The 72,089-nt window shown below is 37.6% G+C and overlaps 2 protein-coding genes across 2 annotated transcripts; one reads left to right on the plus strand and one right to left on the minus strand.

Annotated features, from left to right (window-relative positions):
- Window positions 1-7,873: 7,873 nt before the first annotated feature.
- Window positions 7,874-45,604, plus strand: LOC149815912 (uncharacterized). Its single transcript, XM_089990056.1, has 20 exons — window positions 7,874-9,298; window positions 9,390-9,593; window positions 15,165-15,269; window positions 15,396-15,461; window positions 15,567-15,731; window positions 16,266-16,340; window positions 18,580-18,734; window positions 19,556-19,691; window positions 19,781-19,850; window positions 19,935-20,062; window positions 20,180-20,236; window positions 28,563-28,748; window positions 28,857-28,949; window positions 29,725-29,810; window positions 29,898-29,964; window positions 30,047-30,113; window positions 30,207-30,343; window positions 43,980-44,071; window positions 44,222-44,288; window positions 45,105-45,604. The coding sequence occupies exons 1-20, from the start codon at window positions 8,075-8,077 to the stop codon at window positions 45,267-45,269; spliced, it is 3,345 nt and encodes a 1,114-aa protein (XP_089846182.1). The 5' UTR covers window positions 7,874-8,074; the 3' UTR covers window positions 45,270-45,604.
- Window positions 45,605-55,511: 9,907 nt separating this feature from the next.
- LOC149815913 (hypothetical protein At1g04090-like) lies at window positions 55,512-58,304 on the minus strand. Its single transcript, XM_089990057.1, has 3 exons — window positions 58,140-58,304; window positions 56,199-57,506; window positions 55,512-55,943 (listed from the first exon to the last, which is right to left on the minus strand). The coding sequence occupies exons 1-3, from the start codon at window positions 58,228-58,230 to the stop codon at window positions 55,693-55,695; spliced, it is 1,650 nt and encodes a 549-aa protein (XP_089846183.1). The 5' UTR covers window positions 58,231-58,304; the 3' UTR covers window positions 55,512-55,692.
- Window positions 58,305-72,089: the final 13,785 nt, after the last annotated feature.

Consider the following 72,089-nt stretch of genomic DNA (forward strand, 5'->3'; position numbering starts at 1 on the left):
GAGTCCTTAACATCCATCATCCTTGATGCGTGCTTTTCCACAAATACCTAAAAAGAGGAAAAAAAGTAAGCATGAGACTAACCACATGTCTCAACAGGAATAAGACCACCTATCCTGCAATAGCAGATACAAATAGATGACTAGCCTAACCGGGCTCCAAATAAGTCTATGGCTCAACACAAGTCTAAACTCCCGACTCTTGCAAAAAATACTCTACTCAACCTCTAACTAATAGATTAAAACCACACATGTACATATTCTAGATGCATGCAAGTATTTTATGAATCTTTCATTTATTTTATTTTTCTGTTCTCTACAAGATGCATTAATTTTACTGTTTCACTTTCTTATATTCTTCTCCATGGGAGCACCATTGCCCAGGCCACTCTAGGCACATTGGCCTACTTGAAGGTGTATTTTCATATATTTGTGTTTTTATTATATTTTATCATTATCCCCCAAGCACATCTAGATTCACCAACACCAAGAGTCCATAACTCTTTGTCAAGGCATTCATTTTATTGAAAAGTTATAGTGCACTACTACTAACGTACGTAACAAGAACCTCGAATTAAAAGGAGTCATCATCCCCTAAGTTACCACCGTTGGGGATTGGTCTACTCTTAGTGACCAGGATGGGGCCTATCATAAACTACCACCACCTCTAACTCGATATCCACGAGGTTGGTGCTAACTCGCTCAATGAGATGTATTCATTTGCATGTTACCACATCTTTTAAGGCATGACACTTAATTTCTATGTAACTTGTTTCATCTTTAATTAATATGCATTATTAATTAAATTCTCATAGTACCCCTTAGGTATACAGGGTCTTGCCCCAAAAAAGTTATGTTAAGTTCTTTACTTATGAGATTCTTAATTTCTTGTGCCAACACTTAGGGCCACCAATGTGTCGCAACAACATCATGTCCTTTTGTTAGCATCATCTTCTTCCATAGTAAGCGCATACTTGGGCAGATCTCATCTCCCAAGGTCTAATTAAATTACAAAGGAAAAACTCATAAACTAACCTTTTATGAAACCCACAACTAATATGTAGACTTGTGAATCTCTAACTCATTTTGTAGAAAGTAAACTTGATTACACAAGCCAGTACTATATTACATCATTCAACACAAGGCCCTTATACCATGTATACCATAATAAACCCTAATAGCTATATGTATGCATAATGTCCTAACTCAATTATATACATGTTCATTCATATATGTATGTATTTCTTTCATAGGACACATGCTCATAATATTTCTGCATAATATCTCAAACATGCAAAGAACATACAAAATGCTAAACAAGTTTAAAGATCATCTATTCATGAGCATCTCGATATGACTTTGGTCCCTCCTTGGGCTACCTAACTCAACTGATGTCCTCACATTACACATAGGTTCTTTAACTTGTTCCAGAGTTAGTTCATGCATTACCCTGAGTAGAAACCTGCTTTGTTTAGCTCGGGTCTACTCAAGGGTCAACTTTTCTTTAACAAAAAGTCATTCTATTCAGAAAGAGTTGACTCACAAGCTCAAGGATCAACTCTTTTTGAAACATAAACTATTCTATTCTGAAAAGGGATTGACTCTCACCTTTTAGGGGTTGACTATGTTAAAGACATGGGTTAGCTCTCAGAAAGCAAGGATCGACTTCATGAGTCAACACCTGGACCTGGAGTGTCGACTTCAAAGAACAGGAGTCTACCCTCAAGTCTACCCTACACTTGTGAACCATCAGGGGTCAACCCTGAACTACAAGAGTCGACTCCTTTGATTCATAGTGTCAGGTACTTCCCCAAATGAAAATTACAAAACAAGATGAGGTACAAAAATACTAAATTTCTAACAAACATGCATATACACATCTTCATGCATTGAGGATTACAAAAATTATTCTGAAATATAAATAAATTTAGTATATGCAAAACTTGAACCATTAGGTAGACAAAATCACTTCCAAGGCAGTAAAAAATCCAAGCTTTCAAGAATACTAAAATTGTTTCCACAACAAGAGTTCTAGCAAAACTTTAAAAGAAACATGATTTTTTCTTTCTAAAATCATGTACTCATAGATTGGAAAACATAAACCCAAATACATTTTCTCCAAAACTGGGTCAAAGGGTTGAAGAAATACTATTTAAACACCGAAAGTTCCTTCACACAGTGCAAGGATTGGTTCATGTTCAACAAGAATCGATCTAGACACTACAAGGTCAACCCAAGACTCAACATGAGTCGACTCCTGGAACTAGAGCTTGACCCTTGTGGGTTTGGATTAACACCACAACCCAACAAAAGTTGACTCTTGAAGCACAAGGGTCGACCCTCGCGGGTTTGCACAACAACATACAACATAACACACTGAAAAAGGATCGACCCTTCCAAGCAAGGGTCAACTCTCAGGTCTTAAGAACATAAGACAGAACAACAGGGGTCAACTCTTCAAAGCAATGGTCAACCGTCATTGACACAGGTTCTCAAATACAATAGTAAGGGTCGACCCTTCAAAGTAAGGGTCGACTCTCATTGACTTGGGTTCTTGTAATACACTCTAAGAGTCGACTCTTCAAGCTAAGGGTCGACCCTCGGGCTGCCTTAGCATCACCTGAACAAACAGGGGTCCACTCCTGTAGAACAGAGGTCAACTCCTGTGCATCCAGAAACCTCAACAATAAATCAAAACCATTTTTTTTGGCAAACACAATGCCCAAAAATCTCTCGTAATATGCTTATGAAACATTTATACCTTCATCCAACATGCATAACATACAAAAACAATATTTTCTAGCATGTATATTAATACAAAATGAATCCTTTCAACATGTAAATGAACACATCACAATTTATACTTTCTGAAACATTTCAACATACAAATTTCAGAAAAACAAAGGGTCAATCATGAGTATCCTCATAGATTTCGTAGGACATGACATTGGATAGAAATGATTGGAGGAGATGAATGCTTTGAACCTCACCGATGACATGGCATTAGATAGAAATGATTGGAGGAGAATGATTCATGTAGAAGACCCATAATGATTTTCTTTTTTGGTTCATATCGCCGATCCCAATTGTTTTGGGATGAAGGCGTAGTTGTTGTTGTTGTAATCATGAGTATCCTCATAGATTTTGTATAAATACAACATAAATCTACCACGAATTGCATATGCCTATGCATGCCACTATCATGGAAACGGTGATCGAGCTCCTACCTTTGCTCACTAGATCCGATAGAAAAAGTTTAACGCAATGAATTGCACACTCTAGCCTCTTGCAACACTCTTGCAACGTCTCCCTCTGCCTTGAGGCCACCCCAAAACAAAAAACCCAAAAGGATAAGCATGAGAAAAAAGAGAAAGAACAAATAGGAGGAGAATAAAGAGGAGGAACAACCTACCTTGGGTCATTCCTTCTCAAAACTTTCACCTTGACAACCCACATTTCGCAAGCTCCACCACTCAACTTCAATGGCAGTCAGCGAGAGAGATGGGTGCAACACACCAACACCACGAGGAAGAAGATGATGGGTGCAAAAGATACACCCATGACTCAAAAAATGGAGGGGAACAAAAGGATGAAGAAGAAAAATAACAATGGAATAAGAGAAGGGGTAAAAAGAGAGAGATATATGCAGATTGGGTATCTTAAAAAGAAAGGGGCTGGGTGGGGTCAGATCCCAAATTGGATCCATTAATATCCAATTCAAAATCCAACAGGAATAAGCTCCTTGGGCCCTAGTTAGCCTTCTATTAGCCTAAGTAGGTCCAAAGCCTAGTTGCTCTAACCAAGGCCTTAAGAAGCTCAACTATGTGGTTGAGTCCTATTGACCTTGACAAGTTTGACTTGTTGGGGTTGGCTGAGTTGGGTAACAATTTAGTCTCCCAAAAAACAAAAATGCCCTTCAACAATAATCATTGCCAAAAGATGCCCATTATATCCCTAGGTCAACTTCAAAATTAACCCACATGCCACTCAGTGAAACAAAAAGTGGTCAACTATGACCCTCATGAAGTTGAATGGCTCAATCAACACAAAATCATACAATAATGTCTTTCGGGTCCAAAATACCCCCAAAAATTTTCAAAAAAAAAACAAAATACCTCCAGAACTTGTCGACCTTGCTCCTAACTCAAATCAACTCCATTTTTGACAAAACAATGACCATTCTTTTTAAAAAATGCAACTATAAACTCGAAAATCATGTATAATGTCACAAAAAATTTATTATCTGAAAATTAAATTTTTTTAAAAAAATAACAAAAAAAATATAGAATATTACTTAAGGGGTCAAGGTGACGAGGGCCTAGGGGCCAAGAGAGAGAGAGAGTAGACGAAATCCTAGGGGCCTCAAGTAAAGAGAGAGCCGATTTTTCAATTCGAAATGCTTAGCCATTTTTTCAGCACAAGAGAGCTTCTATATATAGGCTCAAGGGGGCTCAAAATTGCCAAATACAATAACAAGAAATATTAAAGCAATATTAAAACTAACTTGGAATTCCTAAGAGCCTTGTGAAACCCAGAGAGGCTCCTTGGAGTCTCTATTCTATTTTTAGATAAAACCTTTCTAATTAAGGTTAGAATAACACCTAGGGTCTTCTTAAATAACTTTGCACGCCCTTCTAGACCGCATTCAAGATGACTGGCACCCTCCAAGGTGGACCTACAAATTTTTATTAATACCAAAAATGCCCTGCATGAATGGGGCTTGGGTGGCATGACCTTAGCTTGAAAGATCCAATCCACTTGGTCCAATTTATGAAATGGATATTGTTTTTAGTACATGAACCTTGATCTAGTGGATACGATCTATTGGGGTGCCTTGTTGGATACGGGTCCATCATTGTTGATCCACTTCTTTCCTTGCTTCACTCCAACCAATGCCGAATTGGATCCGATTCTTTTGGATTTGTAGCATTCAATGGATCATCTTCTAATGATTGGGGCATTGGACTTGCATACGAACCTACAATACTTGAATTCATGTTGAGATCTTGAGACAACGGACATGAATTGGGGCCTCTAACAATTGGGTCCGCATAATTTGGATCAGAAACTAAGTTTGCAGAATTTGGGACCATATCACTTTTCCACGAGAGTGCTTTCCCTTCCCTCCCTCTTGTTGAAACAAACGAGCCCATAGAGTGAGAATAACTAAGAAGGTTAGGCGCCTAATCAAATGGCCTATCTTTGGATACCAATTTCATATTAGCATAAAATTTGATTTTTTTTTTTATGACGAAGTTCCCCGCTGAAGCAGGTAATCTCCGGGTGGGATCATCGACACCCAAACCCTTACGAAGTCCACCAGTGAAGGACACCTGCACACCCAATGGAAGTCGAACCTGGGACGAAGGGGTCAGCAACTTTTCCCAAAACCCAGTACCACTTGATTACACTTATGCAAATAACAGTTTTGCATTTTTTTAAAATCATTCTTGCAACTTGGTACATAGAAAAAAGCAAACAGCATCCCATGTCTACTTTTAACTACACCTTTTACACCTTACGATTAGGGTTATCAATGAGTCTGTCTAGCAAGCCTTTGGTCCCAATATGCAGCAGAATCGGCTATAAAAATATATGTATCATTAAAATTTGAAAATATATAAGAAAATAGAAGAAATAATAGTTAACATATGAATATACTAAAAATATAAATATCATGTTAATAATGTGATAACGTTGTGATAAGAAACATACTAACCCTTACTATAAAATTATGAGTTTTTTTTTTCAAAAGAACGGCTGATATTTGTTGCTATGATTAAACATTATATTGAATTCATAATAAGTCACAAATATGGTAAGTTAGGCGAGATTGTATTTGTTTTTGAAAATCTCTCATAAAATACATGATTTACAAAAAAACGGCTAATATTTGTGGCAATGATTAAACATTATATTGAATTCATAATAAGTCGCAAATATGGTAAAATAGGCGAGATTATATGGGTTTCTGAAAATCTCACGATAAATTCACGATTTTTTTTTACAAAAAATGGCTGATATTTGTTGCTATGATTATACATTATATTGAATTCATAATAAATCACAAATATGGTATGATAGACGGGATTATCTCCTGAAAATCTCGTGATAAAATCACACGATTCTCGAAAAATGGCTGATAATTGTCGCTAGGATTAAACATTATATTGAATTCATAATAAGTCGCAAATATGGTAAGATAGGCGGGATTATCTCCTGAAATTCTCGTGATAAAATCACACGATTCTAAAAAAATGGCTGATATTTGTGGCTAGGATTAAACATTATATTGAATTCATAATAAGTAACAAATGTGGTAAGAGCTCTACAAAATCCAACGCGAGTCCTTCAAATTAAACATTATATTGAATTCGTAATAAGGCACACATATGATAAGAAAACGATGTATAATCCAAAATTTACAAAAAAGCAAGGCTAGCTTGAATTGGAAATATAAGAAATGGAGCAAAAAGGATGTGTCCTTCCCCCACTCCTCTTCTTGAAATTTGGATATGAAACGGGTCGGATTTGGTTTAGATGTAGGCTCTATTGGATCCAATCTTATCGGATTTTCCCAATCAGAATCAGAGTTGGACTCAAGTTGGTACGAGAAAAGATAATGACAAATCTAGATCCTACTAAACCGAATAGCTCACTGGATACAACATTTACATGCATACTGCATTCAGATTTGGATGTTGGATTCGATTATGTTCAGATTTATACGATATATGAATCTGCACCATTATTATTCCAATATTGCTTGTTCACTTGAATTTGACTAAACGGGTTTGGATTCTGGTTTGATATTGACATCCCAATCTTTTTCCCTCCAAAAATCCCTTCTTCTGTTCACACTACATGTAAATGAAAAAAAAAAAAGGCCAAATTGGATTAAAACACATAAACAGGTCGGATTTGGTTTGGATGCAGGGTTTGTTGAGCACAACTTACAACTTAATCGGATCTTGGATAACTAGATTTGGAGTCAGATTCAGAGCCAGGTAGAAAAAGATAGTACCAAAGCCGAATCCGGCTAGCTGATAAAATATCTAGTCGGATGCGTATCTACATACATATAATCGAATTCCGATATCTGTCAGATTTGGCTTTGTTTTCAGACTCAAATTTGAATCGGGATAAAAAATCTCAAACTAAATCCAGAACCAAATTTTGAAGTGGATAATCTTTCCATTAAACGAAACCAATTAAATGGATTCGGATTCGATCTGATATCGGATCCAAATCCGAACCGTTAACATCTCTCGGTTTAAAAGCGGAAATTACAGGCGGCCAGGAGGGCAGTTGATAAAATCTTGAAAATTTTACAAAAGCACTCCCAACTTTTGACTAGTTTACGAACACGCACCTCACTTTTGAGATATTACGAATACACGCCAAATTAACAAAACAATTACCAAATATATGTCACAGGGACACTTCATTTTGGTAGTGTCCTCTACCAGAATCGGACACGTAGTAATCAACACGACTCGTATAGATAATACTTGAATATTTTTAATGATTTTAGGTATTATTCCAATAAAAACCAATTTTTTAATATTAAAGTATCAAAGACTTAAAAAATTAAAATTACGTGTCATCGTGTCCTGTTTTTCAAAAGATTTGGCACTTGAGCGTCGAATCCTCGTGACGCGTCCTAGTGTCCACGTGTTTTTGTGACATAGAAATTTAGGCGTTTGTTTATAAAATAGACAACAAATTAATAAATTTTTCTAAAATCTTTTAACCCCGACCCCATTATAATCTTTTTTACACTCCTCTATTAAATAAAACAAATCCAAAAGGAATCCCTTTATCCTCTCCCTCTCCCCCGTTGTCAGCGATAAATCTTCCCTCCCTTCAGACACACGGAGGTAGAGGGGTCGTATAAATAGAAAGACAAAACAGAGGGCAAAAAAAAACCCTCCCCTGTTCCCCCTCTCCTTCCCTCTCCCTTCCGCCACCGCTCTCTCCCCCATTGCAATTCCGCCTCCTTCCTCAGCGGCGAAGGGAGAAGAAGAGGAGGAGGAAACCGATCGATCGAATCGGATCGTCGGAAACTCTGAAAGAGATGGATCCATCGGAGTTGCAGGCCGCGCAGCTGGCAGCCATCCTCGGCCCCGACCCCTCGCCCTTCGAAACCCTAATCACCCACCTCATGTCCACCTCCAACGATCAGCGCTCGCAGGCTGAGGCCCTCTTCAACCTCTGCAAATCCACCCAGCCCGACGCCCTCGCCCTGAAGCTTGCCCACCTCCTCCAGTCGTCGCCGCAGCCCGAGCTCCGCGCTATGGCCGCCATCCTTCTTCGCAAGCAGATCACCCGCGACGACTCCTTCATCTGGCCCTCCCTCTCCGCCCCAACCCAATCCACCATCAAGTCCCTCCTCCTCTCCTGCCTCCAGCGCGAGGACTCCAAAACCATCGTGAAGAAGCTCTGCGACACCGCCGCTGAGCTCGCGTCCAGCATCGTCCCCGAGGGCCAGTGGCCCGAGCTCCTCCCCTTCATGTTCCAGTGCGTCACCTCAGATTCTCCTCGCCTCAAGGAGAGCTCCCTCCTCATGTTCGCCCAGCTCTCCCAGTACATCGGAGACACCCTCCACCCCTACCTCACCACCCTCCATTCCGTCTTCCACCAGTGCCTCGCCTCCTCTGCCCCAACCGAGGTCCGGATCGCTGCCCTCAGCGCTACCATCAACTTCATCCAGACCATCGAGTCGCCCGCCGATCGCGACTGCTTCCAGGATCTCCTGCCCCCAATGATGCAGACCCTCACGGAGGCGCTCAACCGTGGGGAGGAGGCTACCGCACAGGAGGCACTAGAGATGTTTGTCGAGCTCGCCGGAACCGAACCCAAGTTCCTCCGCAGGCAGCTGGTCGATATCGTGGGAAGCATGCTCCAGATTTCTGAGGCGGATCGTTTGGAGGAGGGCACCCGGCACCTTGCCATCGAGTTCATCATCACACTCGCCGAGGCGAGGGAGAGAGCACCCGGGATGATGAGGAAGCTGCCCCAGTTCATCGGAAGGCTCTTTGCCATTCTCATGAAAATGCTGCTTGACATTGAGGATGATCCTGCGTGGCACACTGCCGATACGGAGGAAGAGGACGCCGGTGAGACGAGCAACTACAGTGTTGGGCAGGAGTGTCTGGATCGGCTGGCCATCTCATTGGGTGGAAACACGATCGTTCCCGTTGCTTCTGAACTCCTGCCTGCCTACTTGGCAGCTCCCGAATGGCAGAAGCATCATGCTGCACTCATCACCCTTGCCCAAATAGCCGAAGGGTGTTCAAAGGTGATTTTTCTTTTCTATTTTAATACTTTTCTCTAGCAAATAAAATCCATCTACAACCATAATTCACTCTCTCCATTGGCATTGATTTCAGGTGATGATAAAAAATTTGGAGCAAGTGGTTTCGATGGTTTTGAACTCATTTCAGGATCCCCATCCTAGAGTAAGGTGGGCAGCTATCAATGCCATTGGCCAGTTATCTACTGATTTAGGTCCGGATTTGCAGACTCAGTATCACCAACGGGTACTCCCTGCATTGGCATCGGCCATGGATGACTTCCAGAATCCAAGAGTACAGGTTAGTGGTTGTTCACTTCCCATTATCTTCTCCACAGAAAGGTGAATATAAGAGTTTTACCGATCATTGGTTCATTCGTTTTTAGTTCACTCTGCAGCGGTTTTCCTCATTTTTGTGGCCATTTAGTGTGGATGTTTGATGTCAGAACATAATGCTTCACATGTATCTTGTCGAATAAATGATGCTCCCTTGAAATGTTTATGGATTTGCTTCATCTTGGTCATTCACTTGGGAAAATTAGTATCGGATGGTTCAATCCAGAGCTAAAAATGGACAACATAATCTTTATGGGCATCACCAAGTGGGAACCGAGATCAATACTGGAACTGCTGTTTTGTTTGTTATTTTACTTTTTTTTTATAAAAGGATTTATGCTCCTTTTTTAAAGGAGGGATCTTTCTAGGTAGAAAATTTCCAACTTGATGAGAGCTAATCATTGGTTATGGTCTAGTGTATGGGGAAACCATGAATATTCTATTGTTAGTTTGGATGACTGTGCCCAGTGGAGTATGAAAGGGTGGGTTGTCAACAACATAGGGTGCTATGTCACAGGGACTCGGCCAACTGGGTGCCGCACCCGCGTTGGGTGCAGGGGTGCGCGTGCGCGTGCTGGTGTGGCACCCGGTGCGGTCAACCTGACCCTCATTTATGTCCAACTTTTAGACTTTATATATATATATATAATTTTTTTTTATTTTTTGCCGCACCCCTGCACCCAAGTTTTTTGAAAGTGTCGCACCCCCGCACCCGCACCCGCACCCGCACCCGCACCCGCACCCGCACCCGCACCCGCACCCGCACCCGCACCCGCACCCGCACCCGCACCCGCACCCGCACCCGCACCCGCACCCGCACCCGCACCCGCACCCGCACCCGCACCCGCACCCGCACCCGCACCCATGTGACATAGATAGGGTGTAAATAGTCCAATCAAACTTCCTATTGATCTGGAAGTTCTCAGATACAAGGAAATGATTCAGTTTCAGGGATAAAGGTTGTAGTCTGCATCTTCTATTGACTCGATGTAGACCCGTTGCATTCTCTGTTTTCCTTGTACCAGATTCATATTTCATACTTAATTTATTCAATCAGTTGAATTCTAGGAACTACTGATATTATTTAGCATAGGTTCTACCGATCCACTAACATATCAAACATTTTGTCAAGGGGTGGTCTTCCTTCAAGTTTTGAGGGACGAAAGAACGAGCAAATCAGAATAAGAAAAGTTCAATCCATAACACTTATGCCAGCTTTTCTGTTTGAATGTATCCAAAGCTACTCGCTTTCTAGATGATCCCTCTAGAAGAATTCACACTCATATACATGAGAATTATACATGGACAAGAATATTCTTTGATTTTCTTTTGAAAAAGATGAAAATGTTTTCTTTGGAGTAATAAGGCTATTCCAATCAAGATGCTCTGGCCAGGATCCCAATCTGGTTCAATTCCAGAGTTATCGGAATCTTCTTAGATAGGTGGGAAGCCTGCTTCCTTGGAACTCGCTTCGGAAGTGTGATACTTCTTGCTTCTGAAACTTGATGAGAATGTCAATTCTCCCACGCTTCTCCTATGCTTTCCACACGCTTCATCTATTCTTCTTATATGTTCTCTCACTCTACTTTTCATGTTTATTTATGTGTTTCTTTTCATTCACTTCCACATGATTTTTTTTAAATTGACAGTCATCATTTTTAGATTTTGTTAAAAATTTAATTCTTACACTAAAAAATCATGAAATTTAAGAATAGTCACTTTTATTTTAGTTTTTATTTGTGTTCCATTTCGATTCTCATTCAATTTTTGTATTGTTTTTTTATTCCTCGCTTCCTGCTTCCTATACATTTTAAAATGTGTCGCTTCTTCTTCTTGTATCGTTTCCCACTTCTGCTTCCTAGTCTGGCAACCTTGTTCCATTCCTCTTTTTCCTTGTTAGAATAATTCAATTCAATAAATATTTGAACCTATATCAGAAAAAGTGCCTGCTTATACTCTTCTGGTTTTAAAAAAAGTATCATAAAAGGGCAGGATCAGGATATTGAGCTTATGCCTTTTGAAACTATAGCTAGCTGGATTGCAAATCTGAGTTAAAGAAGCTAATTATTAGAATTTTCTATTTTCTTGGATAAAATTGGCAAGTATATTGTTTAAGTTAATTCTTGAAGCAAGTAAAACATTTTGCTGAAAATAGATGCCTGTCTTGTTGGATGTAGGTAAGTACTTAACTATAATAATCTGTGTACTTCAAATGCTATCTTGTGTGTGTTGAATTTGTGCTAGTTGAAATGGCAGCAGATGTTTGTTGCTTTTTAGATAATATGATTTAATCTGGTGGAGGTTGTTATTGGTTATGTTGCTAGTTGGAAGTTTGAAATGATTGCTTTTGAAGAGAATAATTAATCTTAGTTAAGCAAATTACTGTCTGCTGATGTGATGTACACTGTGAGAAGTGGTTGTGACACCCTTTAACAAACTTTTAGTTTTTAGTTACTAAAGTAAATAAAGTAAATAAAGCGCGATGTATGTTTATGACTAAAAGTATATCATAAAGTTTACATGAAGTGTTAAAATTTTTTAAAATTTGTAAAACTGCGTGTACTAACACAAAGTTCTCAAGGTTCCATGAATTCCAAAGTTATGAATCATGACTATGCTCCACGAAATATCAGCAGAAAATGACCATGAAGTCATATGTCATAAATCATAAATAAGCTCTACGAAATATCAAGACAAAATAAATAAACAAACAAACAAACAAACAAACAGACAACTGATTGATATAGTAAGTGTTAAATTTAGCACAATTGTAAAATGTCATAAAATCATGAAAACGTCATTTCTTTTAAAAATAGGGTTTGGTCTAATGTAGTATAGTTTAGTTTGGTGTGGTATCTGATCTCTGTATGCCTATGACAACTAAGATGGGTACCCAATTAGCTGTCTCAATCATGCCCTACTTGAAGAAAGTGAGAAAATTTCAAAGCGATAATAAGTAAAGGTAGGTTCAACCTTTTTTGACCACAAACACGAGAGGATTTATGATTGGAGGTGTGTTACTTGTGCGAGATGGACTGTTTTGCATGTAAGAAGGTTAGTGAAAGAGTCTTGAGGGGTATTGAATTTCTTGGTGTTAAAAAAATAGATTTAAAAGGACCAGGCTTTTGATGTCATCCAAATGCGCTCAAGACCTAGTTTTGGTGTGTTAATATGTCAAAGACATGCGGAAATCCTGATTTTTGACCAAGATTACTCTGTTATCCAAATGCCTTTATTAGTTGCTTGCAATTGGATGTTTTGAGGGTAATTCTGTTCCTGGGAGTTGATAATGATCTCATATCTATCGGGAAGTTGTGCAGTATGTTGTTGAGGTCCAACTTTTGCCATCTTCTGATTTCTCCCTAGCTCTTTCGATTCAGTTTTCTTTTTTACTTCTTTAAACAAAGTTACATTTTAAAGGAATGGGGTCTTTAGTCCACATTTTCTTGCCTACCTAATTGCGTTTTGCATACAATTTGATCTTAGTTAACGTCTAGAACTAAGCCGTTTTTTGGTGTAAGTGGCCATGACAAAATGAATGTGATAGAAGATAATTTTTCGCTTGCAAACAAGATTATATAATGCTATGAATGATGTTTGAGATCCCAAGAACACTTTACTTCTTTAAGAAGGGCCCACCACCATTTACATAGAAGAGGTGTATTCTTGAGGTGAAGCTTTCGGATTCCTAGCTGGCCGCAATCTTTAGGAAGAGCGACCACATCCCAACTAACAAGAGAGTTTTTACGATGTTCGAGCGACCCACTCCAAAGAAAGTGTCAAATTATTTTTTCAAATTGCAATTCGACTTTCCTAGGGATGTCATAAACATACATGTAGTAAGAAGAGATAGTGCAAAAGGTGTGCTTGATCAGAATAACTCGTCCCACAAAGGAGAGATACCGTGCCTTCTAGGGATGAAGCTTCGAGGAAACTTTATCATCCAATACCTGTTGCCAAAGAGATGAGGGGATCCTTTTTCCAGTGAGCGGTAGTCCTAAATACTTGAGCGGGGGAGGGTGGCTAAGGGACACCCGAAAATAGTAGTTTCTGCCATCGTTGTTGGCCTGTCGACATTGAATGTGGTTATGGAACATTTGGCCTCTTTGATGGTCAACCCCGACACCACAGTAAAGCTCTTCAAGTTGAAAGCTACCTTTGTCTTCTGCAAGATAGATGCTTCGCCAAAAACCCGAAGATCATCCGTGCTAAAATCAGCCTGGCGTTATGTAATAATTGGAAATCAGTGCATGGGATAACATAGTTGGCAAACTCGTGACTTGGGCTCGGATTGCCCAACCCTTGATTCACTAGTCAGCAGGTTGACTCAGTGACTCAAATGTGTTAGGACTCTATATTTTATAGTGTAAGCACATGAATAACACATTGACATAACTAAACTTCAAGCTGTAATATGTTACCAGATAAGCTACAAAAACATATAACTATACATGATCATTAACATTTTTCATTGAACAATATTATATTCTTCATAATAAGTGCCTTTGTATAAGAATTGAGCATTAAAATCATAAAATGCATAATAAAAAGTTTATAATAAACATTAGGATCGGTAACCTAAATCGGTGACCCATTTGGGGTCCGATCCGAGTTGACTCAGGCAATTCTCGAGTAGACTTGCTGGGTTTGCCAACTATGGGGAATAGCAGCCTATTTAATCAATGTCCATCCGAAGTAACACTGCAGGTTCTTTTAGTATCACGTGGAAAGACCACAGTTGTTTGATTAGAATTTGCTTTGTACGCTTACTCTGATTCAAGAACCTGGGATGTGGTAACAGCTACATTTTTATTTTTTCTGTTTTAAGTGATGAACTTTGTCGCTTCTTGATTTTTTATTAATTTCTTTTGTCTGACTCAACAATGAAAAGAGTAGCTATGGTATCTTAGTGCTGGTCGAGCTCCTAATAATCTTTAAAAGTTGAATTTTTGAGCTTGAGTTCTTGTTTTGATATTTGAACTGTGTTCAGGGGGATGAGAATTTGTCTGATAATCACAAAAAATATTTTTTAGCATAAATGAGAAAAAGGTTTAAAGATGCTGTCTTGTTGAATGAAAAAAGAGTGTTGAAGACACTGTTTGGTTAAGTTGTTACAGTTAGTGCTGCTTTGACTTTGCTATAAAGTTGTATCAAAGCTTTGTGTGGAACTTAACATCTTTTTTGTTTGATTGCGAAGTATTGTTTTTTAGACTATTTGTTGTGTTTGTGTATAGACATTGGTATTCATTCATGAAGCAAGTCTGCATAGTTTGGTTTGTGGTTCTCAAGGCAAAAGCTATATGCATGCTTCTGGTTGTCACACTTCTTTAGTGCTCCATGTTAATAGCACAAGGTCCAAAAGTTTATACTTAATAATGTTGATACTTATGAATCAATATGGCTTAGTCCTCTAGATATATGGGTTTAAGAATATTTATTTGTGTATATATGCCATCATCTCCATTGCTGCTCTGTGGACTTATTAAAGAAGATTGACGACTTGGGTTTAAGGTTTTCTGTGCCTTTTATTCTGCAGGCACATGCAGCCTCGGCTGTTCTTAACTTCAGTGAGAACTGCACACCTGAACTTTTAACACCTTACTTGGATGGCATTGTTAGCAAATTGCTTGTCCTTCTGCAGGTAATTTACGTTATTGGTTTGGGGATGTATGTTTGTTTGGTAGTTGTTTTGCTGCACCTTCCATCTTCATGTATGCTGATCATATGTGGCTTAAGTGGTTATAATTCTTTTAATGCATGAATTCAGAATGGGAAGCAAATGGTTCAAGAGGGTGCATTGACAGCGTTGGCATCAGTTGCAGATTCTTCTCAGGTAATTGTGTAAATATGTTGGGCAAGGGTACTTGTATATTTTGGATTACTGCTATTCCTATGACATGTTTCATGCGTATATATGACATTCTTGATTTGTGCACAGGAACACTTTAAAAAATACTATGATGCGGTTATGCCATATCTTAAGGCTATTCTTGTCAATGCAACTGACAAGACTAACCAGATGCTTCGTGCCAAATCTATGGAATGCATTAGTCTGGTTGGAATGGCTGTCGGCAAAGAGAGATTCAGAGATGATGCTAAACAGGTAAAAATTTAGCTGCCTCGTATCTTAGGAAAGAAAAAGATTAATCTCTGCATTTGGTGTGTTAATATATGGTGGTTTCTCCTGTTGGATTTAATAGGAGGTGGGGGGGTGGGGGTGGGTTGGCAGGTTTGTACCTAAATAAACATATGTTCATAATGAAGTATAGTTTTGCATCCAGTTGGAGTCGTAAGGTTACCCCGTGTAGATGGGGCAATACATCATGACAATGATGATGGTGACTACGAGGATAGCAATGATATGAGAGAGATGTTGGGCTCAAGCCTGGTTTTCCCCTGAGCCTGACAGGCTCCACCTGTGAAAACAATGCTCACACATAGAGATGTTGGGTGCAGGCCCGGTTTCCCCGAGTTTGACAGGCTCTGCCTGCAAAAACATGCATACACATTAATACAAACACACATGCACACATGCAGAATATAAAGTTAATTTGCATAAGTTATGTTCCCTATGCCTATTTTTCAATATCAGATAAAATTGTGATACATTCTATCTTTATTGTTCATGTTGTACTAGGTTATGGAAGTTCTAATGTCACTTCAAGGATCGCAATTGGAGTCAGATGACCCAACAATCAGCTACATGCTACAAGTATGGATTCTCTTCTTTGATTTGTCCAGATGGTTCCTACAAACTTCAGCTTAGTGCTCTATACAGGTTTAGATTACCTATTGTGCTACACTTGATGAACTTTTATGCAGTGAACTATGGGTGCTGGACCTTATTTTCTTTGTTTCTGTTGGGCATACATCATCTATTTTCTTCACTTGAAGATGACATCTTGAAAAATCTGTGTTTCGCAAGCTAGAATCTTTCTTTGTCTGATACTTGATTGTGTATGCTTCAGCTTGCACAGATTATAACTAAAGAACGTTGATGTGATATCTTGAAGAATATCTGCTTATTTATTGTATTATCTATAGGCTAAAACAACTAAAAGCTGGACAAAAGATTAAAAACTTCCAAGTTCAGTTAATTGTACACGTGTAATGAGATGTATGCTGAAACACGTGTAATGAGATGTAAACAAAGTTTGTTTGTTTGAAGGATGCATTTCTTTTTCTGAAGTTCATTTACATTCTTTGTATATTTGTCTTAAGCAATAGAATTGATTGTTGTTTTGGATATTGGAAGTATATAAATTATGTACATGTATGAAATTTAAATAATGCATCTCCTTCTCAGAGAGAGAGAGAGAGAGAGAGAGAGAGAGAGAGAGAGAGAGAGAGAGAGAGAGAGAGAGAGATCACAGTACGATCTAGATTTTATACCATATCTTCCTGCAAGTTTCCCTTTCTGTAAAAATGAACATCCATTTGGGATGATACACATAATCTACCTGTTTTGGTTCAAGTAAACTTGGGGGACCCATTGAAATGTGTTCATAACTTCATACTAAAAAATAATCTGATAATGATAAATTTTTTCCTTATTTTTGCAGATCAGAAATGGAAAAACCAAATTTCCATATGTTCCTAACAATGATTTGAGCCAAAACTTGTTGTTTTGGGTGTATGGAACGTTGCTTACCTAATGTGAGCCTCTTTTGTACCTAAAAGATGCTGAAGCTAGAGATTTTGTGGTGGGGTATCAAATCTACTTACATACATGTATATATTTAGGGATATCTACAACAATTTGCACCTTTTTCTGTGACAAGTGATCAGAACTTCATCTGGTTGCTAAATGCTACCAAGAAGTTAATTGGAGATCAGAAATTGTTGAAGAAACAACAAGATGTTTTTTTCTCATCTCTAGCTGTATTTTTTTTTGGAAGGAAAACTCAGTTTATGAAGTTCCTAGCTCTACTCAACATGCAAATATCATGTTCGTATATATCTGTTCACATTTACACACACATACACACATAGCAGGATCCACTTGTTACATATCTGTCATTATTTGGATACCAGTCTGTGTGACATGATGAATTGATAGAAATACTCTAGCACTACATTTGTTGTATAGTTTATATATCATACTAGATAGATATCATATTCATGAGATGCGGATCACTTTCAAGATGCCTTGATTTGGGAAAAGGAAAGGGCCGGGAGGGGGGATGGCAGGGTTTTTTATCCTAACATTAAACTAGTTCTTTCATTATGCTTCATGCATTTTTGTAAGTATTGAATTCAAACTCTGTGAAAAATAAACCAACTTGAGTTTCTTGTAAGAATTGGTTTCATTGTTCTCTCTCGTAGGCTTACATGCTTCATAGTTTTGTTCTCAGTTTAATCTCTCTATGGTTGGAATTCTGTTGTGATAATATTGCCCTTGTGCACAGGAAACAGGGTTGTTTTTCGGTACTTTTGTTTTTCCTTTACTTTATGGTTGTAGAACACTTTAATCTTTTTATACCATTGAAGTGATTTCATTTGTTCTGCCTGGGATGGAACCTAGAATCCAAATGGTCTAGTCTGCACATCCATAAGGACTATAATAGGAATGGATGTAGGTCCTGTTTTTGTTAGAATTGGAACTAGAACCTCCAAAATGTTGATACTGAAATTACTTCCATAATAGGCAAAGCATCCTTGGGAAAAATTTCGGAATGGATTTTATTGGCTGCCTTTCTGTGTACTTTGTTCTTACTGACTTTGATGAATTCATGGATATGTTCTTGAATTGTAACACATTAACCACTTGGATACTTTTTTGGAGGTCTCTGTCTGCTTTTGCACTGTGTTGTATGTGATTTATAAATTAAGGAAATAGTTGAATTTCTTCCACATATTTTAACTTGGAATACACAATGATTATTTACTTCTAATTTTAAAGTGAGAATTGTTTTTTATGACAATGTCAAACTTTGGAATGAATGCTGCAGGCATGGGCGAGGCTATGTAAGTGTCTTGGACAAGATTTCTTACCATATATGAGTGTTGTGATGCCTCCGCTACTTCACTCTGCGCAGCTGAAGCCAGATGTTACCATCACCTCTGCTGATTCTGATGATGAAATTGATGAGTCAGATGATGAGAGGCAAGCTCTTCTTTTTTTGGTTATTTTTTATTGGAATGTTGAATTCAATTTGTACGAATCAAAGGATTCATATTTCAACTATGAAAAATGTTACTCCCTTATTCTTTTGTTTCAGGAAGAAGTTACTAACCAATTGGTTTTGGTTTTCTAATCCTTGTCTTTTATTGATTTGCCTAACATAAGAAATCTCTTATTCTTGTTACAGGAAATTATAATTCATAAACTGTTTTTTAGCTTTTGTATTTTTGCCTTTTTCATATTTATTAGTATGGTTAATGGTGTTGCACAAATTATGGTATACTTTTTGAAAATTATTTTTTCTTGATAGTCTAATCAGGTTTGGTTTCTCTAAAGTTTCTACCTTTTTTGGTTGAAAACCAAATAATCCAAATTATTGTTTCTTGATAATCCAAACTGGTTTGGTTTCTATAAGGTTTTCAACGGTTTTGGTTGGAAATCAAATATAATTCTACCATGCATTTTCTTGCACGTGTGCATGTCTGTTTGTGTGTGCTTGATACATGTGCGTGATCCTGCGTCTGTGTGTGCATGTCTGCATGCATCTGTGTGTGTGTGCACGCATAAGTGGTGGCAGGGTGTGGAAGCATTTGGCTATGACACTATGTTTTTCTTTGTATAGTTAGGGGTGGGGACGGAGGCCTGATTTTTGAGCTTGTTGTCTTATCTGAGCAAGCATTTGGATTAATGTGACACCTTTTTAAGTTTCATGTTTATTTTGGCTATGATACTGTTTACTTTATTGGTAGTTTGGTGTTTGGCGGATTTGTTGTTACCTTATAATGTTATCTGCATCTATACAGTATCGAGACCATCACTCTTGGTGATAAAAGAATTGGGATCAAAACAAGTGTGCTGGAGGAGAAAGCCACGGCTTGCAACATGATTTGTTGTTATGCTGATGAGCTGAAGGAGGGGTTCTACCCCTGGATTGATCAGGTAAGTGGTTACCTGTTGTTGTTGCACAATGTCTTTGCAAGGCTTATTCACACAAAGCTTATCATGTTTTGATAAATCAACATGTTCAGGTTGCTCCAACGCTGGTTCCACTGCTTAAATTTTATTTCCATGAAGAGGTTCGAAAGGCTGCTGTGTCAGGTAACCTTTACTCACAAAATTTCTGGTTCTGATGCTTTCAGCGTGTGTTGGTTTTCTATGGTAACCATGTTCTATTCTTTATAGCGATGCCGGAGCTATTGCGTTCAGCGAAGTTGGCTGTAGAGAAGGGACTAGCACCGGGCCGTGATGAATCCTACGTCAAACAGCTGTCAGATTATATAATTCCCGCATTAGTTGAAGCATTGCATAAGGTTTCATAAAGGAATGCATTGACCTTAAACTGTTTATGTCCATCTCTCATCTGAATTTGTATATCTATTCTTTAATTAAAAATGAAAGTTGATAGTTAAGATATCTGATACTTCCAGGAGCCAGAAACGGAAATTTGTGCTAGCATGTTGGACGCTTTGAATGAATGCATGCAGGTTTGTCATATTCTTTTAGATAGTCTTGTCTTTATCTATTTTAATCTCTTTTTAGAATGATGGAATGGGATGTGCTTCTGTGTTTCAGATGCTTTGCAGTTAATATTGAAGTTTGGTTGTTACTTTTCAACTAGTGGTTTGTGTCAGTTGTTTATGCATTTTGCCATATGTTGATACTCAAGAAAACTTTAACTATACCTAACAGCTATATGCTTATGTACTTATGATGTCTTAAATAATTTTAGCTTATAGTCCATCAGGCAGATATTTATATCATGTGCGTGTGGCCTAGTTCTCAAAATTTACCTTAGCTGAAATTGTTGAATAGATGTGGTTTTGTTATAAAATTGACCCTTTCACATGAACAACTTAGGAATCTGTATATGTTAGGTGACATTGTCATGGTTGCATTTTCATTTCAAAGACTGATATTTTGATAGTTAGTGTGTGGAATTGGCTACCTCCTTGGAAGATTAATGTTTGCTTTAACTCAAAAATTGAGATGCTATAGTTAGGATAGTATGCCTTCACTGTCAAATAATAAGAGGGTCCATTTGTCAGAAATATCGACCTGCAAGTGTTAAAGGTGAGGTAAAGAGAGAGGAAAGAGAGAAGAGGAGAGAGGAGATAGAAGAGAGAAGTCGGCAGCAATAGGGTTTTCCCTCTTTTACTTATATTTATAAGTGTTGTACAGGGTATGACTTTACACAAGAAATGCAAATAAATTACAAACATGCCACCGCCCACGCATCCCAAGATGTAACCTTGGAATGTGGTGCGGGTCAGATCCATGATCCAAAACTAACAACCTCCCTCAAGTTGAGTATGGTCTTTGATCATGCTCAACTTGTCTTTGAGTGCCCAAAACTGATGAGTGGATAATCCCTTGGTAAAGATGTCAGCAACTTGCATATCTGACCGAACATATGCAGGTTCAATTTCTTTTTCTTCCACCTTTTGCCTAACAAAGTGTTGATCGATCTCGATATGCTTCGTGCGACAATGAAGGATGGGATTGAAGGCAATATTAATAGCACTCTGATTATCGCAAAGAAGCATAGAGGACGAGATCAGTTCTTGTAATTCTTGCCGTAGATGTCTCACCCATGTAACATCGGCTGTTCCTGCTGCCATTGCACGATACTTTGCTTCAATACTAGATCGCGCCACTGCCTTTTGCTTCTTGCTACTCCATGTTACAATATTATTGTCGATAAGAATGCAATACCCCGAAACTGATCTGCGCTCGTCAGGATCACCAGCCCAGTCCGCGTCTGTGTAGGTGAATAGTCGATGCCCTGACATATAAGTTGTGTCCTTGGTGTACATCAAGCCATCTCCAACCGTACCCTTTAAATACCGAAGGATCCTTTTTACTCCTTCCATATGTACATCTGTAGGAGCATGCATACACTGTGAAGCCTGATTGACAGAGTATGCTATGTCGGGCCTAGTGAATGTTAAGTATTGTAACATCCCTACAACTCGACGATACAAAGTAGGATCATGATAAGTAGTGCCTTCCTTAGCACTTAGCTTATGATTTAGAAGGCAAGGTGTGCTAATTGGTTTACAATTCTCCATCCCTGTAGCAAGTAAAATATCAATGGTGTACTTATGTTTGCTCAATGTAATAGTCTCATGTCGACTATCAACTTCCAGCAAGGGACCCAAGTCTTTCATCTTGAATTTAGCCATCAGCATAGACTTAACCCAAGATATGGGAACCTCATCATTCCCGGTAATAATGATGTCATCAACATATATAAGTACCCAAACAATAGCTGAATCACTTTTGAATATGAACAATGAATGATCTAGAACACTCTTAGTGAACCCATGATGCTGGATCTCCGTGGAAAAACTCTCAAACCAAGACCGAGAAGCTTGTTTCAAGCCATAAAGAGAGCGTCGAAGTTTACATACCCAATTGGATGAATCATGCATACTATAACCAGGTGGCTGCTTCATGTAAACTTCTTCTTTTAGTTCACCATGTAGAAAAGCATTTTTAACATCAAGTAGACTGAGTGACCATCCATGTTGTAATGCCAATGCAATGATAATCCTGACGGTGCCCAATTTTACTACTGGGCTGAACGTTTCATCGTAGTCCTGCCCATACTGTTGTGTGAAGCCTCGTGCGACCAAACAAGCCTTATAGCGCTCAACACTGCCATCCAGTTTATGCTTGATCTTGTACACCCATTTGGATCCTACAACATTCTTGTTATCTGGCCTCGGTACAATTTCCCATGTATTGCATTCATGTAATGCTTCCATTTCCTCATTCATCGCCTCTACCCAGGCACGGGAATGTACAGCCTCATGAAAAGATGAAGGTTCTGTTTCTTTGGACACTCTGGTTAGAAATGTTTGAAATCCAAAGAGAAATTGTTATAACTTACCCAACGATTTATAGGATGTCTAATCCGAGTGGAACGTCATAGAGGAGTCTCATCATTGACTGGATGAGCTCTACGAGAATAATCAAGACCAGAAAAACGTGTGGATGTTGTTGTAGGAGGAATGTCTTCCACATGCGGTTCCACATCGGAAGTATAGGGTTTGTTGTCTGTCAATGAAGATGAATCCTCATAAGGCAACGAGTCATATAAAAGTGAGTCACTGAGCCAAGGATCATAAATGTCTTGTGTATGACGAACCCAAAGTGTCAAAATTTTCATCATCAAAAACAACATTTCTAGATGCCCGAATTTTGCCTGTATGAGCATCATAACACCTGTATCCCTTATAGTCATCTGCATACCCAAGAAACTTGCACTGTACAGCTCTGTCTTGAAACTTATTTCTCAATGAATGATCAATGTGAACATAACATACACAACCAAAAGGATGTAGTTCTTCATATGATGGATGACAATTATAAAGAACAAAATACGGAGAATTATCTTCAAGGATGGTCATGGGCAACCTGTTGATAACGTAAACAGCTGTATGGAAAGCTTCGGTCCAAAGAGAGAAGGGAATACCCACAGTGTGCATCATGCTCAAGGCTGTCTCAACAATATGCCTGTGTTTTCTCTTAGCTACTCCATTTTGTTGAGGGGTATGATGGCAAGAAATGTTATCCATTTTGTTGAGGGGTATGATGGCAAGAAATGTTACGTGTAATGCTCCTTCAAATATTCACTAAAATCATGGGATATGTATTCTCCCCCCCCCCCCCCCCAATTACACTGGAAATATACAACATTGATATTGAATTGGTTGTGGACTAGTGCATGAAACTGTTTGAACAACTTGAAAACTTCATGTTTGTTTTTCATGAAGTAAATCCAACTAAAACGAGTGTAAGAATCAAGAAAGAGTACATAGTATCGAGATCCAGAAAGAGAGGCAATGGGCGCAGGACCCCAAACATCTGAGCATATAATCTCAAAAGGCTTTGTTGCTCTTTTATTGATACTATGAAAATGAAGTACATGACTTTTGCATAAATGACAACTTGGACATTTTGACTCTAAACTGACTGCGGGTATTAGACCTTTAGCAGACAACTTGTCAAGAAAAACTTGACTACAATGACCCAAACGAAGATGCCATAAGTCTGGCTTATTAAGTTTCAAGACTCTAGATGAAGAACTATGATCTGTGGATCGACTCAAAAATGTTGGAAAGGAAGAAGCTGAAGAAGCCACGGCTACGGAAGACGACGTCTTCAAAGGCACATGAGATTCTTCAAAGACGTACATGTTCCCGCGCCGTTCACCTTTAGCGAGCGTCTTCTTGGTGTGAAGATCCTTAAGATAAACAGAAGTAGTAAATTCAACGGAAGAATTTGTTTCATCAATTAATTTAGACACAAATAGAATATTCTTTTGAATAGCAGGTGTGAGTAAGACATTTGACAAGGGTAATTGAGATTCATGCAAAGAAAGGGAGACATTTCCAGTGTGAGAGATGGGGTGGTGAGATCCATCTTCTATGACTATAGTGCCATTTCCAGTGTAAGGAGTCAAGTGAGAAAATTTACCTGCATCAGAAGTAACATGTGCTGCTGCCCCTGAATCAATATACCATATACCTTCATCATTTTGGCGCAAGTTCATCTGATTGAAAGTAGTCATAAGGATATTTTGTACGTCTTGTGGAAGAACTTGTCCCTGAGGAGTGCGTGCAAACGTCTGAGCTGCCCTCTGCCCTGGCCTCCCTGTTTTGTTCCGGTTCTGAGGATTGTACCAACAATTTGCTTTAACATGTCCCCGCTTATTGCATAGAAAACAAGTAGGAACACGTCCCCCTCATGGTACACTGCCTGAGCCAAGGCCTCCTCCACCTGGTGTAGGTAGTAATCCTCCTTTGTTTATAGTTGTTCCATTGGGACGAGGAGGAGTAAAAGAAACTCCTGTTTGAATAGGCGTATGTGCCATCATCACAGGATGAGTATCATCTGACGCGTGTTCCTGATTTAAACTGACCTCATATTGCAAAAGCTTAGATTGAAGATCATCAAAACATGGAAGAACTGAGACAACCTGGAGTGCTGTGCAAAACATGCGATATTCAGGTCCAAGGCTACCTAATACCTGTTGTACCATGTCCTTATCTGATACAGGACTTCCAATGGCAGTTAGCTGATCTGTAATAACCCTGACATCCCCCATGAACTCTGTAATAGATTTGTTTCCTTTTCGCATGGATTGGAATTGCCACTTAAGTTGCAAAGCCCGAGATTCGAAAACTTGAGAAAAAGAATGAGCTAGTCCATTCCACAACTCGGCAGCAGATTGATCATCAGAAATAGTTTGTAAAACACGATCAGAAAGTGTGGAAGTTATGTAAGCAACTAATGTCTGATCCCGTTGTACCCATGTGTCATAAGCAGGATTGGTGGTTCGAAGTTGACTCACCTTCCCATCTTCACCTGTTATTTCTTGCATGATATGTGTAGGTGGAACGGGTGATCGCCCATCTAGATGCCCATAAAGACCATGACTGCGAATAAAAGGCACAATCTGACGTTTCCAAAGTAAGTAGTTATCATGAGATAACTTGTGGGTCATGAGGTGAGTAAGAAAACTATGGTTCAACTTGAAATCCATGGATTATATGAAGAATGAGAAGCCAAACTGTTCTAACAGTGTATTGAAGAGTAAACAACAATGTTGCTGTGTGCTGAAAATAATATCAGCACACACGTTACACAGAGAAAAGTAATGTGCGAACCAGAAATAAAAGAGAGGATCAGAAATATTTTGGGTTACTCAGAGAAAAGGAAACATCAATGTTGCTGTGTGCTGAAAATAATATCAGCACACACGTTACACAGAGAAAAGTAACGTGCGAACCAGAAATAAAAGAAAGGATCAGAAATATTTTGGGGAGAAAAACAAAAACTCGGCAGACTGAAACAGGATGTTAAGACGTGCGTACCAGAAATATTGAAAATGAGAAGAATAAAAAAGGGAAACTAGAATGACGTGAAATCAGATTAAGAAAATGAGAAATAAAGAAATCTGATTAAGGGAAAACAAGACAGAAATAAAGCCTACGTCCTTTTGGCGCACGTGCTGGTCCTTATAGGTCTTCTAGATGATTGACGCCGCACCTGTGCTCTAATACCATGTCAGAAATATCGACTTGCAAGTGTTAAAGGTGAGGTAAAGAGAGAGGAGATAGAAGAGAGAAGTCGGCGGCAATAGGGTTTTCCCTCTTTTACTTATATTTATAAGTGTTGTACAGGGTATGACTTTACACAAGAAATAAAAATAAATTACAAACATGCCACCGCCCACGCATCCCAAGATGTATCCTTGGAATGTGGTGCAGGTTGGATCCATGATCCAAAACTAACACCATTGACCCTAATGAATGGTGAGATTCCACTATGACTGTTATTTAGTTGATAAGCTATACAATGTTGAGAATCACAGCAGTCCGGATCAAGGTTGCCAAACTAGGAAGCGGAAGCGGGAAACAATACGGGAAGCTGAAGAGAGAAGCGAGGCATTTTAAAATTTATATGATGCGGGAAGCGAAGTATCAATTTGAAAGCGAAATAGGAATAAGAAATGAAGCAATATGGTAATTGAATAAGAAAAGAACAAGAAGCAAATAAAAACTAAAATAAAATTGATTATTTTTATATTTCATGATTTTTCAGTAAAAGAGTTAACTTTTTGTTAGTTACCAATTTAGGGAAAGTACATGGGAAGTGAGTGGAAATACATGAAAAGCATAAAAAGATACTTGAGAAAAGCATATAGGAAGCATAAACCATGTGTATGGGAAGCATAGAAGAAGTGTGGGAGAATCGAGATTCCCATGAAGTTTCGAAAGCGAGGAGTATCACGCTTCCGAAGCGAGTTTCTGGGAAGCGCGCTTCCCACCTGCCTAACAATCTTTCGGTAACTCTGGTCTGGATTGAGGAGGCAAAAATGCTGCAAAGCGTAGTTGTTGCTTCTATTAAAATCTGGTAGAAGAGGTAGGTGATAAGTCAAAGGCTTTGTGCAATCTATGAACATGTATATGTTGTGCTAGTGATGATCAGTGAGGTGAGTCATTAATTCAGTATGTGTTTTTAGTTGGAATGCAGCTTTTCTAAATTGTCTTGTATATTTAACAGTCATAGAAGTTACTTGTTAATCTAAGTATCTTACAGTTATAGAAGTTGTCTTGTATATATATATATATATATATATATATATATATATATATATATATAATGGGGAATGAAAACCTTTCCAATGGAAAACCCTCCCAAACCTCCCCAATGGACATTTTATTGGATCTTTGGAGTTTTTTTTTCAAAATTCTGACCTTACAGATGTGATCTGTATGATTGTTTTTATAGGAATCAGTTCTTGGAGCATTTGGTTCCGATGCATGGATAGGTTTTTATAAGTTACAAAATCAATGGTGTACAATTTTCATAAATTTTCAAGGTTCCAAATACCATTTTTTCTATCTAAAATTCATCATCCAACAGTCAATTTATAGTAAATCAATCATGCTGAACACTTCCGTACGGTCAGAATTTTGAAAAAAAATGCCAAAAAATTTCCATTGGGGAGTTTTGGAAGGGTTTCCATTGGGGAGGTTTTCATTCCACCCCCCAACACACACACACACACACACACACACACATATATATATATATATATATATGGTAGTTTTGTACCATGATACCATATGGTGGTACACACTTGTTTGTATGGATATAGCCATCAAATGTTAAATCTAACCTTGCAAATGTATTTAGCATCATTTATTTACTATGTTAGAAGGTTTTATCATATATCATGCACCATAAGATTCTATTTTTGAGATGGTGAAAAATCAACGGCTCATAATTCATGAAGAAAAGGGTGGTTTAAAAATGGTGTAAAACATCATGTTTGACTCAATTTTAACTCATGGATATAGTAAATGAAACATGTCAAACATGATCCGAAGGCTAGATTTTGCTTTTGGAGCTTCAATCTATGTAAATCAAGTGTGTACCACTGTAAGCTATGGTGGAACAGTACCACAACGAAAGCACCCTTTATATATTTTATATAATCAAAATACCTGAATCAAGGATTATTTGAGTTTGGAAATAGTAATTTTTGGAACTTTGGAAAGGTGAAAAATGTAAAGTTACTTTATATGGTTAAACAATTTAATTTCCCTTTTTATATCTGTAACAGATGCACAATAAGCTTTGACATATATATATATATACAGAACTTTTGGGTGTTTGCTTAATACAAACTCGTAGATGTATTCTCTATAGCTTACTTAGTAGAAAACACCTATTAGATTAGGCAGTTTTTGTGTTTACATGCATATTTAGATTGAACCAAAACTCGGCGTCTCATATTTCACCAAAACTCGAGGTTAACTCGTAGACGATGTATTCTCTGTAGCTGACCTTTTTCATGTTTAGATGTGTATTTAGAGCGATTGAAGATGGTGGCTCATATTGCACAAAAACTTGGTGAAATAGAAGTGGAGGTTTCTCATCAAATCAATTCAATCCAAATAATGGTTTTTAGTGAATAAGTATTGATTAACGCATCTACAGGTTAGGATTAAGCAAAAAGCATGTGCAACTACTTTTTTTAGAAACATTTAGGATGGTTAGGAGATGAGACTGTTTAGGAGCTAAGAGGGAGGGACCTGTATCTGTGCTTAACCAGCATAATGAATGATGATTATTGTTTTACTGACTGATTTTCCTTAAAGGGCTAATACCTTACTTTTATTGATCAAAGTGTCTTGATGCACATGAGCAGTTATTGCAATGGCTTTGCTTGGTTCTTCTATTGCTCCCAAGGATTCTGCAGAGATTTGATCACCACTTTTGTTTCTTATTTAGATTTCCGGCCTACTCCTGGACCAAGGTCAGGTGAGATGTATTGTCGATGAGATAAAGCAGGTGATTACTGCTAGCACAGCAAGGAAAAGAGAAAGATCAGAAAGGACCAAAGCTGAAGATTTTGATGCTGAGGAAGGAGAGTTGCTCAGGGAAGAAAATGAACAAGAAGAAGAAGTCTTTGATCAAGTAAGAACACTGAGCGTTGGATACATTCTTATTGTTGGGCTAACATTTTTCTGTTCTTGCTATGTCTACATTGTCATAAAATTTAAGACTTTTTTAATCTAATTGCAGGTTGGTGATTGCTTGGGCACCTTGATCAAAATATTCAAGGCATCATTTTTACCTTACTTCGATGAGCTTGCTTCCTATATAACTCCTATGTTGGTAAGTATCTAGCAAACAGGGTATTTTGATGGTAAATGTTTATGCCTGTTTTCTCTCTCTCTCTCTCTCTCTATATATATATATATATATATATGCTATGTCACACAGACTCGGCTAGGGTGGCGCCGCACCCGAGTCGACACGCCCCGACACGGGTGCGGCTTCGGACACGGCCTGGACTCGGTCAACGCTGAGTCGGACCCGGTCAACGAGTCGAGGCCGAGTCCATCCTTGTTTTGGACTCTGTCAATGTTGATTGAGTCCAAAAATGTCATTTTTTAGGGTAAAAAACAAAAAAATGAACTTTTTATATATTATATATATATATATATATATATATATATATATATATATATATATATATATATATATAGCAGGAGTCTCAAACATAAGCCCCAGAAAAAAAGTATAATTTGCAAAGTTTATAAAAACACTCATGCTGGTGCCAAACTTTAGAGGACAATATCCACATATATGCACACAGGATATATATATATATATATATATATATATATATCCGAGTCCCCGTGTCCAAAAATTTTAAAATTGTGCCGCACCCGCACCCATGTGACATAGTATATATGATGTATGTGTGTAAATGAAGCTCTGTTGCTTCATTTAGGAATCAGAATATTGCAACACATTGTTAATTGGTCAATTTATACGTTATGTTTATGATCTATTTTCTTTAAACATATGGATTATTTTCTTGGAATAGAAACAGTTGCATGTGTGTGTGTGTGTGTGTGTGTGAAGCTGATCTTTCGCTGCACAGGGAAAGGACAAAACTGCGGAAGAGCGAAGGATTTCCATTTGCGTATTTGATGATGTTGCAGAACAGTGCCGTGAGGCTGCAATTAAGTCAGTCTTGTCCTTGTTTCTGTAGTGTATATTAGTCATTCCAGTCTTTCAATCTTTCATGTACTTACTGTACTCTCTTTTGGACAGGTATTATGATACTTTCCTTCCGTTCTTGTTAGAAGCATGCAATGATCAGAACCCGGATGTCAGACAGGTTCCAACACAGATCTGTCAGGCTGCATTACTATTTCACACCCCTCTATTACTCTTCATCTTACGTTAATATCTCTTTCCAGGCTGCTGTTTATGGGATTGGTGTGTGTGCAGAATTTGGTGGGTTGAAATTTAAGTCTTTGGTTGGAGGTATTTGCCATATATGTCTGCTTGCTGTCTTTTATCAACAGGAGGCCCATATTGACATTTAATTAGTTCTTTATCATTATTTATTCTTTGCAGAGGCCCTTTCAAGACTAAATGTTGTAATAAGGCAGCCTGATGCACTTCTCTCAGATAATGTGATGGCTTATGATAATGCTATTTCAGCTCTAGGAAAAATATGCCAATTCCATCGTGACAGCATAGATGCTTCCCAGGTGTGTTTTTGATATTTTGTCTTTAAACAATTGTTTTTTGTGTTTTCATTAGTGAATTTATTAATTAAAGGTGAAGAAGGTGAGAAGGGGTCACCAAATTACAGTTAATATACATCTATAAACTTAAACCAATTTCACCAATCCATGAAGATCCATATCAAGCCATTTTTCCCTTGCGGACAAAAGAACATCAATCCTGTGAGAACGTCTCCTGAATAAGTTTTCCTGAACAAACAGACAATAAAGAAGAGAATGAAATAAATGAGGAAATGGTTCCCAATGGAGATGTCGCCAATTGTGGGTGGCGTAATCTTGTATTTATAATATAATACCAAAGATTACAATAATATCCCTGACTTAGTTGGGTATTTATGATATACACATTACATGGAATTACATGGATCCGATCTAGATCCGATCTAACCAACATACTCTTAACATGACCCCTCAAACTGAACATGGTTGAGAACCATGGACAGTTTGGATTTTGAATCCCAGTACAACAAGAAGGGCCTTGATGAATAAATCTGCCACTTAGTCTTTTCCGCAAATAAACATAGGATGAATCTCCTTGGATTCAATTTTTTCTCTGACTAAATGGTGGTTTATGTCCACATATTTTATTTTTTCATGTTGAACTGGATTAGTGGAAATCTATGTCACAGGGATTCGGCTAGCAGGGTGCCGCACCCGCGTCGACGCGGGTGCGGGTGCGGCACCGGGTGCGGTCAACCCGAGGGTCATTTTGCCAAGAAATTTTGTTTTTTAATATATGTCACAGGGATTCTCCAACTAGCTGCCGCACCCGCATCCGATGCGGTCAACCTGACCCTGGGTGCAGTCAACGCACCCAAGGTCATTTATGTCCTACTTTTGGACTATATATATTTTGCCGCATCCCCGCACCCGAATTTTCTGGAAGTGGCGCACCCGCACCCACACCCATGTGACATAGGTGGAAATAGAAACTGCACTACGGTTGTCATAGTAGACTAGAGAGCTGGAGATGGATTGGTGCAGGATACATAAAATATGCTTAATCCAAGTGATTTCAGCAGTCATGGCTGCCATGACCCTATACTCTGCCTCGAATGCACAACTGTTTTCTGCTTACCCAAGAGACTAGATGAGAAACTAAATAAACACCATAACTTGTGACTGATCTCTTTGTAGTTGGATCATGAGCCCAATCAACATCTGAGTAAGCAATCACCTTGATGGAATGATGGGTGTGCTCACGGGTTGGTCTCATGTAGACAAGTCCATTAGAAATAGTGCCTTTGATATACTGTAAGATTCACTTCACCACTTTCATATGTTTTGTCTGAGCCCTATGCATGTACTAAGAGACCTGATTCACAACAAAAATTAAATCAGGTCTAGTGAGGGTCAAATACTGAAGAGATCCAACTATGCTCTGATATTTTTTGGGATCTTCCAAATAGGTTTCATCTGCTGAGCTTACACTACAAAACATGTGAACAGCCATCAGAGTATCCATGGGCTAACATTGTAACATTCCATTTTGTTGTAAAATATCACGAGCATATTTTTGCTGGGAAAGAATAAGATGATCGGGTTGTTGGTCCACCCGCATTCCAAGAAAGAATCGAAGAGGACCCAAGTCTTTCATATGAAATGCCTTGTGCAACAGTGACTTTATCTCATTAATCTTTCTTGTGCTATTTCTTGTAATGATGATATCATCGACATAAACCAAGATAATAGTGATGTCTGATTGTACTTTTTGCATGAATAATGAATAGTCACAATGGCTTCTCTCAAATCCAAGGGTTTTCACAACAATACAGAAGCCTGCTTAAGACCGTAAATAGCTTTTTGCAATCTTAATATAGAGGTGTTTGTGTCTCCTTCTGAATACCCAAGTGGATGCTTCATATACACTTCTTCACACAAATCCTTGTGTAAAAATGCATTTTTAACATCTAACTAGAATAACTTTCATCCATGCAATACAGCCCATGCTAAGACAATTCAAATTGTTTCAATTTTGACCAGAGGGCTGAATGTTTCATCAAAATCTAAGCCTTGCTCCAGTGTATACCCCTTTGCCATGAATCTAGCTTTGAAATGCTCAATGTTGCCATCTGACATGCGTTTAATCTTATATACCTATCGATATCCAACAACATTCTTATCGAGTGTCTTGGGAACCACTTCCCAGTTATGACATTCATGGAGATCAGCAATTTCATTGTTTATAGCCTCCGTCCAGCTAGAATCAAGGCTTGCTTCTGCAAAAGACTTGAGCTCTTGAATATGAGCTGCAGCATATGTGTAAAAATCTAGTGAAAAGGATTCGTAGCTTACCCATGTAGATGGCGGATTCCTGACTCGAGTACTCACACGAGTAGGAGCAGCTGCTGAAGATCCTAAATTAGAACCATCATGTGTTGAAGTTATATGACTAGGAGTCTATTGGCTGTTGTTGCTGTTGATGATCAGAAATAGAAGAAAATACTACACCTTGTGACTGTACCGGGATGGCATTGCTGGACTGTTGTGCTGATCTCCTTCTAGCGCAGACCTGATCAAAGAAATAAAACTGATTTGCCTTTGGTGCATGAGAATCTGGATAAGCAATCGTGCTGAATGAAGATGGGACATCTGTTTAATTATGTATATATAAATATATATATACATATACTTATATATATATATACATTAGTGTATATATATAAGTATATATACGTATATATGTATATATACATAATTATATTTTCCTTTTCTGTTTTGTATAAACCAAAAACCCGATAGGGGTATTTTGGTAATTCCCAAATGTACCTTTTTATTTTTCTCTTTTTCCCTTTTTTCTTTTTTCTTTTTTATTTCTTCTTTTTGCTTTTTGGAATCATAAAGGGGCCCCACCCATCTAGTCGTTGGGGCCCCAACAGTCATATTTATGACCGTTGGGGCTCCCAACGACTAGAAGGGAGCCCCCTTTATGGGTCCTCTTTAGTGCTTCCCTCCTCTATTTAAAGAGGAGGTTCCCCCTTGTAAATGTATGGGTTTTTACACCCTTCTCTTCCTTTCTTCAGTAAATCCAACTTATGACTTTAAGTCATTTCCTATATTTGTGAGTTTTGTGTGTGCACATTTGGTGTTTGTGTTCTTGGCTCTTGTAGTCACTCTTAAGGAGTGACTTTTGCTCTATTGGTGCTTCCGCCTCTTTTCATTACATGGTATCAAAGCTCGGTTGGTGATTGGGCTTCTCTTTTAACATCTTGAAAAGCGTGCCTCTCAAAGTTTTGAAGAAAGGAAGTATATTTGGTGTCGATGGAACGTGACTCTAAAGTGGAGCTCTCTTTCAAGCTAAATGGGTCCAACTATCTCATGTGGGCCTCCGCTATGGAAAATCATCTAAGAGGTAAGAAACTTTGGGGTTTTATTATGGGGACTACTCCCGAACCCTCTCTTGTTCTTACCAAAATTGAAAATGAAGTTGAAAAGGCTTTAGATGGCGATGAGCGCATCAAAGCCATTAATGAACATCAATCCAAAATCGAGGATTGGGAAAGTAACCATGCCAAAATCTTGGCATGGTTTATGAACAACGTAGATCTTAAAAATTGTGCCAATATTGCCAAGTTTAGAAGAGCCAATGAGGCTTGGTTTTTTCTTAAGGGTATGTATACCCAAAAGGATCTTGCTCGGCAATTCTTTTGCCAAGAAAAAATTCGTTCCACCAAACAAATGGATATGAGTGTCCGGGACTATTTTAGCTCTCTAACTCCTCTTTGGGATGAGCTTGCCCTTCTTGAGCCCAAATGGGTTGCTCCACAAGACATTGAACTAAGAAGGGAACAAATTGAAAAGGAGCACTTTTTTCAATTCCTTCATGGACTTCGCCCGGAATTTGAACAAGTGAGGGCATCTCTTCTCCATAGAAGCAAAGCCTTACCTATTGAAGATGCTCTTGCCGAGGTATGTCAAGAAGAAACTCGACTTGGCTTGAGCATTAGGAATGATGAAGTTTTGGCCGTTAATAGGCCCGGTTCTAATGTTAAAGCATATAGACCTCCCCACTTTAACAAAAATATCAATGGGCCTAGAAAGGGAATCATATGCCACTATTGTAATGAACCGGGACACATTAGACCGGTTTGTCCTAAGCTTAAAGGAAAGGTTGCCGCGGTTGGAGAAAATTCTCCAAAGAAGGAAGAAAGTACCAAAGAAGGAGATATCAAAGAAACTCTTAATCATATCTCCGAAGTTCTCCAACACCTTCTCAAGTCTTCTCCTTCAACATCCGGAGCCGCCATCGCCTACTCTTCATCACCTCCAGGTATGTGGATACTAGACTCTGGTGCTTCTTTCCATATGACATCTCATAAAAACTCCCTTTCCAATGTTTTTTCCGAACCTATGTCCTCCTATGTCTCAACGGCCGATGGAACGTCTTTAAAAATTGAAAGTATTGGAACACTTGACTTCAAAAATTCTCAAAATTTCTTTGTTCCTAAAGTAAGAGTTGTTCCAAAAATTAATTTAAATCTTTTTTCCGTTTCCCAAATCACCGACCATGGATGTCAAGTCTCTTTCTCACCTAAAGATTACATCGTGCAGGATCTCCAGTCAGGAAAGCTGATTGGGCAAGGCCATAGAAGGGGTGATCTCTATTTTATGGACTTTTTGACGCTTCCATCTAAGTCATCTTGCAATCTTGTTAAAGATAAAAGTATTGGAATTTGGCATGAGAGACTTGGTCATCCAAATTTTGTAAAAATGTCTCTTTTCCCTTTTTTGAACAATACTTGTAAAGACAATCACATGACTTGTAAAGATTGCATTTTTGGGAAATCTAAAGCTATTCCGTTTCCTCAAAGAAGTTATTTTGCCACTCGGCCATTTGAACTTGTTCATTCCGATGTGTGGGGACCTTCCCCTATTTTATCTAAAGGAGTTTTTTCGTATTATGTGGTATTTATTGATGACTTCACTAGATTTACATGGATATACTTCTTAAGTCGCAAATCTGAAGTCTTCTCGTTCTTTAAAGAATTTCATGCTATGGTTAAAAATCAATTTTTGGGAAATCTATCTATTCTTAGGTCCGATTCGGGAGGTGAATATATGTCTAATGATTTTCAAACTTACTTAAAAGAAAATGGAATTTGTCATCAACGTTCTTGTCCCAACACTCTGCAACAAAATGGTCTTGCGGAAAGAAAGCATAAGCACATAATAGAAACTACAAGAACATTATTGATTTCAAAAAATATCCCACCGAAGCGGTTCTAACTTCAACATATCTCATCAATAGAATCCCTTCATCCTCTTTGAAAAATCTTTCTCCATTTGAAAAACTTTACAATATGTCTCCCGATTATAAAAGATTAAGAATTTTTGGATGTAAATGCTTTGTTTTAACTCGCAAAAATGATAAACTTTCTCCTAGAGCTATTGAATGTATGTTTTTGGGATATGGCGAAAAACAAAAAGGATATCGATGTTTTGACATCCTTAATAATAAACTTTATATCTCAAAAGATGTCACATTCCTCGAAGAAGAAAATGGTTTTTCGCATCAACCAAATGAAAATATTGACTATTCCTTTTTATTTGACTTGTTACCTCAAGAAAACATCATAGATGATCATATTGATCTTAATGAACCTCTTGAAGATCTTGTTGAACATCCAAATAATGATCAAAACTTAGAAGAGAATGCTTCAAGACAAATACAAGTCTACTCTAGAAGGAATGAAAGAAATCCTCCATGTGCCCTTGAAAGATTTTCTCAAAATGAGTCGATAGAAGAAACCTCTCAAAGAAGATCAAATCGCATTCCTAAGATTCCAAATAGATTTGTTTCTTATGACTCTTTTTCCCCTAATTATCGAGCATGTCTTCTTGCTCTTCACTCATTTCATGAACCATCACATTACAATGATGCTAAACAATATGATCATTGGAATGAAGCTATGGAGCTTGAACTTGATGCCCTTAAAAAGGCACAAACTTGGGAAGTCATTGATCCTCCCAATGGCAAGAAACCCATTGGATGTAGATGGGTGTTTAAAGTAAAAACTAAGAGTGATGGTTTATTGGAAAGATATAAGGCTAGGTTGGTAGCCAAAGGTTATGCCCAAGAGTATGGGGTAGACTATGATGAAACTTTTGCCCCGGTTGCTCGAATGACTAGTGTTCGAGCCCTTATTGCTATAGCTTCTGTCAAAAAATGGCCCATCTTTCAACTTGATGTTAAAAATGCTTTTTTGAATGGTAATTTAAATGAAGAAGTTTATATGGAACCACCTCCAGGTATGAATTTAAATGGAAAAGTTTTAAAATTAAAAAAGGCTTTATATGGACTTAAGCAAGCTCCTAAAGCTTGGTATGACAGGTTTAGTACTGTATTAATCAATTTAGGTTTTTCTTCTTGTTATACTGACACTGCTCTTTTTGTCAAAAGAACAGGTGACTCCATTATTATGCTTCTATTGTATGTTGATGATATGATCATCACTGGGAATGACAAAAAGGGAGTAAATGATGTTAAGTCTATATTAAAAGATACTTTTGATATGTCTGACCTTGGTTATTTGAGATATTTTTTAGGAATTGAAGTGGCCTATTCAGCACGAGGGTACATCTTATCTCAAATAAAGTTAGTTGCGGAAATTTGTACCAAGTCAGGAATATCTGATGAAAAGAAAGTGGAGACCCCTGAAGTTATCAATGCGAAACTAAGACTTGAAGATGGTGTTCCTCTTGAAGATCCAACCCCCTACCGCCAATTAATTGGATCCCTCACCTATCTATCCATCACACGTCCAGATATAGCTCATGCGGTTCATGCAGCGAGCCAATTTCAGCACGCTCCTACTACGGTTCATATGGCGGCCGTAATGAGAATTGTGCGATATATCAAAAATACCATCTCCAAGGGACTCTTCTTATCCTCTTCCTCATCTCTTGAATTAACTGCTTTTACTGATGCTGACTGGGGAGGAAATCCCAATGATCGGATCTCAATTACGGGTCTTTGCATTTTTTTAGGTGAATCTCTCATCTCGTGGAGATGCAAGAAGCAGCAGAAGGTCTCCTTATCATCTACTGAAGCTGAATATCGAGCTATGACAATGACAACTATGGAGATTGTGTGGCTCAAAAGTCTTCTTAGTGACATGGGCGTTAACATTTTCACTCCCACCAAGCTCTGTTGTGATAACAAGAGTGCGATATACATTGCCAGCAATCACACTTTTCATGAGCGGACCAAACATATCGAAATGGATTGTCATTATGTTCGAGACGAATATCTCAAAGGAACCATCACATTGCCATATGTCACTCCAGAGTATCAACTAGCTGACTTCTTCACCAAGGCGCTCCCAACTCCACGATTCATGTTTCTTCTTGGCAAACTTTCGGTCTTCTCCCCGTAAAGTTTGAGGGGGCGTGTTAAATTATGTATATATAAATATATATATACATATACTTATATATATATATACATTAGTATATATATATAAGTATATATACGTATATATGTATATATACATAATTATATTTTCTTTTTCTGTTTTGTATAAACCAAAAACCCGATAGGGGTATTTTGGTAATTCCCAAATGTACCTTTTTATTTTTCTCTTTTTCCCTTTTTTCTTTTTTCTTTTTTATTTCTTCTTTTTGCTTTTTGGAATCATAAAGGGGGCCCACCCATCTAGTCGTTGGGGCCCCAACAGTCATATTTATGACCGTTGGGGCTCCCAACGACTAGAAGGGAGCCCCCTTTATGGGTCCTCTTTAGTGCTTCCCTCCTCTATTTAAAGAGGAGGTTCCCCCTTGTAAATGTATGGGTTTTTACACCCTTCTCTTCCTTTCTTCAATAAATCCAACTTATGACTTTAAGTCATTTCCTATATTTGTGAGTTTTGTGTGTGCACATTTGGTGTTTGTGTTCTTGGCTCTTGTAGTCACTCTTAAGGAGTGACTTTTGCTCTATTGGTGCTTCCACCTCTTTTCATTACAACATCAACATTACTATGTCCTGCACTTGTTACCACGTGAGGAAGGTCAGAAAGAATGCAAGAGGTCGAAATTAGATTTCTGTTGGTTGCCACACATGTTCTCATTGAAAACATGTGCAATTATAACTTTGTTAGCAGCATGATCAAAACAGTGATAACCCATAAATTCATCATCATACCCAATTAATTGGCACACGTGGCCCTGTGAGAGAGTTTATTTCTCAAACTTGTTGATATGAACAAAACATTGAAAACCATAGTTTTTTAGCCTTGTGTAATCTGGATGAACACCATACAACCTATGTAACACGAACTCTTCTAACAGGGCCCTGCACCCGTGTCGCACCTGCACCCAGGCGGGTACGACACTTGAACACAACTTCCTTTGTGTTAGGTGAAGTCAACCACACTAAGGTCCATTTCTATCTAAAAGTAGATTCAGTTAACCCTAATGAAGTCCATTTTTATCTATACTATATATAAATACATAAATGCATACACATACACGCAATGTTAACTTAAAACTGTTAAAAATTATATATATATATACCCTTCCTGCACCCCCGCAACATCCCCGCATTCGCACCTGTACCCCCACCTATGTGACATAGCTTACAACAGAAAATAGGTTGACTATCCTCCAAGAGTGAAGTGATATGTGAAAAGCTTTCGTACATAGACCCTCTTTTAAATTCACATCATATATCATCGTTAGGGTTGTTTCGACCACATGTCCATGCTTGCATTTAGCGACTCCATTTTGTTGACAAGTTCTAGGACAATTCAACTCACGTTGAATACCATTATCATGTAGAAACATGTAAACTCATTTGACATGTATTTACCACCACTATCACTTTGCTGGGGAGGTTTTTTCTTGAGAATTGAATTTCCATATACGATTTGAATTGACGAAATATTGGAAAGACTTGGTCAGAATAGGTGAAGGACCCCATACATCAGAATGAATGAGTTCAAAAGTAAATGAAACCCTTTTAAGAGTGTTCATGACTTTTACAAACTCGACAACTAACACAAGAGGAGACACTTCGGTCTTTAACATCAGTAAGACCTTTATTACACAAACTATTAAGAATACTGAAGTTGCAATGTCCTAATCTACGGTGCCCGATATTGGCATCCTAACCAGTAACAGACTTTGATGAAGAAAACAAGGCAAAGTTAGCTGAAAAATGAGGAGTAGACGATGAGGTAAATGACGAGGTTGGGGTTTCATCAAGCAGGCATAGATTTTTGCATCTTCTTCCCTCAATGAGCGTTTGATTCATATGAATGCCTTTCATAGAAACATAAGACATAGAAATTGTGACATAGGAATTAGTGTCTTGACATATCTGAGAAACAAAAATTAAATCTTTTTTAAGATTAGGAACAAGAAAAATATTTGACAAAGGAAGGAAACCTCTACTGGTGGGGACAATAGTAGTGCCCATATGAACAATGTGGTGATGCTTTTTATCTCTATTAATCACACGTCCATTTTTATGATAAGGTTAAGAATAAGTGTGTTTACCTGAATCTCCCATAACATGATTTGCGGCCTCGGAGTCCAAGAACTATCCTTGATGAGACCCTGATGGAGTTACACACCAGGCTGCATTGCCCAAGAGCACCCTGTAGGATTATGTGGCTGTTGAATATCTAGTTGTCCAAAACCAGCGCTAAGGGTATCCATATCATAAGGAGATGCAACTGATGAAGTTGTTGCAGTGGGGTAACTCTATGAAATTAGCTGGAACTCATGGTTGCAAACCAGCCGTGGGTTAAGAAACTGCAGACATCCTACAACTTTTTCATGGTGCCGGAGGGGATATGTAGCAGAAGTTCTCGTGAAAGAGTGGCCATGATGAATGCAACTGCTGTTCGATCATCTTTCTGCCAAGCAATAAAAATACGATTGTGAATTTGGGATTGCACCACCTTTTCTGAACCTCCTTCCTGCACTAAAGTTATTTGGAAAATAAATTTCAAAGGTACAGGGATCGACCTGTCAAGGTATCCCATTAAATCATAACTTCACAAGAAAGGGTTGATTTGCTTTTTTCAGATAATGAAATTTGTGGAATCAAACTTTTCGGCGACGAGATGGCTGAGGAAAGAAGCATTGAGCCCCAACCATTGAGAAAATTATGGGAACAACGGAAATCACAAGAACAATAGAAATCACGGGAACAAATAACGGAAAGATAAAACAAAGAACGAATAGGTGTTAAAAATACATATACATACATATATATATATATATATACATGTCTATATATATAAAATTCATTTGTAATATTCTTTTGTAAAACCCAATAGGGGTATTTTAGTCTTTTTACATAGTTGTTTCTAGAAACAACTATTTTATTTTTTGCTTTATTAAATGTAATCCTTTATTTTATTTATTTTTTCTTTTTTCTTTTCTTTTGGAAGCACATTGGGGGTCTCACCATCGAGTCGTTGGGACCCCCAACGGTCATAAATATGATTGTTGGGGGCTCCCAACGATTCTATGTGGGAGCCCCCAATGGTCTCTCACTCTTCTCTTTTTGTATAAATAGGGGTATTCTCCCCTTGTATCATTTATGCCTTTCAAGGCTCAATCCAATAAACATTCTATCATATTTTTCATGTTTGTATAGCCTTTTAGGCTTTTATATTGTCCCTTTGTGGACTTCTTGTTTGAATGCCGTAGTGCTTGTCCATTATTGGACTTTGTGAATGCTTGTGCATTCTTGGGTTACACTTCCACCTATTTCTTTACATGGTATCAGAGCTTGGTCCCTAGGAGAATAGATTGTGTGTGGCGATGGTTGTCTCGAAAAATATGCCACTCAAAATTGTGTGGCTTGGATTCAAGAAAAGTTCTTATCCGGTATGTATCTCATATTTTCTTAAAGTGTCTTTTGTATTATTTATCTCATGTATTGTGTATTTATGTATCTCATTTACGTATATGTATCTCTATTTTAAATAGTAGCCTCTTGTTAAATATGTTAAAAATGAATAGGTTTTTTGGAGTAATTGTTAAATCTCGCACGTAAGCATATCATCATAAAAATTATATTTTATAAAGATAAATGATTCCTTTAAAAATCTTAAGTATTGTTCTTTTCGTATGGCTAATTCCTTTGTTATATGCATTTGATTTTTATTGAAATTGATAGTTTTAGGCATATGTTAAAATATGATTTTTAGGTATATTATATGAATTTTATGAAAATTCTAGAAACTTGTATGATGTATCTTATGTTATCATGTTTTCCTTAACTCTTTGGTAATATCGTGGATATTTTTGCATACTCATGATTTCAACGATTCTCTCATTTTTTCCATTCAATAATATTCTTCTTTTGCTTTTTGGCATTTAATCCTTAGTGGGTTTTTGTGTATTTTGCACTTTATGTGCTTGTTTGGTTCTTTATTAAATCTTCTTGTGCTATCCCTTATAATATGTATTTTTGCATATCTCATTATAATGGTTAACTTTAAGATGTTTTCCTCATCATGCAAAACTAATTCTTTGAAAAACATTTTGGATTGATTATGCTTGAGAATGATCTTCAATATTTGTGTTCATCTCTATTCGACTTTTATGTAGAAAATAAATCTTGCATTGGATGCTTTGAATACATTTTATAATGTTAACTTGTTTTTCTCTAAAAATGTGTCATAGTTACACAAAATAGATTTCATTATGAATAATGTTTGGTATAATTTCATAGCTTATATATAACTATGAGTTATTAGATTATTTGCATGATTGGTAGTAATTATGCTTACTTTTGGGATTGTAAAAAGTTTTCCTAAAAGCTTTATATGTATTATTTCCTTAGTATTACATGTTTTGTTTGTCTCATAGTAGACTTTTGTTTATTAAAAGACTTCTTTTTAAGACAATATGTTCTTGTCTTCTTTTTAAAAATTATTAAATCTTTTGTATGTTACGTGCCCTAGTGCATCTTGTAACAACCCCAACTCATACTCAAGAAAAAGTGCATTTTAAAAAAAAATCAATTGTGGAAATCTTCCCAGAAACTCGGGGCCTTTACAGTTCCACCACAACTAAGAAGCTCGACACACCACAAGAGATCTTACACCCCATCTTTCAATCCAAACCCCAATTGAATCAATTTTATTAATTAAGAAATGATAGTCATGAGACAAATAAATAAGAACATTAGAGTGCAAAAAAGAAAATAAAAAGAAAGAGCCACACTGTCCATAGAATCTGTCAAGCAGTCATGTGATCCCCTCGTAGCTCCTCCCGTGAGAAAGTCACCTCATATACTAGACCTGTTACATAGCCACTATATTTTCCTGTCATATAGCCACCAGATTTTGTCCAGGTAATTTCATTAAGGCAAAATGATCCTCCATCGTTGTCCTTGATACCTATTGTAAACAAGACACATCATTCTTCACTTTTTTATTGTTTTGTAAGTCAAGCAGCAGTTATTTCTGCCACTAGGCAGAAATTGCTTGATAATACCTTGATCTGCCATGTCACTAGGATTAAGATTTCTTCAAATCATTAACTAGACTGAGTAGTAATTAGTCCAGATCCTTCCTGAAAGTATGATGTGATTTATAGAAATTTTGAGTTAATCAGTTCTGCAGAAAAATGGGAAGGAAGCTGCTTGGGCCAATACTTATCCTAAGAATGCAGTACACAATCGAGTCAGGAATTTAAAGGCAACTTTTGTAAACTAATGTTTTTGAATCTAATAAACTATAAGGGGAGTACACAGTCTCTTGATTGCAAGATTCTAGAATCATGCTATTTATATGTTACTAGGATCAGTAGACCATCTGCTTACACGGTAGACTTACACTGTATGTTGTAAGGTTTGGTTAATGGCTTGTGGCATAGATTAATGGCCACAAAGGTCCAACTATTGTGGGTTGGTTTTATCCAACCATCCTAGTTGATCAGTGCATTCAGACATGTGAAGGTGGATACATACAATTAATGTGCTGTGTGTGCATTGTACATATGCATATGTCATAGATGTGTGTGTGCATGCATGCTTGACGCTTTATAGATGGGTTTATCTGTGACTGCAGACTGTCAATGAAGAAAGCCGCTTTCATGTACCTTATATTGTCCATCTTGCTAAACAACTAAAGTAACTTATAAAACATTAATTATAACATCAATACTTTAGAAATAGACAATCAATAGTCAACATTATAGTCTGGGGCTTGCTTTTCTTCCTCTATGCTTTTCTCCAACATGAACTATACCTAAAAAAACAAAACTGATCAATGTAATTTTGGATATTGCTCTCTTTCCTTATTAAGTTGATAATATAGTGTATCCTGGTATGGTGTTTTCAAATGTAAATGTTCCCATGTTTATGATGCCCATCGTGCTTATAGATGCGCCATCATTAGTGTTATTAAATCATTTAGTAACTTCAAGGTGTACTGGTCATATTTAGCATGGCAACATATATTTAGCCATATCAAAGGATGTTGAGAAGGTTACTGGAGAATTTATGTGATGTATGCAGTCATTTTGTTTGGGTAGAGCTTATAAATCCAGTTCATTCATTAGCAAGTGTTTCTGCCTTTCTGGACTGTATTGGCCTGCTTTATGTGTTTGTTGACTTAAACTAATGTTTGTTTTTCAGGTAATTCCTGCCTGGTTAAGTTGCTTACCTATAAAGGGAGATCTTATTGAAGCCAAAATTGTACATGATCAACTTTGTTCAATGGTTGAGAGGTAAAAAAAAAACTTTTATTAGTGTCTTCTACTTTGCTTTCTGGATATTTCTTCTGCACTATAGTTGGTCTATTGTCTTTCTGCTTTATGTGACATCTATGACCTTATTGTTGATGTGGTGCTACTTGGTTCTCAACTGTTTGTTTGCAGGTCAGATATGGAACTCTTAGGGCCCAACAACCAGTATCTTCCCAAGATTGTTGCAGTGTTTGCTGAGGTAATTTTTGTGTCACGTGATTTCTTATCTTCTCAGATCACACAGCCACTGGCTTTCTGAAGTTCTTACAATTAAGATTTGCACTGGAAGCGTATAGGAGAAATGAAAATGTCTGAACTGGTGTTATAGGAATCGCCTAGGTATAGGAAGACACTTATTGGGAGGTGCAATTCGGAAGTAGGAAGCATTCAGAAACTGCAATTCCTGACTTCATTATTGCATACGTTTGTTAGATTATCTTAATAGAAAGTAATATGCGTATTTCATTTCTAAAAAGTAATGACTGTTTGGTCCTGGAATACTAAGAAGTTGGGACCCAATCTCAGTAATCTAACTTAATTCTAGGATCAGTTTCTCATAGAGCATTTTTTGTTGTTTGTGAAAATTTCTTTTTGTGATGCTAGTCTTTTCACATGTATATGCTACTGCTTTCTGCTATTCTATAGCCCATCATTTTGATGTTTTGTGTTGCCAAATATTTGCTGAGTTTCTTTCTTTTTAAAATTTGAAGGCAGTTTTTTTTTAATCATTTAGGGGGCATTTGATTGCAATGACACATCTTTCGTGATACGTTTCTAGAGTCATCCTTTTGGCTGAAGCAAAATTTTCCTTTTTGATTAACATGCATATATGTAGTTTTAGGGTAAAAAAGTTGGCCCCACTGGGATGGTACTTTCTTCCGTAGGGCTTCCTTTTTTATCACAGATTTTGATGTATCAGGGATTTAGGCACATTTTATGTATGCATCACTGTGATGTTGATTGTGGAATACCATGATGTGCTCACTACATTGGGTGGCATAATTTACTTCTACAGGTCATATGTGCGGGCAAGGATCTGGCAACAGAGCAAACTGCTAGCCGGATGATAAATCTTTTAAGACAGCTTCAGCAAACACTGCCACCGTCTGCTCTTGCATCAACTTGGTCCTCACTACAGCCTCAGCAACAACTTGCTTTGCAGTCAATTCTGTCTTCGTAGCTGATTCTAGGGAGATTGCAGACTTCAACTGCTTGGTGATTGTTTGGTTCTGTATGTGTTGTTTCCCAATTCTTTTCCCATGTCTCAAGTTCCATTGAGGGATAACCTGCAAGGCGAAGTGCTGTGTGGAGGTGATGCAATGTTGAAATGTCTTGTGGTGGTGTGTGTACATTATTGATAAAAGAAAGCAGGTTGGTTTTTTGGGTCATGTTGGTGAGCTAAGTGCGTGTAGCACAGTGATATTGAGGCAATTCTTGTCTCAGTTTTGATGATTGTCTCTGTTAATTTGATTTTGATAAACCTTGTGAAATATGAATTTCAATTTATTGTTTAAACGTATTCATCCTGATGGAACATGGGTTAGTGATGGCTTTACAGTTTGACGGCAGAAGGAAAATATAATTTTGGGAATAAATTATGTTTGTACCTAACCTTCCTGTTATCACATGATGCAATGATCCTTGATCGTTTCAACATGCGTGACATTCACCATGTCCTATGACATAACTCAAGGCAGTTGCTCCAATCCATACTTGTAATGTACGGAGAAATTAAGCCTTCAACATCCTCCATTTGATTGTTCAGTTCCTTAATTCTTCTGTAATAATTTCGATTTCTATTGGAGACCAACTCAAGAATGGGACCTCCGCAACCATTTTTTCTAATTGACTTGAGATTTGTGTTGCAAACCATAATAATCTATCTGTGAACATTTCAATGAGATCATCTATCAACCCGCTGCCTGTGTTAAATGCCGTATATCTTTAAGATAAATCTGGTGGAAGGGGGCATTCATTATGATTAGTGTCTAGGCCTTTCCCTGTTTCTAGAGCCTCGTGCAGTCTAAAGTGATTCTAGACTGCCGGGTGGTCCTTCCAATTTGATTAGGCAATTCCGGAGATGAATGCGGCGAAGGGTGTAGCCATGTCAGGTTGATCACACCTGATCCTGAATCAGATAAAAAAGTTTGACACCAATCCAATCTAATTCGGCTTCGGGTACAGCTGAAAATCGTGGACTCATATGGGTCAACAAGTTCGGGTATGTATCAGGTTGGGTACAGAAGAGTCTGTTCTTTAATAGACCCGTTTAAATTTTGGTTTGGTTCAGTTCTGCTTAAAAAAAATATACCCATATGGGTTAACGGGTTCCGGTATGATCGAAAGGATCTGCCGCTTCCACTGTTTAAAAAATGGTTACAAAGCCTTATGACATCTCTTGTGTGGATTTTCAAAACTTAGAGATGCTGGTTGGGATTTTTTAAAAGGAGATTTTAGCATGAAAGAGGTAATGAAGGTGGTTTGATCTCTCCCACATGGTAAGACAACCAGATTGGATGAGTTTTCTATTAACTTTTTTTAAGAAAAACTGAGACTGTGTTAAAAGGGACTTATTTGCATTGATGAATGACTTTTATGCGAATGCTAAGCTTCCATCCATTCGACACTCATACTTATTCCTAAGGAGACCAATTTCTTTGATATGTTCATGTTTCAAAATTATTTCAAAGGTCTTGGCTTCTAAGTTGAAGAGCCAAATTAGCTTGCTTGTTTTTTCCTTTCATGAATACATTCACTCCATCAAGCTTTCGGATAAGCCTTCGTTCATTCTGAAAATTGATCTTGAGAAAGCGTTTAATTCTCTTGATTGAGATTTTTTGCTTAATTGTTTGAGCTGCATGAATTTTTAGCACTAAGTGGCTTTCTTGGGCGAAAGGATTTCTTCAGGCTGCCTCTATTGTTGTCTCCATTAATGGGGAGAAGGGTCTTCCCTTCAAATCGAAAAAAAGGATTGAGTCAAGGAGATCCTCTTTCTCCTCTCTTATTTATTTTGGCCACAGAAGACAAGCAGGGTTGCTACGTGGCTGTAGGGTATCTAGCTTGATATCTATTAATGTAAAGTTCGCAAAATTTTCAGAATTTTGAAATGAATAAAAAAGGATTTTTTGTGAATTATTTTAATTAATTACCATTTTTTTTGAAAATTATTGATTGATTGATTAGCAAATTTATTATCGGTAATATTTTGACATTTAATCAAGTTATTTAATGATTAATTGAAAATTTTATGAGATCTTTGCATAGTATTTGGATCTCCATATGATTCTGGTCAACCCAAATGAATTTGAGAAGAGTTTAGACCTATAACGGGGTTTAGACCAGACCTAGAAGGTATTTGTATCCATTTGAGACCTAAATGGATCACCTCAAATATAGAAAGTATTTTAAATCCATTTAGAGATCCAAATGAATCTTACTAAGAAAATAAGATATCGAATCCACTTAGAGACCCAATTGAATCCCATTACGTAAAATGAAATTTGAACCCATTTGAAGACCCAATTAGTTCTCAATAAGTATATAAGGCTTTCAGATCCATTTGAGACTCAAATGAATCATATGAAGATAAAATAGATTTGTTTGGATTGGACTCAATTTGGTACCAAAATAGATCCTACTTAAAGAAAACAAAATTGGATTCACTTAAGATCCAAATGGATCTTTCTAGTCTACTATGAAAAATTGGTTAGGATCTACCTAAGGTCCAAATGGATCTCACTTTAGATAAATAGGATTTAGGTCCAATTAGATCCAAATGAATTTAATAAAATATATATAATATTTGTAATTTAAATTCAGGCCTAATGAGATTCAAGAGTGTCTCACCAAAACCCAAATCCAAACCATTCTATTTTTTCCTTAAAACCAATTTTTAAAACCCAAAAACATATATAGATTTCAAAATTTGCAAATCCCAAAAAAAAAAAATTCATTCCCCCAAAAGTCCCTAAGTCACCCCCCACCCCCCCTAAAACGTTCTATATAAAACCCCTTTAACCCGAGCGCAGATCAGGTCATGCCGAACATGAGCGTTTTTGCTCATGCTGACATCGTGGCCGTCTGTTTGCATTTTGGATGAATGCCACGTGGTTTTGTTGACTTTTGAGCTTTTTAAAATGCAAATCGGATGGCCACGATGTCAGCATGAGCAAAAACGCTCATGTTCAGCATGACCTGATCTGCTTCCCTTTAACCCACCTCTGAAACCCATTCACTCACTCTCTCTTGTGATTCAGCAAAAGTCACCTGAACCCTTCACCACTGTGCGCGCACTGCCATCCATCACTGTTACTGCCACCATTTTGCTGTCTTCGCCACATCCACCACCATCCTCGGCATACGAATCTTGTTTGCTAAGTGCAAGTCTCAGGAGTAAAGACTAATCCATCCAAAAACTCTAGAAATTTTGCTTACTTGGGTACTATGATATATATAAAGGAATGTTGTGTTGTAGGTCTGTTAGTATACATTCATTTCATTCATTAAAAAATCAACCTGTAAGAGAATATCATTTATTTATTTATATCATTCAATAAAAAATAAACCTACAAATACATGTACTCCTGTAAGAGAATATCATAGTACACGTAAATCCAAAATGTTATCAATGAAGCAATATAACAACAATATGTGAGAGAGTATAATAGTATGTCAACCACCCACCCAAACCCCAAAAAGTGTACATCACTCCAGCACGAAAATACATCAAGATACTAAAAAAAAGTAAAAAATCAGGAAGAGTAACATGTCAAAAAAATGCAACATCATCTTATACTTCGTGCAATAGCTCATTAGTGAACCTCTCATTGTTGCACCTTTCACTGCAGCCACCTTGTCTTCACCATGTACTCCTGCAACAGGCTAAGAGCTTCTTCAAAGCTGGTGAATGATCTGTATATTGTTCTAATATATCTGAGAACCTGTGGTTGGCATGTCTTTTAAGAATCATAGATGCCTCTAGCCCATTCATCAAATACAATATAATATCTATGGCGAGATATTATTGCCTCAGCTCTTCAAGACAACAATATAAGTTAAAGATATAATGTTATCAATCAAGCACACATAAAATACTTTTGCTAATCATATAATTGCAATTATGAAACTTATGTAACAAGTAATAAAGTCATCAAATATACTTACCATGTGACCAATCATTCTACATCTGAGTTGTTATTGCTTCTCCCAAATTCCTTGTTGCTACCATGATTACCTAGTTATGTGAAAATTTTCTCCTCATATTCAGGTTCAAGTATGATATTACTATTATTATTAAATATGAATTGTTTGGCATTTGGATTATTTTTTAATATAAAATTATGTACTATGCATGTTGCATAAATAATTTTAACCTGAGTGAGAATTGAATATTTTATGTGGCACTTTAAAATTGAAAACTACGCTTTTAGCAAACCAAAAACATGTTTTATTGTTGTTCTCAATGAGGAGTCTTTATGGTTGTATAACTCTTGTGATTTATCGATTGGTTTTGCACTAGATGTATTAGATTATGATAAGTGATAACAATATCCTTTGTGTAGAGTAAAAAAATTCAACAATATTTGAGTATCCAGAATCTGCAAGATAATATTTGCCTATATATATACATTTGGTTTATCATGTATTCAAAATTCTTAATCAATGTAATTTATGCACATAATATGTATTTACTTACTTTTGGGTATTACTAGAGGCTGGTCAGGATCATGCAGTGCACTATATAACACTTTCGCATCAGTTGTATTTTCTTCTCACCCAACAAGTACATAGTGAAATCACATGTCAAACCCCATCACAATGAAGACATTTTGTGACAACCACCCTTTTATCTTCTGAAACCTAATTTGTTCTCCCCTTAATACATTTATAGGAATTTGTATTCCATTTATAGCCGCAAGCAATTCTATCATAGGCAATATAAAGGCAAGTTACTACACACACACACACACACACACACACACACACACACACATATATATATATATATATATATATATATATATATATATATATATATATATATATATATATATGCGTGTGTGTGTGTGTGTAGTAACTTGCCTTTATAGACTCGCTTACCTTCAAATATGGGTAGAATTGTTGTTCTCCTATAATTTTTGTCAGGGAATCATCACTATGTTGGCCCATGAACCGATATTCAATGCTTAGTAATACGTTTAATATCAAATTAAAATACTTGCTAATTGTTTGTCTTGAGTGTTAGAACACATACTACACTACTCTATTTCGCTGATTGGTTAATAAAAAAAATTACAACTTATTCTTCAAGACCTACATCACAGGCATCTTGTAAAAATCTACTTCAAAAAAAAGCCTCACATAATGCTATGAATTATATTTTTCTATACGTAAAAGGTCAAAACAATTTCACTGGTGATCCAACACACAATCACACACAAAATCATTACCCTTATATATAGAATCATAAACTATTGCCCAATGTGGCCTTCTCAAACTATATAGAGAAATGATCAACATTACCATAGTGAGTAAGTAAATAAATTCTTGTTAAAGAGTCATTATACTTATGCAAACACAAATATAATCACGTAAATGAATAACGTCTAAAAAATCTAACAATTATATATGAGTAATATACAACATTGTGATAACATGAATGCATGCACAATCACAGTGAAGTAAATACTTCTGTATGCACATATATAATCATGCAATAAACATGAATAACATGCAAGCAATCGAATAATAATAACATGAATGTAATAAACATGTGTATTGAATATTTAACACCCGTATAACAGAAAACATTTCAATTGAAAAACATTTAACGTGCCCAAAATCAATATTGAACATTCAACACGATGGTGACATTAAACAATCAACATAAGTAATGACTTGTGCAAATGTATACCTAAACATTGAAAGACAATTTATAATCCAAGCAATCAACCTGACAATTTGGATCCATGCTTAGGAACATAGCTACGTTCCCAGGGGGCTATCTGTAGATCTAATGCCCTCACTCACGTGTTCACAATAATCTAACCATTATTAAGGATTTCTTTTAATACATCATTAAATTGTATTGCAAACTTGTAAGGAGATTCATTGCTAATGGTTTTCACATACGTAGAAATGTTGTCTAGCATATCAATGATTTGATCATCACTGCGAATTTTGCACTTTCCTTGAATTGAAACCTTGTTGGAAGATTAGAGATGCTAGATGGTGGGCTACTCATGGGTGTTTTATCATCTGGAACTTGTGATGATGAGTTCAGTTCTTCTATGACATGTTCGACGAGAGGCAGTGGCGATGATACTTTCGATTATATGGACCTATAACTGCATATAGTAGTTGATTTCCCATAAATCTCCACAACATGTTCATAGTATCTACATTTTTTGGTCTCTGATAATTCTTTCATTGTTGGGTTTTTTCTCACACGTTCACTCCATATTTCAATATCTATCACATGCATCTTTATTTTTTAGTCTCATCCAAACCCCGAAGTGTTCAATATTTGATTCATTACTGTTAAGTTGGGCTTAACACGCTTCAACTTATTCTTGATTTTTTCAAAGTGAATTTAGACCTAAACTTCTCTCTCATTTGATTCTCCACCATCCTCATGGCCTTCTCTTTTAAATCCCCAGAACATTTCATTCTAGACTGCTTTAACATGAATTCAAATAAGTAGTCCACCTCAAATGTACTTCATTGCATTTTTTCATTCTGAATAGCTTGCACTTCTTGTACTTCACTCATTACAACATCTGCCATTCTGAATAATTTGCATTCACAACTATATGTTCGCCGTAACACTAACAAAGACAATAGAATCATGGATAAAGAATGATTGCAAATTGTCATAGAGAATAATAACAAAAGAGTTGGTCATAATCCAATTACAACTTAACACATATACACATTCATTCATTCAGTTAATAGATCACAAAGATTTTATTATGCAACCCTCATTTGATACTTTAGGTCCATGTCACTAAACACATGATATAAAACTATATTGATTTTAGATCCTTAAGGGTTTCCACTTTATATTTAAAATACAAAATCTCTAATATCTAAGCCTATTAAAAAAAATTGATTTAGCATGCATTCACTAAAAAAGTTGCAAAAACCATGATTAAAATATAAACCCCTAACATTTTAACATCTAAGCATATTATAAACAAATGAACAAATTTAGCATTCATTTGCTAAAAAAAATGAAAATCATGCATTTAAAATACAAAATCCTTAATAATATCTAAGCATATTAAAAACAATAAATTGTTTTAGTGTGCATTCACTAAAGAAGTTGCAAAAACAGGGAATAAAATACAAAACCCCTAACATCTAAGCACATCTGAAACAAAATCTCATAGATTTAGCATTCATTCACTAAAAGAAAATTACAAAAATAGAGTTTCAGAAACAAAATCCCTAATATCTAAGCATATTAAAAAAAACTGATTTAGCATGCATTACAAAAAATTGCAAAAACAATGATTAAAATACTAAACCCCTAACATCTAAGCATATCCAAAACAAAATAAACAGATTTAGCATTCATTCACTTAAAAAATTGCAAAAACAAGGTTTAAGATACAAAATCCCTAATATCTATGCATATTAAAAAAAATTTGATTTAGCATGCATTCACTAAAAAATTTACAAAAACATCGATTAAAATACAAAACCCTTAACATCTAAGCATATTTGAAACAAAATAAACAGAATTACCATTCATTCACTAAAAAAAATGCAAATCACGTGTTTAAGATACAAAATCTCCAATATCTAAGCATATTTAAAAAAATAAAATGTTTTAACATGCATTCACTAAAAAAGTTGCAAAAACAATAATTAAAATATGAAACTCTTAAAACAAATTCAGATCGAAAAAACCCTAACCTTGAATAAACTGGATTTATCATGCATTCACTAAAAAAGTTGCAAAAATCATTATTATAATACAAAACCCTAAAAAAAATATCGGATTGAACAAACCCTAACTAGGGATGGCAGTGGACCCGGGTGGGGGTGGGGGACAAGGTCTCCACCCCACCCCCATTTCAAAATCTGAACCTTCATCCCCGCCTCCATCCCCGCCGAGGATGGATTTTAACCTCCACCCCCGCCTCCATCCTGGTTTCATGTCTTCCATCCCCGATCCAAATGGAAGCGAGGCGGGGCCCCGTTTTCCCTTGGTCTACAGTCATCCCTTGAAGGATTGAGGATGAGACGGGGCGGGGTAAGGCGGGGATTGAGACGGGGTGGGGAAAACTGTAAGTCCATCCCCGCACGAGGATAGATTTTTAACCTTCATCCCTGTTTCATGCCCTTCATCCCCGGTCCAAACGGGGCGAGGCGGGGCAGGGGCCCGTCATCCTCAGGTCCACTGCCATCCCTAATCTTAACCCCGAATAAACCAGATTTAGCATGCATTTGCTCAATAAATTACAAAAATAAGGTTTAAAATACAACACCCTTCCCACCCCCCCCCCAACAAAAAAAAATGATCAGTTTGGACAACAACAGAGAGAGAGAGATGTTCTGAGGATCGCTTGGAAAGACGGTCGTTGGAGATAGGCTCGTCAGAGATAGGCAAGCCAGAGAGAGGGTCGCCATAGACAGTCTCATAAGGAGGTGTTGCTCACCAGAAGGACCATTGTAGGGGAGCTTCGGGGTCAGGGGTGAGAGAGGCAAGAAAAAGTGAGAGTTCCGGGGTGAGGCAGTGAGAGAGGGAAAGTGTTGGGAGTAACTCCCCCAGTTTTTTTTTCTCCCGTCCCTGTTCTTTTCGTAACAGGGGTGGAACGGTGAATAACCATTCTTGAGACATCGCTGATGTGCATTAGACACGCCCGCCGCATCCTTTGTTTGATGGCAAAGGCATCCCGTGTGGGATGCACCATCAAAGAGGCCCACGTAGGGGACAAAGTGGTCACCTTGCGTGGTGTGTGCAACGTTTAAAACACGGACAAAGTCCTTGCTGAGACCACTTTGTCCCATAGCATTGTTTATGAAGGAATGCAGGGTTTTGGACAGAACACCACTTGGATGTCCCGGCAGCGTTTGTCCAGCGCTTCAAATGCATAGGCATTAGTACCTAGACATGCCTTATGGTTCTGCTCAAGGAACTTCTTCCCCCATGTGGCTTCCACATCATGTTGAGTTTGAAACAAAAGTTATCCATATCCGATCCATTGACAGCCCTAATTTTTCCTGGTCAAAGCTTAAAACCCCCATTGTGGTTGGGGATGAGGTCCTTGGAAAGTTGGTTCCAAGATCCCATGCAAAAGTTTGGTGCAACTTTTCAACTTAAATTTCTGTATAGCTTTTAACTTAGTTCTCATGCTCATCCAAGCACTCACGGCACAAGGACACGTTGTATAGGGCACTGTGCTATAGGACACGACACGATATTACCTGTAATGCTATGACACATTCAAACATGATGGGATCACTCGTGGCTCTAAAAAAGCCTGGGTACACATGGTAAATGGTGCCCCTCTTATATCATTAATCTTTAGAGGGACAATAAGATGATCAGGCAATTGCGGCTTTGGCTCATATTCAGTTCGAAGCCCGCACCGACTCATAAAATTTGCTCAGCATGTGGAGCCTAAGTAATAGTTGTTTAGCTCAGCTTAGCTCGGGTAGACTCGTCAAGTAGTAATAAATAAATTTTAGATATAGATTACATCATATAATATAATGTAAAAGAAATTAATTATTGAAATATTGGGCCTTTTTTTTATACTTTTCAGGGAAGGTGGAGGCCTGGAGATTGACGCTTTGCCATATGACCCAACCTCAAGCGGTTAAAACCCCTAGGTCTTTGTCCTTGCGAGCCAGGATCAGGTGCCATCACATGGCACACTTTGAGTGTGCCTCTTTCACCTGGCTGCCCTGCATCTGCCTTTGGGCGCCACAACTGTGACAGACTGTCAGCCAAAAGCAGATGGAGGGCAGCTAGTTGCATAGGCACACTCAAAGTGTGCCATGTGATTGCACCTGATCCTGGCTCCTTGCCCTTGCACATCAGGGAGCCTGTTGCTTTGGCCATAAGGTATGAAATGCACATCCGAGGTATCGAACTAGTGACGTCCTTCAACATGAATGCCTTAGGCCGACATAGGTAGCCAGATGTTCAGAGCTTTGCAATTGAAATAGGTTAAGAAATAAAATCTCATTTCTTGAAGCTCTGATTTTTTTATTAACTCATTACTTGCAGTTTAGAAACAATTAACCTATCTTTTTTTGTAAGCGAGGCTCATTATGAGCTCAAACTCTGCTCGGCTTCACACAAGAATGAATCAAAACTGGAATAAGTTGCAGTTTATTCGACTCATTTACCAGGCCTAAGTTAAAAAGAAACTGCTAGAATTTACATCATGCTTTAGACTCTGCAATAGATCCCATGAATTTTGAGTCGGATTTCATTGAGAACAAATGTTGGTAAAACAACTAGTCCAGTTTGACCAAGTAGCTTGTTAATTAGAAATCACGTAGTTTTGCCAAACCCCTTGATCAGTATACAATCATACATGTTCATTTATTAAACACCCAAGTTCACAACTGGCAGTATAGTTTATCTATGATACAGTTTTCACAGTTTCATCTCCTGACCAATTATTCTTCATTTTTGGCCCTGTGGGCCCTTCCTCTCCAAGTACTTCTGATGGGAGTTTTCTAAGGACTCTCTCTACTGCACTCCTAAGTTTTGCTGGCAGAAACCTCTCTACATTCTTCAGCTCCACTGCAAAGTCATAGGTAATGGTTGGCCCCCAATGCCTTCTATAGTTCAGCCATGGAGGTTCAACAACATAGTTCACCAAATGCTCACCTGCATAGTGACAAAAAGTTTAATTAAAACGGAAAATATATAGGCGGCAATTAAATTCTCTTGAGAAATTGAAATCTTTTATATTTCTCTCATTTTAAAGCAAAATATAGGGAAAAAATAAATTTAAAATAAACGCTGATTTTTATGAAGGAAAGAGAAAAAACTAAAAAAAATTGTCTTGATATTTACGTTCTTAACAACCAGGCAATTTCGTCCTTGAAAAAAAAAAGAGCCAATATTTGTCACTATTTTCACCTGCAACAACAACATGCCTTTCTCCACAATCCATCTTGAGACCTTTTGCTGTGTCATTTCTTATGCCTATGCCATGGTCACTATCGCCCTGAAGAACAAGGCCTGCCCTTGAGTAACAAGCATGACCATGGAGGGAAGAATAGACCACTGCTTTATTCCCATATTCAAACTCTAGGTCTGGTGCATCAACCCAAGTGCCACCACTGTGCTCTGAAAGGTAGACTTGCCACAATTCCCCAGTAAAATTGCTTATCCTTAGAGTTACATGCTCCCAATCCCCTACATGCTCACCTATCTTGCCTAGAGGAATACTCTTGATTAGCTGCACCTTGGCTCTAGCCGGCCCATTGAAGGGATAAAAGATCCATATAGCAACATCAGTGAAAGTAGCACCTTGCATGGGTTTTATATGCAAGTAACACTCGGCACTTTGTAGATAGCCTTTCTTGACCCTCTCGGCTTCGTTTCGGTCAGTCGGTAAGTCGATCCAGTAAGCACCATCCTCCGAGCCATCTTGCGGGAGGTTCAACCCGGTGGGTTCGATCGATGATCCCATCGGGTTGCCGTTGGTATAAAGAAGAGCCCCATTGGTGAAGAACCAGGACACAGATGAAGGTAGGTAGTCCTCATCAGGATGGAAGTAGATCCAAGGGGAGTAAACTTTCATTATGGCCTCAACTTGGCTAAGGTTTGGCATGTAAGAAAACGAATCTAAGGTCACATTCTTCAAACAACATAAATTGGACAAGTTAGGGTCACCATTCACTTGAACACAAAATGTTCCTACTCTTACCCCAGGGTCACTGGTTCCTCTGTTGGTTGGCCTTAAACTATAAAAACTGACCTCACCCTTGTCCTTGTTTTCCAATATCCAGGTGTCGTGCTCGCATTGGTCGGTAAGGTCAGACCGAACACACCTGATTTCATCAAGAGGTGGCTTCTCCGGTGTGGAGGTGACCACAAGGCCAACGGCCTTGTAACCTTGAGGAGGGATTGGCAACCAGAAGTAGCCATGACCATCTTGTTTTAAATTCAGAGTTTCACTGCTCCAGACCAATGAGAAGTCTACCGGAATTTTGAGAGATCCCGAGCCTTTTCCGGCAAGAACCCATCCAGAAAGCTGCTTGGCATTTGGTTGACAGTAACAACCAAGCATGAAAAATCCAGTTGGTATGTCAACTGGCTTGAAAAAGGTCGCTCCAAGATTATCGACACCCCCTTCATTGCAAGACCATATCTTTGTAAAATTTGAGACTTGGCACACCTCAAGTTCCCCTAGTATTATGCTTCCAGTTGCAAATCCAGTGCCTGTAAATTAGACAATAGTTACAAGAGTAAGAAGTGCGTACAAGAAATGATGCATGAAGTATAAAGCGAGAAGCGACTGTTTAAGAATACCTTGATTGCACGAAACACATGAAGCGTTTAGAAAGCACAAGAGGAAGCAATAATGGAACGAGGTAAATAAAAAGCAACATGAAAAAATAGAGAAAAACTTATTTTTGACTTAAATGCATCTCAAACCTTTGGACAAAAAACACCTATTGTGCATACTCTTACAATTCTTCTAATAAGAAAAGTGCATTTTCCAAAAAAATAGTTTCATATTCGGGGAAGCTGGTTTTAAATAAAGTTTCATCTTTTTGATAGGCAATCTGGGCTTAGGCAGTACAACCATACCATTGGGATTCGAACTTGCAAGGTTTCAACACAAGGTGACGTGCACTCACTGCTCTTATCAGACAAGCTGAGCCCCAGTTGTTTTTTCATAAAGTTTCAAAAGCATGAAAGAAGCGCATCGTTTTATGCTTCTAAAGCCAGCTTCTTAGATTTTCATAAACTTCCAATAACTACCAATCAGACACAAGAATCTATACATAATCAGCACAAGATGAGGAGGAGGAGGAGGCCTGCCAAGTTTGATTTGAGATGCGTACTCACCAGAAGGCCAAGATGGTATTGGAGATGGCAGTTTGAATTTTGAGTTGATTGCTAATTCTTGTGTACTATTTGAAGAAGATGATCCTCCCATTGTCTGCTACAAAGAGATAAGCCCTATAAGAGAAGGAAATTGACAGATGAACATCTTGGTCATGCGCCTACATATTTATATACCAATATACTCATTTCCTTCTTTCTCCATCTCTCAAGTATTTTTCCCTTTCAATTAGTAGAGAGCCCGTTGCGTTAATACCAAGAACGTGCAAAGAGGGAATATTCAGTTAGAAGAAAGGAACAAATGATGGCATTCATAGAAGCAAAATATGACACGTTAAGGCATCTTATGCCAAAAATAATGTACCTGTGTTTTTTTTTTTGAAGGAGGCTCCGTCTACTGTTACGTATTCAGACATGACAAAGTCAAAAAAAAAAAAAAAGAAGTTATTGATGTCAAATAGGGGATGCTTAACTATTCAATAGATCGATCCTTACTTTAACATGATCTCTAAATATCAAAAAAATTTCAGAGTCAACTTCCAAATTGAAAATTTTGATATCCGAAAATTCAATGATTTTTGAGTCGTACACAAATTGCACCTTCTTAGCGCTCGCTCCGGTTGCCCATTGGTTGGAGTGGTGTTTAAAAAAAAAAAAGTATAAAGATGAGGTGCGATCTTGAGCACCCACCACGTGATGACCGGAATGAGAATGGTTTAAGGGTGGAGGACACTATTACGCTCATGATCTACGAGGTTGGTAATAGTCACAACCTGAGCAATCTCTCTCTTTTTTTCTCTTACGTATATTTTCTTGTATTTGTGTGGAGAATGAGAGATCCACATATATCAACCTGGGGCTGGAGTCGTTTTTCATGGTAAAATGCTCCCTCTTTTATCCTATCCAAAATTGTCATTCATGTAATTTATTTCCTTAATTATAATACATTAAATATATTAGATTTATTTTCTATTTATAATATTATGCCTTTGTCAGTTTTCATATGTGCATAAGAGGTGGGCTGACCTCCCATGCACATATAGGATTCCAGTCCATTGAGATACCCTCTCTCAAGATGGTCCTGGATCCCATAATTAAGGAGGATTTACTCTTTCCTTAATTCTGAAACATTTCTTTTATGGCCACTCATTTTTACATCTTCTACCATAGAGCAAGAATTTTAAGCGTGTTTAGTGTCACAAAGCCTACTCCCACTCTTATGGGATTTTTGCATTTGTACACTCACCACCTCATATTTTATTCACGCATATTGTGGACTTTAATATAAGCATCACGGAGATTTTTTTTACACTAAGTAAACTATTCAATCATGATAATTTACACATACTTGAGTCGCATTTGACTCACATGTCATGCAAAGACATCCTCAGTAATTGCTGCCTTCCTCAATAGATCGGCTACCATGTTTGACGAAGGTAAATAACTAACTGAGATTTTATTTTTCTTTATCATGCCATAAACATGTTGATATTTTACCTCAATATGTCTATTCTTAGAGCTATCAACTCTAGAGTTCATCAAGCTTATTGCAACTTTATTATCATAGAATATTTGAATTGGTTTATTCGAGATATCCAATTTCAACTCACTCAAGAAGCCACTAATCCAGACTTCGAAAGTTGCAACTATGTTACAAGCTATATATATTCAGCTTCTTGAGTATGTATTGAAATACAACCATGTTTCTTGCAAGACTAAGAAACATCACCACCTCATAAAGTAAAAATATATCCCGTAGTGTATTTTCCATTATCAATGTTTCTTACAAAGTCAACATCAGAATAACCAATAAGCTTTAACTTTTCTGCTTGGTAACATAACTTAAGTCCCTTAGTTCTCTTAAGATACCTAAAGATTCATTTCACCGCTTTTCATTAAGAAATGTGAGGATTACTTTGGTATTTACTCAATAGACTCGTAACAAAACTAATGTCTGGTCTAGTGTACAACATTGCATACATCATGCTACTAACCGCCTAAGCGTAAGAGACTTCAAATTTTTCTTGTTTATCCTTTGGACAATCATTTTTACTTAATTGCATTCCTTTCACAACTTGGGTTAACTTGACGTTACTATTGTTCATTTTGAATTTCTTCACAATGTAGTCAAGGTATCTTTCTTAACCTAAGTACAATAATCTAGATTGTCTGTCTCTTGTGGTTTTAATTTCAAGCATGTGTGATGCTTCACCCAAGTGTTTATTGTCAAACAGAGAAGATAGTCAAGTCTTGGTTTCGATAACTATTCCCATGTCATTCCCTGCTATGAGAATATCATCAATATATAAGGACAAAATAGTAAACATACTCCCACTCTTTTTGACATATACATAGTTGTCTAACTGGTTTTCTACAAAACTCAATTTAGTAACTACCTTATGAAAGGTCATATACCATTGTTTAGGTGATTGCTTAAGCTCATACATGGATTTCTTCAACCTGTATACCTTTTTCTCTTGATCTTTTATAACAAAGCTTTTTGATTGTTGTATATATATAGTCTTCTTTAGCTCACAATTCAAAAATGTTGTTTTTATATCCATTGTTTGACCTGTACACCTTATGAAAGGTCATATACCATTGTTTGGGTGATTGCTTAAGCTCGTACATGGATTTCTTCAACTTGTACACCTTTTTCTCTTGATTTTCTATAACAAAGCCCTTTGATTGTTGTATATATATAGTCTTCTTTAGCTCACAATTCAAAAATGTTGTTTTTATATTCATTTGATATAATTCAAAGTCAAAGAATGCCACTAAGGCCAATATAATTCAAATGGAAGTAAATTTCACCACTAGAGAGTAAGTTTATTCATAATCGCTGCCTTCACATTGAGTATATCATTTTACAATCAATCTTGCTTTAAATTTGTTATTGGTTCCATCAACTTTATATTTCTTTCTTATGATCCATTTGGAACCAATTGTCTTGCGATCATCAGGCAGTGTTATTGTCATGCCCCAAACTTGAAATCCAAAAATCTAGAAAGTTTTTTTTTTATAATTTTTTTCAAACACAATGAAAGTCTTATCAAATCATTTAAAAACTACCCCCAAACTCACGCACATGATAAATTTAGAATCAAACCATTTGCAATTCAACATATCAAAAAAAATATATTCATTCCATAAATGAAATGTTAGAGTTTACAACCAAAATGATAATGACAGAAGCGGTCTAGTCTAGTCTGTTTCGTTCCAAAACCCTGAAGTCTTTGTGTGCTACGACAATCACCCTCCTACACACATGGATTTGAAAAGCGTAAAATATGGAGCATGAGACCATTACAAGAATGCAATTCAATAGCTCTATTTCTCACCACTATAGGCCTACAATGGCAAGAATTCATGTTGATAAGTCATAAAAAATGGTCTTCGTTGAGTAATAGTGACAACATTTATAACTCATTGTTAAAGGTTAAACCAACACCAATAAAGAATCTTGCCATAACAGGAAATACCAATAACGACGTGAAAATCTTTAACGGCGAGATAGGATATAATAGTGAGATTCTCGGCTTACCATTATAGGCTACCTATAAGTCATAATAGACTATTCTCGCCATTATAGGCTATAACAAAAAGAATTAACTCATCATTATACGATATAACAGGAAGAATTAACTCATTGTTATAGGCTATAATGATGAGACAGAGATCTCGCCTATAATTATGAGACAAGGATCTCGCTGATATAGACTATAAACCTGCAAAAAAAAAGTTTACAACATAGGTGTGCCTGAACAATGCAATTTTGATCTTATGCAGTTTTTGAGAATTTTTAACTTCCCATTTACCATTTAGATATAAAAATGAAACTCTTGCCATTTTGGTAGATTCTACAAGCATTCACATGTCAAAAGGTGAAAAGCTATCAAAATTAGAAGTGGTCTATTCTTAATCAAGTTTTGGTGTTGAAGAGTTATGACACAAAAATTGTATGACAAACAAGCTCAGTCTTTGATAGGATGCACAGTTCGTAGGTGCACCTGATCTGGGCAAGGGTCTTTCAAGATCATCCATAGAATCATATATTGAAGACAAAAACAAAGGAATAAACATATTCATCTTAATCACGCATGATAATAGCCTATGATAACCAAGAAATTGTCATTCTTACTAGAGTACAAAACATGTATATCACACACATCGCATTTGGCTGTATAGATTGCCATGGATGCAATTGTGATTGAAGACAGGCTTGTGGTATCTAGCATGATATACAAGAAAAAGAATACATGGGCAGAGAATTTGGCACATGGCTATGTAGGTTGATGATTTGTCTGTACATAATGACATGGGAAGAAGAAGGCCAATTATATACATAATCTTGATAAACTTTTATCATTCATCGACATCTTTATGAAATTGCAAATGCTACAAACTGCTTAGATTCACAAAATTCGTTAAGGTCTTATTATGCACGACAATATTTAGTAATTGGTTAATGAGACACAATCTTCATTATCTATATTACATTTATGCATAAAGATAATGATAAACCATAAAATACAAACCCTTTAGAACAAGGATAGATTGAAACGGTGCAAACAAAAGGAGGACCTTATTAAAGATGAGAGAGAGAGAATACAAATGGGTGAGAAGCTGTCACTCCATAAAAAAATTCACTTACTAGAATGAAAACTTCCAATAATAATGTGATTGAATTAATGTCAAAAGAATAAATTTACCTATGTATAGTTGCTTGGCTCTTGATAAAATCTAAGGTTGCCTGCCATAGAGTATGCTTCCTAGGCTGCGGGTTAGTCTCTCAAAAAAATAGAGGCTGCCTGACCAACTGAACCATATATGAACACAAACATGTTAGAAACCAATGAATATTCAGCAAACGATATAAAATTATGAAACCAAATCACAGACAACCAAGTGGATTTACCGCTATATCAAGACTCCTAGGTCCATTGTCTGGAAATGTGGCCTTCAACGTAGTGATATTTGACCATTGGATGTCAATTTTGCTCTTAAGACCACCATCAAGAACTAAAAAGTTTGAACAGCTACCAATGATGATATATAAGCAAACTAAGAAAGAACAGCAAGAAACCAAGATATCTACAAGGGTTCTAAGATCACAAACAACTTGTCATGATTTTCTTCAATTGAAAGGGTTTGCATTTACATTCAAACTCATAACTTCATCGTGCTAATCTAAAAAAGACACCAGAAAATTGTTTCAAAGCCTCATTTAAAAGGAAAAATACTTTAAACAAATGCAACCACTTTTATTTGGCATCAGATGAATGATTGATACTAGTAGATATCAACAAAGCCAGATGACGTTATAGTTCAACATTTTCTACATATTCCTACAATGCACAATTACCTAAACTTTTTTAAAGAGAGCAAAGAATAGGTTTTGGTGAAAAACACATAAGGCTAGATTCCACATATTTTCACCTTCAAGCATAAGAAAACTTGTTATGCCATGCAGCATGCTCTTGACATTCTGAAAAAAGGTGCTAGATTAATTTGAAAGTGTCCATCTTGATTTACAATAACAAGAGTGGCAAATTCAACAAGACTAGAGAAACTACCTTCACACAAACAACTCATAGTTTAGTTCTAAGAAATTTGAAAAAACAAACAAAGAGGAAGACATGACTGCATAAATAATAAAAGTATAGAGAAATTTATCATAATCCATGTCATATGCAATATGCACAAAGACATACATACCAAAACCACCATAAATTTCAACTACATTGATAAAAATATTCAATTCTCCATCATCTTACTAAACCAAATAGCAAAGCCATATTTTTAGATTTTCTCATGGTGTACTTTGCTTCTGAAAAGTACTGGACAATGAACAAAACTAACATAAAAGTCCTGGTTTGGACATTTATCCATAGTTAATGGAGTCCAAGAAAAGAAACAAACTATGACTTTAAAAAACCATCTATACTTTTCTATTTTTTTCACAAATATTTACTTGCAGCTACTCCACTGCTGAGAATACACAATTTGTCCATAAGAGCTGTCACAAGGATTTTAGCAGCACATCCAGAGTAAACTATAGTGTACTCACTAAGGCTTGATACTCCACAATAATGGTACACATGCTTCCATTTGTAGAAAACCAAATTTTGTTATCGATATGCATTAGACCTTTCCTTTCCAATCCCAACTGTTGGCGCATGTTGATTAAGGAATATTTGAAGCTACCCTTAGAGCTATCAGCTTCAGAGTTCATTAAGCTTAATGCAGCTTTATTATCACAAAATATTTGAACTGGTTCATTCGAGATATCCAATTTCAACTCACTCAAGAAGCGACCAATTCAGACGTCGAAAGTTGCAGCTATGTTACAAGCTATATATTTAGCTTCTTGAATATGCAATGAAGCATAACCCTATTTCTTGCAAGACCAAGAAACACCACCACTTCACAAAGTAAAAATATATTTGTTTGTGTATTTTCCATTATCAATGTTTCCTATAAAGTCAATATTAGAATAACCAATAAGCTTTAACTTTTTGCTTGATAACATAACTTAAGTCCCTTTGTTCTCTTAAGATACCTTAAAATCCTTTTCATTGCTTTTCAATGAGAAATGTCAGGATTACTTTGGTATCAACCACTTTCTTCTTTCCTTTCTTTCTAAATGCCCTTTTGGATTTAGAACCAAACCAACCTACGTATTTGACCCACTTACCATTAAATGGGTTTCCCAGGGTTTTAATCGATTCAAATCCTACTTGAATTGATTTTCTAGAGTCAATGCTGCTCCAACTCCTATTTAGACTAGATTTCTTGGGTCAAGGTCGTTCCAAGATCCAAACTTACGTAAATACTCATGATTATTTACATTAAAAAAATCATGATTATTACAGTTATGAGTTTATATACTCCATTCTTTTCTATCGAGTTAATTTTATCTTTCATATCTTCAATCTATTCATTGGATTCATGCAAACTAATTGTATTCTGAAAGCTGAGATTATCAATAGTTTCATATAAATCAATAGAGTAACACAGTTTCTCTGCCAAATACATATAGTAATCATCCAAATTGGATGTTGGATGTAGGAACTCTGAACCTTTTATATCTAGTTATACGCTATGGCGACTGCTCGTCATCTACAACTAGCTCTTGATCCTTTGTGCATCATCTTCTTGAGTATCAAATCCCTATTTCTTTTCTTTTAGGAATTCAAATCCCTACTGTCTGTAAGGCTTTTTTCAGAGTTATACAATGTATACCCCTTTGAACCTTCAGGATACTCAACAAAAATATACCTAAGTGTTTTGTTGTCTAACTTATTCCTTATATATCTAAGAATTAGAGCATGTGCAACTGACCCCCACTGCCGTAGGTGAGTCAAATCTGGTTTTCTACTAATCCATAACCCATTTGCTGTTAGCTTAATAGATTTTGAGATGATTATGTTTAAGATATACATGGCAGTACAAATAGCCTCTCTTCAAAATTTCTTTAGAAGGCTCACATGTGCCAACATTGACCGAGTCATATTCATTGATATCTTATTTTGTCTTTCAGCCACACATTTTGCTCAAGAGTATAAGTTATTGTAGTGTCATGGCAAAAGACTTTGAATGTATTAGAGTTGTACTCACCTCCTCTATCAGATCTAATGACCCTTGATATTCTTGCCTAACAACCCTTCTACTTCTTACTTATACGCTAATAAATAACATAACAATCCATCATTCTTACTCATGTAAACCTTAAATCTTTTATCCATGTTGGCGATTTATTTCTTAATGAGAATCATAAAAATAAATTACCAATATTGTAAGATGAGAAAATTCTAATATGAAAGGGTCAACTGTGGCCACATCAAGGTTGTTGTGAGGCTGCTGAGACGAAGACACCGGAATAAACAGCACTGGTGCACGGGTGTGTTCGTAGCTTTTAGAGGCCGGTCAAATACGGCAAGGTAGTAGTGGCACCCTACTTGGGTTTTTCTTCAATTCAGTTCATAAAAAAAATAGTAAAATGGTGTGGTCCAAAGGTTATGTGCAATGTGATTCACACAAAAAGCAAATGCTGCCCCCATTCTCTTAAATGATACCTGTTTGGTTCCGACCATAAGCTCAGAATTGAATATAGTCAAAGAAACAAGGCGGCACATTTTTTTTTTCGTGCAATCCCATTGCACCTAATCCTTGCACATGGACGTGGTAAATTGCAAAATGGTCATCAAATTTGATTTTTAAAAATGATGGTGACATGTAAAGTAGAGGTTGAGCCAGATTGCCGTGCAAGGACACGCATGGTGCTAGCGATACCTTTTGGTTTTATGCAAAATTTCCATTACAACCAAACTTCCTCTCAGCATCAGAATGCCATTCTCTTGTGTTCAGTTGCTGCCAAGCCGCAAGCTTTACATGTTTAATTTCGTAAGGGGTCTTATATGACCAAATCGTATGTATTCCAACTATCTACGTCACTAACATACACCCGACACGTTAGTCGAGTTGGACACGCGAGTTTTTTTGAAAAAAAAAAGATAAGAAGAGGCTAGTTGATTTTTAATCAATAAAACTCTCTCTCTCTCTCTCTCTCTCTCTCTCTCTCTCTATATATATATATATATATATATATATATATATATATATATATATATAAAAGGTTGTCGACAGGTCAGGTTTGGTTCGGATTTAGCTGGACTTGGACCAGATTTTCAGGCATGGTATCGGGTCTGAACCCAGGTCTACTATAAGAGAAACTATACCCGGACCCGATAAGAACAACATGAACCAGACCTGGACCATACTCGGTAAAATAATATTTTTTATCATTTTTACATTGAAAAATTGTGGGTCTTAATTAATTAGAATTCGGGTCGGGCCTGGGTCTGGTATAAAATTTTACAAACTATACCCGGTCCATGTATTAATCAAACCTTTAGGTTCGGACCCGGGTCTTAATTAGGTCTTCTTATTTGTCACCATACCCGAACCGGGTTTGGTCCGAGTCGGGCCGAGGTAAAGCCAACTCGTTGACACCCATACATGTATACCTTTCCCAAAATGCTCTTGATACCTTGATCCTATCCTACCCTAGACACTTTTGGCTTAGCCTAGATTGGATCTAGTTGCCACTTCGAATTGCCTTGGGTGTATCCCAATACTGCTCCATGTAACCTCATCATCTTCATCTATAAAAAAATCTGCATTGACTAAGTTGCTATTGCCGAATTTCCAAAACCCACGATCTTGACTTGCACCTCCTGTATTTGACCATAAGTGGATTATAGTTTTCACAAAATAGATCTTGTGATCCAGTTCAACCCCAGGTTACAAAAATCCAATCCCACGATCCAGTTCAAGCTCCCCATTTACAGAAATGTAAGCCCTAATCGCCGAGGCATGGTCCAGTGTTCGGGGCGAACACCTGTAAAGTATTTGCCCCTTTCAACACGGGGGAGCCGGCATGGGCCCCCCCTTTTTCATACTGGGGGTAACCATACATGAGGCTAAGGGTGTCAGTGTGTCGGGTTGGACCCAGATCTAACCCTTACAAACCATACAGGGTCAGTGTTTGGTGATAAATAAGAAGGTCCGATTAGAATCCCGATCAAACCCAAAGGGTCCAATTAATATATGGAGCCGGTATGGTTTGTGAAATTTCATATCAGACCCAGGCCCGACCCAAGTTTCAACTAAGATCCACAAATTTTCAATGTAAAAAGATAAAAAAATATATATTATTTTATCGGGTATGGTCTAAGTCTGGTTCATATAATCCTTATAAGAACTGGGTATGGTTTCTCTTATGATAGGTCCTTGGGCTACTCGATCTATGCTCGGAGGTTCATGCTCGACTTACAAGTGTGACCATCTAATCAATTTAGAGTTCACCCTGGAATCGGAGACCTAATCGTGCTGGCTCAGCCTGTCGTACTTACGGTTGCCTCTCTTGCTCTCAGGGAGTAGCCCAGTTTGTGCTGAGCAAGGCTTTATCCCTTGATCTCATTAATGCAGTTTGACATTCATGGGAATGGAACCCTGACCACTCGTCTAGTGGCCAAGACCCCCATCGACTGCACCAAACCCCTTGGGGCTCTAGTCAATTTAGAGTTACAACTGAATAAATTGCAATCAAGCTTGTTGCACAACTTATCAATTGGCACAAGCACATGACCTACCGTACCGATAGGCTCACAAGGGGTGACACAAGTTTAACGAATGGGTGTGGAAGAGAGGGTGTTGCGTGTGCACCCTTTCGGGGTCCCCGGGTGTAAGGGGGAGTCGTACACCGCCATACATCAGCCTGCAGGGTGTAACCCCCCCCCCTCCTAGACCCCACTGAGCACCACGCGGCGCTCAGTGGGGACCCAGGAACACGCACTGTAAGGGAACATATAACCTGCCCCGGGTGTGGCAAGCCTAGGCCTAGTACCTACTGCTTGAGACGCCAAGTGGTTAAAGGATGAGACTTGGCTAGTGGTGATTCGATGGTCAAAAGATTTAGCCTACTGCTTGAGTAACCAAGACAAATAAAGGAGAGCTACACCGCATTGGTTAGGGTTACAGTATGATGTAGGCCAATGGAAAGGGAGCTAAGTTGTCTTGGTCAGTTGGGTGTAGAACTAAGCTAGGTCGTTTAGGAGGTTGAGATGGGATAGGCTGGTGAGGTGCCAAACGGTTGACACATTGAGTGAGTCAGCTAAATTAGGATAGGCTCAGTTGAGCTAGGTTAGGGAATTGAAGGCTAGTTGACTAGGTCGGCTGGATAGGCGGGCTAGGTCAGATATAGGAAGGACTCAAGGTGGACTAAGTGGGCTGGGTGCAAAAGGTCAGCCTAAGAAAAAGATGGCTAAGATTGGGGTTAGTAGGGGCGAAATGGGTCAAGCTCGGTGACTAGAAGTGAGAGTATGAGCAAGGCATGATGTGAACAAGGTAGAGAGAACGCAGGTTCGCAGCAGGCTATAGATAAGATCGGATTGTGAGAGTGGTGTATGTGAGTGAGATTGGCTAACAGTAAAGCCTGTGTGACGTGTGGGAGAGTTTTGAGGGAGGGAAAAGAGAGTGCTGAGAGGGAAATTGCGTGGTGCAAGTGTGTGGTGCAGTGGTAAGGAGGAAGAGAGAAGAGAGAAGAGAGATGTGAGACTGTGAGAGAGGGCAAGTTAAGGTCAGTATCCCATTTCAATTGGACTTTGGATATGGTTTGATTCAATGCATACCGTTCTTATCAAAGATGGACCAATACAAAATGAATCACGGATCCAAACCCAACCCATTATAATTATTTTTCCATGCCTGTTTTGCCCTTCCTAATCATGGCCTCTCTTGGCTTTGACTTGAGTTGATTGGATCTTGGGCTACAAAACCATTGTCCAATGGTTTCAAGTTACCTTCTTATTGTTGAGGATGCTAGAACACACACTGTGGGCCCAATGCCAAGTCCAGATTCATCTCAAGTTTCCTATTGTGACATGATATCTAGAAGAAGCCAAGAATTCGTTTAGAGCTCAAGGTTTCTAATAACAGAAGACTTGACGATCAAGAAAGATGATCAAATCGGAAAGATAGAAGATACAACTTGGAGGCCAAGTTAATTTACTATTAGAAACTTGTCTAATTGACTTATTTCTGTATTTTGCAACTTACGTGTATCCTTTTGTATTTTAGAAAGTTATATAATGAAGATCTCTCTCTCACACACAATAGGTAACATGAGAGAGAAACAAGTCTTATCATGGACGTAGGCTAGAGTGTAACCGGACCACGTAAATCATGTGATTGCTTCGCTATGCGTGCGTGTGATCTCTCTAAATACTTTACATGGTATCAAAGCCTTCACCAAATTTTTGTTCTTTGATTTGTATCTGATCTTCCATTGAGAGTTTGAGTAATGGCTTCATCAAGTTTGTTGTTAATATCACCTATTTCTATCATTCAATGGAATGCTTTCTAGAGTTTTTTCTCAATTAAATCGGATTTCACCAACTACCTCTTATGGAAGTCACAGATTGAGTCTGGATCAATCAAGATTTTATCAAATACATTGATGGGGACAACCTTTCCTCCAAGCGTGGCGGTGGTTCAAGGAGATAATGTGGAGAATCATAAGAGAAACACATTGTGTATAACACGTTGGTGAAGAGATATCGTCACATACCTGTCCCTGCCATGGCGTTTATGCGAGAGACGGGCGATCTCCTTAGCCAAACTGCTCCTGTCGATGAGTACATGCCTTCAAGTTGTGGGTGAGCAGAGACCGATCTCTGTAAGCCTTCAATTTCACACACAGCCACTGCCCATCATGTGGTGTATATATAGGTATCCAAAGGATACTTCCGAAGGGTCACCATACATCATACCAAAAGGTATGATGTATGAGAAGAGGCACTTCCGAAGGGTCACCATGCATCATACCAAAAGGTATGATGTATGGGAAGAGGCACTTACGAAGGGACACCTTGTTTCCCAACATTCTCCCACTTGACCCGAGTATGTGAAAGTTCATGTGGATAGGTCTTAAGTCCACTTTATCAGTCCAAATTTTGTTGTTATTCTAAACTCTTAAATTTTATGAGCAAACTTGATGCATAACCAACAAAAGAAAGAAAGAGAGAATCATATCTTTATTACCAAAAATGTGATCACATAAAAGTCAGTGTACATGATTGCAGGATTTCAAACAAGCTCATCCTCTTAACATGTTCGGCATATAATCCCGAGGCCAAACCCTTAGTAAGAGGATCAACTACCATTTCCTTAGTCCCAATGTTATCAATATACACCAAAAGATTCTTTGTCCTCTCCTTTACAACAAAATACTTCAACTCCATATGCTTACAAGATGTAGTACTTTTGTTGTTATTGGAGAAGGATACAGCGGCTTCATTATCACAGAATACTCTTAGTGGTCTTTCAATGGATTCAACCACCTGAAGTCCTGAGATGAAGTTTCGCAACCAAATGGCCTGTGAAGTTGTCTCAAATAGAGCTATGAACTCAGCCACCATGGTGTGGGCAGCAGTAGTGGACTGCTTCCCACTCCTCCAAGAAATCGCACCACCGGCTAGCAGAAAAATGTATTCTATGGTAGACTTTCTACTGTCAGGACAACCTCCCAGATCTGCATCTGAATAGCCAATAACCTCAAGGTGGTCTGCCTTTCTGTAGGTTAACATATAACTCTTTGTCCCTTGCAGATAGCGCATGACTTTCTTAGCAGCCTTCCAGTGAGCAAGACCAGGATTCGACTAAAATCTGCCAAGGACCCCGACTGCAAATGATATGTCAGGGTGAGTGCATGTCTGAGTGTACTGCAAGCTGCCGACCACTGATGCATATGGTATCATAGTCATCTGTCCTTTTTTTTCTTGAGTCTGTGGGCAATCTTTAAGGCTCAATTTATCTCCTTTTAATATGGGTGTCGTAGTAGGAGCACAATGCTCCATCCCATATCTTTTGAGAATTTTATCAATATAAGCTTTCTGAGAGATACCTAGTACACCTTTAGACCTATCTCGACGGATCTCAATGCCGAGAACATAGGCAGCCTCTCCCAAATCTTTCATTTCAAAATGGAAGGATAGAAATTGTTTGGTTTCTGTCAGCATATCCTTATTGTTGGTTGCAAGTAATATATCATCCACATAAAGTACCAGAATTATGAACTTACTCCCACTTGTCTTGAGGTATACACATCGATCAACGATGTTTTCTGTGAATCCAAAGGTCAATATGACTTTGGTGAACTTCATATACCATTGACGGGAGGCATGTTTAAGTCCATATATTGACTTTTTTAACTTGCAAACCAAATGGTCTGACTTATCTTTGTAAAAACCTAGAGGTTGTTCCATGTATACATCTTCACTTAATTCACCATTTAGGAAAGTTGTTTTTACATCCATTTGGTGTAACTCTAGATCAAAATGAGCTACTAGGGCAAAAAGAATCCTCATTGACTCTTTTGTCGAGACAGGA

The sequence above is a fragment of the Nuphar pumila genome, chromosome 15, assembly GCF_984573655.1.
Source record: "Nuphar pumila chromosome 15, dmNupPumi1.hap1.1, whole genome shotgun sequence".
NCBI lineage: Eukaryota > Viridiplantae > Streptophyta > Magnoliopsida > Nymphaeales > Nymphaeaceae > Nuphar > Nuphar pumila.

Bases quoted from the DNA above. Each gene is read 5' to 3' on its own strand.
- LOC149815912 (XM_089990056.1), top strand. From the start codon at position 8,075: ATGGATCCATCGGAGTTGCAGGCCGCGCAGCTGGCAGCCATCCTCGGC. The intron at 9,594-15,164 runs GTTAGTGGTTGT...TTTATTCTGCAG, and splicing joins TCCAGAATCCAAGAGTACAG to GCACATGCAGCCTCGGCTGT. The intron at 44,289-45,104 runs GTAATTTTTGTG...TTACTTCTACAG, and splicing joins TTGTTGCAGTGTTTGCTGAG to GTCATATGTGCGGGCAAGGA.
- LOC149815913 (XM_089990057.1), bottom strand. From the start codon at position 58,230: ATGGGAGGATCATCTTCTTCAAATAGTACACAAGAATTAGCAATCAAC. The intron at 57,507-58,139 runs GTGAGTACGCAT...TCTAATTTACAG, and splicing joins AATACCATCTTGGCCTTCTG to GCACTGGATTTGCAACTGGA. The intron at 55,944-56,198 runs GTGAAAATAGTG...GTCACTATGCAG, and splicing joins AAGGCATGTTGTTGTTGCAG to GTGAGCATTTGGTGAACTAT.